The following is a 70,969-nucleotide window of genomic DNA, read 5'->3' as shown; positions in this document are numbered from 1 at the left end:
ATAAAACACTGATTAAATAAATTAAAGACGCTAAAAAATGGAAAGACATCCCATGCTCATGGATTGGAAGAATCAATCATGTCAAAATGACCATACTAAGGGCTGAGCCCGTGGCGCACTCGGTAGCGTGCTGCGCTAGCAGCGCGGCAACGCTCCCGCCGCGGGTTCGGATCCTATATAGGAATGACCGGTGCACTCCCTGGCTGAGCGCCGGTCACAGAAAAAAAAAAAAAAAAAAAATGACCATACTACCCAAAGTGATCTACAGATTCAATGCAATCCCCATCAAATTACCAATGACATACTTCACAGAAATAGGAAAATAATCAGAAATTTATATGGAACAACAAGAGACCCCAAATAGCCAAAGCAATCCTGAACAAAAAGAACAAAGTGGATGGCATCACACTCCCTGACTTCAAAATATAGTACAAAACTACAGTAATCAAAACAGCATGGCACTGGCACAGAAACAGACACATAGACCAATGGAACAGAATAGAGAATTCAGAAATAAATCCATGTACCTACAGCCAACTGATTTTTACACAGGAACCAAGAACATACATTGGGGAAAGGACAGTCTCTTCAGTAAATGGTGCTGTAAACATTGGAGATCCATATGCAGAAGAATAAAACTAGATCCCTATCTCTCACCATACACCAAAATCAACTCTAAATGGATTAAAGACTTAAATATAAGACCTGAAACTACAAAACTTCTAGAAGAAAACATAGGTGAAACACTTCAAGACATAGGTCTGGGTAAAGACTTTATGAGTAATACTTGAGAAGTACAAGGAACAATCTTTCAATTGTGTTCACAGCTGCCAACACACCACCATTGCTCTCTAACACCAGCACCGCTTCTTGCTCGCCGAGCTCCAGCCTGAGGAGAAGGGGCGTAAGTAAGGTGGTTTCTATACCATGGATCGTACAAAGCAGACTGCCCGCAAATCAACCGGTGGTAAAGCACCCAGGAAACAACTGGCTACAAAAGCCGCTTGCAAGAGTGCACCCTCTACTGGAGGGGTGAAGAAACCTCATCATTACAGGCCCGATAACTGTGGCACTCCGTGAAATTAGACGTTATCAGAAGTCCACTGAACTGATTCACAAACTCCCCTTCCAGCGTCTGGTACAAAAAACTTCAAAACAGGACTTGCTCAGGACTTCCAAACAGATCTGCGTTTCCAGAGTGCCACTATTGGTGCTTTGCAGGAGGCAAGTGAGGCCTATCTGGCTAGCCTTTTCCGAGATATCAACCTGTGTGCTATCCATGCCAAACGTGCCACAATTACACCAGAAGACATCCAGCTAGCACACCACATATGTGGAGAACATTCTTAAGAATCCACTATGATGGGAAACATTTCATTCTCAAAAAAAATGTCCTCTTCTTCCTGTTATTGGTAGCTCTGAATGTTAGATTTTTTTCACCATGGGGTCAAAAGGTACCTAAGTATATGGTTGCAAGTGAAATAATAGGGGACGGAAATCAGGTGTTGGCAGGTTTTCCATTTTCATTTGTGTATGAATTTTTAATATAAATGCTGGGACGTAAAGCGTTAATGCAAGTCAAAATGTTTCAGTGAACAAGTTTCAGCAGTTCAGCTTTTTAGCAATTATAAATAAACCTGTTAAACTTTTCTGGACAATGCCAGCATTTGGATTTTTTTAAAACAAATAAATTTCTTATTGACGGCAACTAAATGGTGTTTGTAGCATTTTTATCATACAGTAGATTCCATCCATTCACTATGCTTTTCTGAGTTGTCCTACATGCGAGTACATGTTTTTAATGTTGTCTGTCTTCTGTGCTGTTCCTGTAAGTTTGCTATGAAAATACATTAAACCAAAAGAAAAAAAAAAGTACGAGGAACCAAAGCAAAAATTAACAAATGGGATTATATCAAACTAAAAAGCTTCTGTATGGCAAAGAAAACAATCAACAGAGCAAAGAGACGACCTGCAGAATGGGAGAAAATATTTGCAAACTATGCATCCAACAAGGGATTAATATCCAGAATTTACAAAGAACTCAAACGACTCAGTAGTAAAAAAACAAATAATGCGATTAAAAATTGGGCAAAGGCCTGGCGTGGTGGTGCATGCCTGTAGTCCCAGCTACTCGGGAGGCTGAGGCTGGAGGATCACTTGAGCACAGAGCTCTGGGCTGTAGTGCGCTATGCCGATGGGGTGTCCACAGTAAGTTGGGTATCAATATGGTGACCTCCCAGGAATGGGGGTACCACCAGGTTGCCTAAGGAAGGGTGAACCGGCCCAGGTTGGAAACGGAGCAGGTCAAAAATTCGGCAAAGGAACTGAATAGACACTTCTGAAAGAAAGACACACAAATGGGCAACAGGTACATAAAAAAATGCTCAACATCACTAATCATCAGGGAAGTGCAAATCAAAACCACAGTGAGTTATCATCTCACCCCAGTTAGACTCGCTATTATCAAAAAGCCAGAGAATAACAAATGCTGGTGAGGATGCGGAGAAAAGGGAACTCTTATACATTGTTGGTGGGAATGTAAATTAATACAGCCATTATGGAAAACAGTATGGAGGTTTCTCAAAAAACTACAGATAGAACTACCGTATGATCCATCAATCCCACTTCTGGGGATATAGACAAAGGAATGGAAATCAACAAGTCAAAAGGACACCTGCACTCCCATGTTTATCGCAGCTGTATTCACAATAGCCAAGAGTTGGACCAGTCTAAATGTCCTTCTACACATGACTGGATAAAGAAAATGTGGTACATATACACAGCAGAATACTACTCAGCTGTAAAAAGAAGAATGAAATCCTGCCATTTGCAGCAACATGGATGAGCTTGGAGAAAATTATGTTATATGAAATAAGCCAGGAACAGAGAGAAAAATACCACATGTTGTCATTCATATGTGGAAGCAAAAAAGTTAATCTCATAGAAGTAGAGAGTAGAATAGTGGTGACTAGAGACTGGTAGAAAGGGAAGGGAAGAACGGGAAGAGGGTGGTCAGCGAATACAAAATAGTAGAGAGACAGGAAGAATGGGGTCTAGTGTTCTAGAACATATAGGGCGACTGCAGTTAACAACTAAGTACTGTGTATCTTTGAATAGCTAGTCAAGATGACGTTGAATGTTCCTAACACAAAGAAGTGACAAATGTTTGAGGTGATGGATATACTAAGCACCCTAATGTGATCATTGCACACAGTATGAATGTACCCAATTATATTGTGCTCTATAAATATACATAATTATCATCGGTCAATTTTAAAACATAAATTAAAAAGAGAGAAATAGAGAGTACAATGGTGATTACCAGAGGCAAGGAAAAGGAGGGGAGTGGGGGAGCCAGGGAAAGACTGGTGACTGGTACAAAGTTACAAAGTTACAATTAGATAGGAAAAAGAAGTTCTGGTGCCCTAGGGTGACAATAGCTAACAATATTGTACTGTATCTTTCAAGATAGCTGGAAAAGAACATCTTGAATGTTACAACCAGAAAGAAATGATAAATGTTCAGGTGATAGATGTGCTAACTATTCTGAGATCATTATACAATACATGAATGTTGAAACAATAAATTGTACCTCATAAACATGTACAATAAAAAAATAAAAATTTTAAATGGAAAAGGAAGACAGAAAAACAGGGACATGGTGCTATAAGAGGGATTCAGACTGATGTTGCTGGCTTTGAAGATGAGCCAAAGAATGTGGGTGGCCTGGAAATTATTCAAAAGGCAAGGAAATGATTCTCCCTTAGAATTTCCAGAAAGAATGAAGCTCTGATGACACCTTGCTTTTAGCCCAGTGAGACCCATTTTGGATTTCTGGTCTCCAGACTCTACGAGAATAAACTTGTGTTGCTTAAAAAAAAAAAGTTCATAACAACTCGTTATCTACTTTCAAGGTTAAAACAATTCATCCTTCACCTACAGATTTTTAACATTAACTTTACTATGTAACAAGTGTCCATACGTGCTAGAGTCAACTTCTGGACTCTTATTCTAAGTCCATTTTTCTGTCTGAATATGATCATACCAGCATCACACTTCTCACTTTAAAAGAATATTTACTGGAAAATATTCATAAGCATCAATGAAACAATTGCCATATTTTTTACACATAGAGGATGATATTTAAGTAACAAAACAATGAGGCCGCATCAAATGCGTCTGAACCAGAGCATCTGCTATCCCAGGAGACTAACAAGAACCTCCTGTACCTTTCCAGGCTAGTGTCAGCCACACACTGAGCCAGGCAAGGCCAGCGGCTCCTGAAAAGGCCACAAGAGGACAAGATTGTCTAAAGCACATAAGGTGGGGTATTGAGTACACAAGAAGAGCATGAAAATTAGAAACAAATCTTCTAGGGCCTTGAATTTCTATTTTTCTTAAAAGTTACAAGATTGGCATTAATAATTTTTAAAAGTTATAAGATTGATAATGGATGAGACAAATGGTCTAGAGACAAGAAACGTATCTGTCAAAAACAACTTTTTCAACAAAGTCCTCATTGTTGTCATCCTTGTCTTCATACTGCCCTTTCATTTCGTATCATCTTTGTCCTCCTCCTGTCCTTTTTCTTGCTTTTTTGGCCTTACTGCTTAAATGCTCTTTTCTCTTGGTCCCAGGGGTTTCAGGAGGCAGAATTACACGTAGCCTCTGCCAGGAGTCCCCCAGGGAGCAGGGCCACACGCAGCCCTGCCAAGAGAGTGCAGCGAGGTCAGTTGCTCAGGGCACACCTTGAGCTAGGGGCTGCCACCTGGGGAGGTGGGCGACCAGAGACCAGACAGAAAGTTCTGGGGCTTAGCGCATGCACTAAGCAACTTTATTGGGTAAAAACAGCTGTAAGCCCCTCCCATACCTCCCCATCTGCTAGATAACTCAATAGGAACTCTGTGGTTTGTGGTTAAGCCTTGTGAATTCTTGCTGACCCAGTCTTTTTGCATTTCTGCTGACACAGTCTAAGTCCTGGAGAGCAAGAGTGTCTCCATCTTTAACAGGTGCTCTCTTTCATTTTCCTCCACTTAAATTATTTTTACATCAGGTTTCTGTTAGGTGCTTACGTGACAATATTCATTCTAGATTTTTCTCCATCTGAACAATCTTATCATCTGCTCATTTTTCCCAGTTTCTTTGTAGCATTTCCCATGGAGAGGGCAGGACGCTCTCCTAGATTAGATGTGGTGCTCAGAACAAAGGAAGGAAATGGCCAAAGGACTCTTGAGAAGATTGGGATCAACAACTCCACACGATTTTAAGTACTGGCATTTCTGGGGGAAAAAAAGTCATCGGAATTGTGATAGGGATTGCCTTGAATCTTTGGGTCACTTTGTGTAGTTTTGCTGTCTTTTAACATAGTAAGTCTTCCAATCCAGATAGTACAGAAATAAACCCATATATCCAGGGCCAATTGATTTTCGACATGGGTTCCAAGACCATTCAATGGGGAAAGAATCGTCTCTTAAACAAACGATGTTGGGACAACTGGATATATGCATACAAAAGAATGAAGTTGGACCCCTAACTCACACTATATATATAAAAATTAACTCAAAATAGATCAGTGACCTAAAAGGGATGTCTTTGCATTTATTTAGGGTTTCTTTCTTTCAGCAATGTTTTGTAGTTTTCATGTACAAGCCTTACACCTCCCTAGTTAAATTTATTTCTATGTATTTCATTGCTTTAATACTGTTATAAGCAGACTATTTTCTTAATTTCATTTTAAGAGTGTTCATTGGTGGTATATAGAAAACAACTGATTTTTGCTAGTTGATCTTGTAACCAGCAAATTTGTAAAATTCGTTTATTAGTGCTAATAGTTTTTTGTGGACTCCTTAGCATTTTCCATACATAGGATCATGTCATCTGCAAATAGACACAGTTTTACTTTTTCCTTTACTATTTAAATGTCTTTTTTTTATTTAAATTGACACATTGTAATTGTACATGCTTATGGGGTACATACAGTCTGATGTTTTGATGCACATATAATGTTGTATAATGATTGGGTCAGGGTAGTTAATCCATACCTCATGCATTTATCATTTCTTTGTGGTGAAAACATTTAAAAGCCTCTCCTCTAGCTATCATGTCACACATAAAACTTAATTGTTATTAACCATAGTCACCCTACTAATAGAACACCAGAACTTATTCTTCAAAGAAAAATATCTAACCTGAAACACAAAGAATAGCTTTTTAAAAACTGAAGAGGGTGGGCCGGCCCGTGGCTCACTCGGGAGAGTGCGGTGCTGATAACACCAAGGCCCCGGGTTCGGATCCCATATACGGATGGCTGGTTCGCTCACTGGCTGAGCGTGGTGCTCACAACACCAAGTCAAGGGTTAAGATCCCCTTACCGGTCATCTTTAAAAAAAAAAAAAAAAAAAACTGAAGAGGGTAAAAGGCATATAGGGCACAGTTAAGAGGTCTACATACATGTAAATGGAGTCTCAGAAAGAAGAGAGATAATAAGGCAGAGTCAATATTACAATTTAAATTTTTCAAATTAATGAAAGTTATCAAGCCACAGATTCAAGAAGCTTAGTGAAGACCAAGGAAGATAAACACAAAGAAAACCATGCCTAGGCACACTGTAGTAAGACTGCTGAAATACAAAGACAAAGATAAAATCTTAGTAGCAGCCAGAGGAAAAAAGGGCAGAAAGGAACAACAGTAACACTAACACAGTACTGTACTTGACTAGCCTAAAAAGGTAAAAATTTTAAAAAGACCAACAGCTAAATTCCCCACAAAAACAGTGGAAGCCAGCAAACAAGAAAATGACATATTTAAAGTGCTAAAAAAAAGTAATTTCCAACCTAGAATTCTATATACCCAATAATAATATCCTTCAAAAATGAAGGTGATGTGTGTGGAATTCCTGTTATGATAGAGTTAAGAGGCTGACAAATCCTATCTGCAAATATACAAGTACAAGATTGACCAGTTAGCTCACTTGGAAGAGCATGGTACTAGTAGCACAAGGTCAAGGGTTCAGATCCCCTTAATGGCCAGATGCAAAAAAAAAGAAAAAGAAAAAGTACAAAACTAGACAAATTATCAAAAATACCCTCACAGGACTCTGGAATTTGACCAAAGGCTGACAACAAACTGAGAAGCATTTGTTCTTTAAAAACTGCTACAGCTTCCAGTAAGAACAGCAGAAGTCTGCAGCCTTCTTGCCCAGGGCCACTCTCAATCCCCCACCCCATCAGGTAGGCAAGAACAATCCTTTTACCAGTGTAGGGATGGCTGTGAAAACCCAAAGCTGAGCTGTCATAAGAGGTGGGGAATAAAAGCCAAGATTTCGTCAGCTTAAAGTGCAGAATTTGATAGGAAACAAACTGGGAAAACTCACAGCTTCAATAGCCTCCTGTTGTGATCATGGTTGGTGAGCAGCAAGCCATCCAGAAATTTATTGGAGAAACCCCGGAAATATGTGAGTCCAAAAAAGGCAAAGTAAGATCTCCAATCATCCCTGGCTGACTAGGAAATTATGTGCATGGGCAGAGGAGACCCAAAAGAGACCAGCAGAAAGTGAAAGCCAAAGGAGATCTGAGAGCTGTCTGAACTTGGAATGTATATCCCAGCCCCCACATAGATCAATCCACAGATGGTAGAAGCATTTCGGGCTCAAGAAGTTTGAGCATAATCTCTGCCCAAATCACTAGCTGACCATTAAGCTATGTGGACACTAGGAAGCCAGGGGTTTTTTTTGTTTTTTTTTTTAAGGTAAAAATTTCTATAATCTGCTGTACCAGTCAGCCACCAAGAAAACAAAAACAGAAACTTTTTTTAATCTGAAGAGAGAAGTCAGCAGTTACAACCCATGGGATGGACAAATTGCGCAGTTGAAGCCCAAGAAAAGTTACTAAAACAAAACAAAAACACTCAGAAAAAAAAAAAAAAAACTCATAATCCAGTGGCTACAATATATTATCTAAAATGTCCATTTTTCAGTTCAAAAAAAGTGAAACATGCAAAGTGTAGGGGAATGGCTCTGCCATGTGGCACCCTGATGACCATGCACATCCCCACTTACGTTACCTGGGTTTTGACACACACCCTGGGATTCTCGCAGAGCAAGGAGAGAGAAGCCTGGTGTGGAGCTGCTGCACGGCAATTTCTCATTCCCATCTTACAGGAGATTGGAGCAAAGCCATTTCTTATCTATTTCCCCAGTTTCAGCTGAACACAAAACTTTCCACCACACCTCCCCTTAGGGTACAACTTCAGGATTCTATATAAGTCTATAAACCTGTTTGGCTATAATTTAGAGGTGACTCCTCAATGGCAGCATGACCCACTGCCTGTGCCACCTGTCATCTCACACTTTGGTTGGTGTCATCCTGTAGAACTAAAGACATGACCTGACCTGATGCTGATGTTGATTCTACTGTGTAAGTAATAAACCGTCTGAATCCATTTGGGCTCATTGTCTCCCTACCAGCTGAATCTATGGAAGTGTGGCAAGCCAACCTAGCAGCCCCAGTGCTGCTGCTTAGGTACACAAAGAAAATGGAAAGTGTGATCCATACTCATTAATAAAAGCAGTCAATAGATCCCTTCTAAGCTTTTTCCATTTGTTTTTTTTTTTTTTTACTCATGTAGTTTTTATTTCTCCATTGAGATTCTAGCATCTATTATGAATATGTTCAAAGAATTATAGAAAACTATGTTCAAATAATTAAAGGAAAACATGACAACTCAACAAGTATAGAATCTCAATGGAGAAATAGAAAATACATGAGTATAAAATAACCAAGTGGAAAATCTAGAGTTTAAAAATACAATAACTGACATGAAAAATCCGCTAGATGGGCTCAACAGCAGATATAAGATAAAACAAGAAAGAATCAGTGAACTGAAAGATAAAGCAATAGAAATTAACCAATCCAATGAACAGAAAGAAAAACAAATTTAAGAAAAACTAACAGAGCCTCAGATACCTGTGGATGCCATCAAGTGTACCAACATATGTGTAATGAGACTCCCAGAATGAAAGGAGTTAAAACAGAAAAAATAATTGAAAAATAATTCCAAAACCTTCCCAAATTTGACAAAAAACATTAATCTACAAATCCAGGAAGTCTAACAAACCCTAAATAAGACAAACAGAAAGGGATCCATACCTAGACACACTTTAGTCAAACTGTTGAAAGCCAAAGACAAAATCCTGAAAGCAGCAAGGGAAAAACAATTTGTCACATGCAAGAGAACAATTCAATTAATGGCTGACACCACATCAGACTCAGTGAAAAGCCAAAAGGCAGTGACTGACATATTCGGCCACTGAAAGAAAAAAAAACAGTCAACCAAGAATTCTATATCCAGAAAAACTAGACTTCAAAAAGGAAGTTAAAGTACATTCTCAGATAAGGAATGAGAGACGTTAAAGAGATACTAACAGAAGACTTTCAAGACTTAGAGAAAATAACACACCAGACAATAACTCAAATCCACAAGAAGGAATCAAGACCAAAGACTTTATGTGTTTCTTTTTCTCCTTTCTTCCCTTATTTTTTATAGGTGATTAAAGCAATAATTATAACACTGGATTAATGGGGTTTTAATATATATAGATGCAATAGGCCAATAATAACACAAAGGAGGGGAGAGGAAACGAAGCTATGTTATAGAAAATTTGCCATATTTCACTGGAGTTAAGTCAATATTAACCTAGAATAGACTGTGAGAAGTCAAAGATGCATATTGCAACCCCAAGAGCAATCTCCCCAGATAAAGTCAACAAAACAAGACCCAACTATTTGGGGGATTCCCAGAGTTACTGGCACTGTCCTGGAAGTCCCAGCCAGCCTCTGGACCAAGAATCTTCTCCATAAATATTTATGCCAGAGCAACACCTGCCACTGCCAGTGGACTTGCCCCATTTATTTCATTAACCACAAATAACACAATTTTACACTTTACGTGATTGAATTTCTTAGAAGCTACCTATTACATTATGGCAGGGTTTGACAGTGCTCCAATTTATCCATTCTACTGTTGATGGGCATTAGGATAGTTTCCAGCCGTTCACTATTGGAAACGATACTGCTGTGAACATTCTTGTACACAAGTGTCCAAGTTTCTTGGAACTGCTGTATCATAGGCAATACATATCACCAGCTTTACTAGATAATGCCATATTTCCAAAATGGTTTGGGCCAATTTTCATTTCCACCAAAGTCTGCAAGAGTCCATATAGCTCTATATTTTCATCAATATTGGTCTTCTCAGAATTTTTAATTTCTTGCAAATTAAAACGAGAATGAGATATCACCTCACACCTGTTAGGATGGCTCTTATCAAAAGACAAGCGTTGGTAAGGATGTATAGAAAAGGGAACCCTTGTACGCTGTACGTGGGAACATAAATTAGTATGGTCATATGGAAAATGTTATGCAGGTTCCTCAAAAAGTTAAAAATATGATTGAACAATCCCACTACTGGGCATATATCCAAAGGAATTGGACTCAATATGTTTAAGAGGTATTGCACTCCCACATTCATTGCAGCATCATTCATAATAGCCAACATTATGGAATCAACCTATGCATCCATCAATATACAAATGGATGAAGAAACTGTGGTATATCTACACAATGGAATACTACTCTGCCATAAAAAAGAATGAAATACTGCCATTTGCAGCAACATGGATGAATTTACAGAAAATTATGTTAAGGGAAATAAGCCAGGCACAGAAAGAGAAATACTGCATGTCCCCACTCAGAAGTGGGAGCTAAAAAAGAAACAAATAAAATTTTTTAAAAAGAAAGATACAACAATCACAATAGTACATTAAACTTTCAAAAAGAAAGAACAGAACTGAGGTTACCAGAGGTGAGAAAGGGGGAAGAGGAGGAGGGTAAGGGAGGAATTGGTAAAGGACCACAAAAAATGATTACATTGTATGATGTTGAATATACTAATTATCCTGGTTTGAGCATCACATATTGCACACAGGTAGTGATAGTTAATGCTGTACCCCACAGATACATACAATCAACTATGTTACAACAAAAAATAATAAATAAATAAACCTTGTTTATTGTTTTTCATTGGTCTGGAATTTTCTCAGCCATCACTCTGTGTTTCTCAATCTTTCACTTCCCATATTTTTGTCTCTTCATGCCTCATTCTAGGTAATTTCTTCAGGCCTATCACTCAGTTACTACTTATTTCTCCAGCTGTGTCTATTCCACTGATAAACACAACCACTGAGCTTATCTCAACTTTCTATTATGATTTATCAGCTTCTGCTGCATCACAAACCACCCCCCTACGAAATTTAGTTGCTTAAAACAACAACCATTAATTTAGCATGATTCTGTGTATCATCAATTTGGGCTGGCTTCAGCTGGGTAGTTTTGGTCTAAGCTGGATTCACACATGCTTCTGCAGTCAACTCCTAATCAATTAAACACCTCTGCTTCTGGGGTTGGATGGCTGTTGGTCAGGGTAATGGGAACAACAGGTCCACACAGTCTCTGTCCTCTATCAGGCAAATGCAAGCTTCTTCACATAGTGGCTAGGCAGGGTTCCAAGAAAGAGCACATAGACGTGCAAGGCCTCTTGACACTTTGGCTCAGAACTGGAATATCACTTCTGCCACATTCTATTGGTCAAAGCAAGTCAAAGTCAGCTCAGATTCAAGAGGTGGGGAAATAGATACCACCTCTTACTGGCAAGACCTGCACATTCACATTGCACAAAGGCATGAATAACAGAGAAGAGAAGGGAATAATAGCAGCCACTTTTTAAGATAAATAATCCATTTGCTTTTTTTTTTTAAGTTATCACAATATAAGGGCTGGTCCGTGGCTCACTTGGGAGAGCGTGGTGCTGACAACACCAAGTCAAGGGTTAAGATGCCCTTACCGGTCATCTTTAAAAAAAAAAAAAAACTTATCACAATATAGAATAGAATAACACATACATTACCCATATCTCTTTTTGAATTTCAATTAAGAACAACAAATAGTATAGTTTAAGCTAAAATTAATTTAAAATTCTCAAACAAGTATGCAAGTAAAATGTTAGCAAACAGAAAACACCATAATGCATCAAATGAGTGTCTCCCTCTACATATACAGGGTTTACACAAGGCAGAGAAGTCAGATAAAATAAAATTTAAAAATCACTATAAAAGTCATCACAAGTTATAAAACAGGGTTTCTCAACCTTAGAACTACTGGCTTTTTTTTTTAACTGAGGCTAAATTCACATAACAAAAAATCAACCATTTTAAAGTATACAATTCAGTGACATTTAGTATATTCACAATGTTGTGCTAGAAATCTCTATCTAGTTCCAAAACATTTTCATCACCCTAAAAGGCCACCATTAGCACTCACTCTTCATTCCCTCCTTCCACCTCTGGCAGCCACTAATCTACTTTCTGTCTCTATGGATTTACCTATTCTGAATATTTCATATAAATGGAATCATACAATATGTAATATTTTACATCTGGATTCTTTCACTTAGCATAATTTTCCAAGGTTCATCCATGTTGTATTGTAACATGTATCACTACTTCATTCCTTTTTATGAATGAATAATATTCCATTGTAGAAATAGAGCACATTTTGTTTCCATCCATAAGTTGATAGACATTTGGATTGTTCCCACCCTTTGGTGATTGTGAATACTGCTGCTATGAACATTTCTGCACAAGCTTTTGTTTGAATACTGTATTAGTCCGTTTTTGTTGCTTATAACAAAGTACACTGAACTGGGTGATTTATAAAGAAAATGAAATTTATTGCCTACAGTTTCTGAGGCTGGGAAGTCCAAAGTCCAAGGAACACATCTGGTGGTGGTGACAGTGACCCAGGGGTGTCACATTGCAAGATGGTGGAAACAGAGAGAGCAGAAAGAGAGAGAGACAGACTTTCCTCTTCTCTTAAAGCCCTCAGAACCACACCCCTGACCACCATTTTTAATCCATTCACTACTGCACGGTCCTACAATCCAATCACCTCTTCAAGGCTCCACCTTTCAATTACCACAATAGGATTTACCACCCTCTTAACAGTCACAGTGGGGGCTAAGTCTTTAATACATAAAACTTGGGGGACACAATTCAAGCTTCAATGAGTTTGGGGGGACATAATTCAATCCACTACATTCCACCCCTAAACCTCCAAAACTCATGTCCATTTCACATACAAATACATTCATTTCATCCCCAAAGTCTTAATTTTTTTCAACTCAAAAGGCCAAAGTTCAAAGTCCCATCTGTGAAATTCAAAACAAACTATCTACTTTGAAGATACAATAGTGGGACAAACATAGGGTACATATTCCCATTACAAAAGGGAGAAATAGGCCAAAAGAAAGAGGTAACTTGTCCCAAACAAATCTGAAACCCAGCAGGGCAGGCATTAAATCTCAAGGTTGGTGAATCAGCTACCTTGACTCCATGTTTGACCTCCTCTGCATGCTGGTGTGGGGGTTGGGTCCCCACATCCTCTGGCAGCTCTGCTCCTATGGCTTTTGTGGTCTGAGGCCACACTTCAGCTCTCCCAGGCTGGGGTTCCACTCTGGTAGCTCCACAGGTCTGAGGTCTCTATGGTAGACTTGCTCTCACAGCTCCACTAGACATGGCACTGATGAGGTTTCTCTGCTGCAACTCTGACCCCACGTTTCCACTGGGCATTGCTCTACCAAAGGTTGTCTGCAGTGACTTCGCCCCTGCAACGGATCTCTTCCTGGGCACCCAGACTTTTCCATCCATCCTCTGAAATCGTGGTGGAGGCTCCCAAGCCTCCACAGCTCTGGCATTCAGTGAGCCTGCAGACCTAACACCACATGGATGCCTCCAAGGCTTCCAGCTTGTATTTTCCAAAGCTGCAGGTCCAGCCACACCTGGGGCCAATTTAGCCACAGCTGGAGCAGCCAAAGCAGCTAGGGTGCTGGTGCTGGAAAGCAGCTTCTCGAGGTGGCCCTGGGCAGTGAGCCCATGGAGGGTGCCAGGGGCCTGTTCCCCAGCATTCTGTATTAGTCCATTTTGTGTTGCTATAACAGAAATACCTGAGACTGGGCAGTTTATAAAGAACAGAGGTTTATTTGGCTTACGATTCTGGGACAGCTGCATCTGGCATGGCCTCAGGCTGCTTCTACTCATGGTGGAAAGCAGCAGGCAGCCAGTGGGTACAAGCAGATCACATGGCCAGAGGAAGCAAGGGGTGGGGGTGCCAGGGTCTTTTAAACAACCAGCTCTCACAGGAAGTAATTGAGTGAGAACTCACTCATTAATCCTCACCCCCCAGGGAGAACATTAATCCATTCATGAGGGATCTGCCCCCATGACTCAAACAGCTTCCAACTCTGTCACAACAGGGATCAGATTTCCACATGAGTTTTGGGGAGACAACACATCCAAAATCTATCAAACACCTATTTTCATTTCTTGTGGATATATATATACATAGGAGTAGAACTGCTTGATCATATGGCAATTTAATGTTTAACTTTTTGAGGAAGTGGCAAATTTTTTTCCAAAACAGCTGCACCATTTTACATTCTTACCAGCAATGTATGAAGGTTCCAATTTCTCCACATCCTCACAAACACTTATTATTTTCAGTTTGTTTGTTTTTTTATATAGTCACCCTAGCAGGTGTGAAGTGGTACCTCATTGTGGTTTTCATTTGATCTTCTTTGGAGAAATATCTATACAAGTTCTTGACCCATTTTTTAATTGAATATCTTTCATAGCTGAATTGTAAGATTATAAATATATATGTATCACTCTCTTGGTAGTGTCATTTGATGCACAAAAGTTTTTAACTTTGATGAATTCCAACTGATCTATTTTTTTCTTGTTGCCGCTCATGCTTTTGGTGTCATATCTAGAAATCATTGCCAAATCCAATGTCATGAAGATCTGTACCTATGTTTTCTTCTAACAGTTTTATAGTCTTAGCTCTTATATTTAGGTATTTGCTCCATTTGGAGTTAACTTTTGTATACAGTGTGATAAGAGAGTCCAACTTCACTATTTTGCATGAGTATGTCCAGTTGTCTCAGCACCATTTGTTGAATAGACTATTCTTTTTCCCATTGAATGGTCTTGGCATCCTTGTCAAAAATCAATCAATAGGTTCATAGATTCATAGGTTTATTTCTGGACTCTCAACTCTATTCCATATGCCTATCCTTATACCAGTACCACACTGCATTGATTACTGTAGCTTTGTAATTAGTTTTGAAATCAGAAAGTGTGAGTCCTTCAACTTTCTACATCTTTTTCAATATTGCTTTGGCTATCTGGAGTCCCTCGCAGTTTCATATGAATTTTAAGATCAGCTTTTCCATTTTTGCAAAAAACGGCCATAGGGATTTTGATAGGAATTACATTAAATTTGACAGCAGATCAGTTCAGGGAGTACTGTCACCTTAACAACATTAAGTATTCCAATCCATGAACATTGTTGTCTTTCCATTTAATTAGGTCTTCTTTCATTTCTTTCAGCAATGTTTTGTGGTTTTCAGTGCACAAGTCTTGCATCTCCTTGGCTAAATTTATTCCTAAGTATTTTATTCTTTTTGATGCTATTCTAAATAGAATTGTTTTCTTAATTTCATTTTGAATTGTTCATTGCTAGTGTATAGAAACACAACTGATTTTGGCCTGTTGACCTTGCATTCTGCAACCTTTCTGAATTTGTTTATCACCTCTAACAGGTGTGTGTGTGTGTGTGTGTGTGTGTGTGTGTGTGTGTGTGTGTGTGTGTGTGGATTCCTTAGGATTTTCTATATACAAGATTGTGTCATCTGCAAATAGAAATGGTTTTACTTCTTTCCAACATAGATGCCCCCCTTTTATTTTCTTAATTGTCCTGGCTAGAACTTCCAGTACAATGTTGAATACAAGTGGTAAAAGTGGGCATCCTTGTCTTGTTCCTGATCTTAAGAGGAAAGTCATTGAGTATGATGTCAACTGAGGGTTTTTCATAAATGCCCTTCATTATATTAAGGAAGTTCCCTTATATTCCCAGTCTGCTGGGTGTTCTATCATGTAAGAATGCTGGATTTTGTCAAATGCTTTTCCTGCTCTGATTGAGGTGATTATGTGGGGGTTTTCCTTCTTTCTATCCATGTAGTATGTTACACTGGTTTATTTTCATAGGTTAATGCACCCTTGCATTCCCAGAATAATTCCCACTTGGTCATGATGTATAATCCTTTTAATATGTTGTTGGATTCAGTTTACTTGTATTTTGTTGAGGATTTTTACATCTAAATTCATTATTATTTTTTGTTTGTTTGTTTGTTTGTTTGTTTTTGGTGGCTAGCCAGTACAGGGATCAAACTCCCGACCTTGGTGTTACTAGCACCATGCTTTAACCAACTGAGTTACCCAGCCAGCCCCTACATCTAAATTTATAAGGAATATTGGTCTATAGTTTTATTGTGGTGTCTTTGTCTACAGTGGTATCAAGGTAATGCCAGCCTCATAGAATGAGTTAGGAATTTGCCTTGGATTGAGTGCCCCCTAAAAAACTTGACTCCCACTGTGACAGTGTTAAGAGGGTGGGAAGTCCATAATAGGTAATTGAAAGGTGATGCCTTAAAGAAGTGATTAGATTGCAGGACCATGCCATAGTCAATTAATGGATTAAAAATGGTGTTCAGGGGTGTGGTTTTGAAGGCCTTAAAAAGGAGAGTATACGAAGGGTCTCTCCCTCTCTCTGCTCTGCCATTTTCTGCCATGTGAGACCCCTGGGTCACTGTCGCTACCACCAACACCTTCACCACATGTGTTCTCTGCACTGTGGACTTCCCAGCCTCCGAAACTGTAAGCAATAAATTTCACTTTCTTATAAATCACCTAGTTCCAGGTATTTTGTCATAAGCAACAGAAATGGACTAATACAGAAATATTTCCTCCTCTTCTATTATTTGGAGGAGTTTGAGAAGTACTGGTATTAGTTCTTTAAATGCTTGGTAGAATTCACCAGTGAAGCTGTCTGGTCCAGAACTTTTCCTTGCTGTGAAGTTTTTGGTCACTTATTCAATCTCTTTACTTGTTATATATCTTCTTTTTTTTTTTTTACCCAGCAGTAGTTCCAGAATATTGTTATATGTCTTGAGATCTTCTATTTCCTCCTTTTTTCAGCTTTATTGAGATATAATTGACAAATAAAAGTGCATACATTTGAAGTGTATGTGATGATATACATGTACACTGTGAAATTAATACCACAATCAAGTTAATTAACACATTCATCATTTCACATAGTTACCGTCTTTGTGTGTGTGAGAACATCTAAAATCTACTCTCTTAAATTTCAAGTATACAATACAGTATTACTAACTCTGGTCACCATACTGTACATTAAATCCTCAGAACTTATAACTGAAAGCTTATACCCTTTGACAAACATCTCCCCATTTCCCACCCCCAACCCCTGACAATCACCATTCTACTCTGTTTCTATGAATTCAACATTATTTTTAGATTTCACATATAAGTGATATTATACAATATTTATCTTTGTCTGGCTTATTTCACTTAGTATAATGCCCTCCAGGCTTACCCATGTTGATGAAAATGGCAGGATTTCCTTCTTTTTTATGGCTGAATAATATTTCATTGAATATATATATATATATATATATATATACTACATTTTCTTTATTCACTCATCCACTGATGAACACTTAGATTGTTTCCATATCTTGGCTCTTATAAATAATGCTGCAATGAATATGGACATGCAGATACCCCTTTGAGAAACTAATAAATGACGTTGGTAAAGGGGCAGAATACAAAATCAACATACAAAAATCAGTTGCATTTCTATATACTAACAACAAACTATTTGAAAGAGAAATTAAAGAAATTCCATCTATCATAGCATCAAAAACAATAAAATACAGAGAAATTAATTTAACCAAGGAGGTGAAAGACCTATACACTGAAAACTATAAGATGTTGATGAGAAATTGAAGAAGACACAAAATAATGCTGTCCCATGTTCTTGAATTGGAAGAATTAATACTGTTAAAAGGTCCATACTATCCAAAGCAATCTACAGATTCAATGCAATCCCTATCAAAGTTCAAATAGCATTTTGTGCAGAAATAGAAAAAAAGAATCCTAAAATTTATATGAAACCACAAAAGACCCCAAATATCCAAAGCAATCTTGAGAAAGAAAAACAAAGCTGGAGGCATCGCACTTCCTGATTTCAAACTGTATTATAAAGCTAGAGTGGTTAAAACAGTATGGCACTGGCAAAAACCAGACACACAGATCAATAAAACAGAATAGAGAGCCCAGAAATAAACCCACACTTCAAATCTTAGTGGATTCCAATCTTATCCCACTGCACATATTATAGCAAATTGAATCTGTTTGCTTTGATATACAAGGCTGCTAACAATTAGTAAGAAGACCTACAAAACAACCTATTTTCCTCTCCAATAAAGGAAGGAGAAAGGATGAAAGTAGAGAAAAAGAGAAGAAAGAAAAGCAGGTGGAATCCTGATGATTTCTATTTACTGATAAATACAATATTTACTACCTAAAGTACCTGTCATATATAAAACAGAGCTCTACAAATGCAAAGTAACTTTTTAAAAAAGTAATGCTCAGCTACTTACTGTATATTCAGACCTGTTACACCAAAGAATTATTAACTATTGCATGAAGACATATATCAGGTGATATACCATATGGTATAACTGTAAGAAACCTTGAAAGTAAGAGAAGGTGTGGAAAGAATATTGGGAAATGCTCAAACCAAGCTTCTTATCCTATGACTAACCTTTGTCAAGTTACAACCTCTCTAAGCCTCAGCTTCTTCACTCCTAAAGTGAAGAAATCAAAGACTCTCTGGTCTGTTAAGTTCTCTTGCAAATCCATAATTCTGTCTACTGGTTAAAGGGGAAAAGCAGGGATAAAGAAGAATGAGAAAAAGAAAGCTTTGACTGAATATACAGTCAAAGTCTTGCTATACCACTTGTTTTGAAAACACCAATTTGTTCCCATACAACGGATATACTAGCGAACAATTTGAGCATAATTCCATTTTTGCATTTGCTTGTGAGAAACACAAGCACACACAAATATCCACGGGCTCCCTCAGTTCACCACATGTATTATAAGCCACACCTGTCCACACCTGTTACTACTTTCTGTCCAATTTCAGAGAACCCTCCTGTCACTAATTCGCAAGCTACAACCCTTCCACCACCAGTTCCACAAGCAAACTTCAGGTCTGGTCTTTGTTAAGATGAAGCACAATATTTGTTGTAACACTTATATATTTTAGCCATTTAACATATTTAAAACTGCGTAACAATTTTCATTAGTTCCTATCTTCTTTTTTTACGTGTCACTGACAAAGGTTTTGAGCATTGTGTCCCTAACCCCATTTTTCCCATAAGCCTTGTGGCTTGTACTATACGATCATTTCTAGGAATGCATAGATCATGATATAGCAGAATTGACTACTGTTTGGGGAAAATTAATCAATAACCAAATTATTTTTTCAAAGAGAACAGACGGGCAAGCTTCCAGCAAGTCTGCTTAATCATTAACTCAAAGTCAGAGAACAGCTGCTTTTTTCTCCACTTTGAAATAGTGAACAAAAACATGGTTTTCTCAAGAAATTAAAAGGATGGAACTCATTATAAAAATTATCTTTTCCAGGGCAGGCCCATGGCTCACTTGGGAGAGTGTGGTGCTGAGAACACCAAGGCCATGGGTTCGGATCCTATATAGGGATGGCCGGTTAGCTCACTTGGGTGAGCGTGGGGCTGACAACACCAAGTCAAGGGTTAAGATCCCCTTACCGGTCATCTTTTAAAAAATAAAATTATCTTTTCCATCCTCAGAGCAACCATGGGGAATATTATCACCATCCTATTTGTAGTTGTGGAAACTGAAGCTCAGAGAAGCTAAGTGGCTTACCCAAAGTACCATAGCTGATGATGATTGCAATGAACTCAAGTTGTCTTTGTCTGAGATCAGAAATACTAGCACTATGTAGAATGGTGCTTTACCTTCCATGTATTATTTCTAATCGTGTGTTAAACACAAACATGCATAAATTAGATGAGTTGAGGGGGGGGGAAGAAAAAAGGTGGCGCTGTTAGGGTTATGCATCTCTCCATGTATCTCCTAAAATCAGACCTTGTTCGTGCCAGAAAACCTTGGCATAAATGCCTCCTATTCAATAATAGGATGTTCAACATCTCTTCAGTATAAACCATGAAAGAATTCACAGTAAAAAAAAAAAAATGTTATTTCTGTAATATAGCTATAACAGCGCAGGGGAAACCTTTGACAGTGTTTACAAACTCTTGCTCCTAATTCTTGATCAACTTGGAGGCAGAGGATAGTGGAATAAAGATCATACATATTTCCTAGTTTCCATGCATACTTCTTATTTCTGTAAGGTCGATAGTAATGTGCCTACTTTCATTTCTGATTTCAGTAATTTGAGTCCTCTCTCTTTTTTTTTTTTCCTTAGTCCAGCCAAATGAGCTATTCTTTGAGCACTTCCTCATTTTTCTGGGACAACAAGATGCTCCTGCTCATCTTGTACTTCCCCTGCCCTAGCCCTGGAATCAGTTGTTTCTCTAATGAGTCTTGTTCTCTTTAGTGAAGAATGTTATTTAGAAATCAAGATCCATGGGGCCGTGGGCCTCAACCCCACCCCCACCGCCACCCCACCCAACATCGTCTTAGAATGTACTTATTAGCCATGTTTGTTTCTTTGGGGTGTGTGATATATCTGCTCATGTCCTCCACCAAATTTCTGCTTAGATTTTTCTAATTCATTTTTTTTTTAAATACGACTGGTAAGGGGATCTCAACCCTTGACTTAGTGTTGTCAGCACCACGCTTTCCCAAGTGAACCATGGGCCGGCCTTTCTAATTCATTTTTAAGAGTTCTTTTTTGCATTAAAGATGTTAATCTTTGAGTGTTAAATTTGTTCCTTATCAATTAACTTTAAATTTAATCTGTGATGTTTTCCTTTGTTTCTATGTTGAGAAAATATTTTTTTATCTAAACATTAAATAAAAAATAAAAATTAAATTAAATTTAAAAAAAGAAATCAAGACCCAGGTGCCAGGCATGCTCACTGCTATTGAGATGTCACTGATCCCAGGCCTTTCCAGCAATGGAGCTGGGAAATATACGTACACATATGCATCACATATGTACACACACTCACGTTATATCTATATTTATTTCTATACCTATCTGTCTACTGAAAGGCATGAGTTCACACCAATAATTCCAATTCTGATCCAACATCACAATGCTCATCCTAGCCTTTCACCTTTCCATATCTGTAACTCCTTTATCCAACAGTGAAAACCCGGGTCCCATTATCATTAATATAGTTACTGCAAAAAACCAATCTTCTGAGCCCATCAGGCCATCACCCAACGTGGCACACCTTCCTCACTTGGGCCTCTGACCCCTCCTCAGGGCACTGTCACCCTCACTGAGTGTGTCTTCCTCAATAGGGATCATTGTTCACACTGGTCCCCAACTCCCCTCCAGAATGCCATTACCCTCACTCGACACACCTTCCTTGAGTGGGTCCCCAAACCCAAGGGCATTTGGAAGAAGAGAGATAGAAAGACAGGGGTGAGGGATAGAGGCAGGAAGGAAGAGTGGCAGGAAAGCTGGCAGGAAGGGCCATTATTCTTTTTGATGCTCCCATCTTATCCAGTGGCAACTTTGAACTAGTTGGCAGCTGTGTCCTCCTGACAGAACACCATGGTCTTTGATAGTTGTTTTGTTTGCTTTTACAATATGTCTCAGGTTTACCTTGGGCACTTCCTGCCTCATACCTGAAATAAGCCACTTCTCCGGGGAGCCCTGGTTCTCTTCAGCGAGAACCATATTAATACCACAGTCCAGGCATCAGCTCCTACTGGGTTATCACTGCTTTGAGGCCTTTTCGGGAGACAGAGAAAAGAAACATATACAATATATATATACATTTTTTTTTTTAAGATGACCAGTAAGGGGATCCCAACCCTTAACTTGGTGTTATCAGCACCACGCTCTCCCAAGTGAGCCACAGGCTAGTCAGAAACATATTTTTTAAGAAAGCTATTAGGTCGTATGAGAACCCTTTCGGCCGCACCCCATCAAACCCCCACCCCCAGGCACTACCAACCAACAGGCTGAGCTTATAGCAGCTACAAGATCCTGTATTTTAGCCCAGGGTAAATCCCTCACGCTTTACACGGACTCCAAATACGTTTTCCACACCCTGTTGTCCCATGCTGCTGTGTGGAGGGAATGGGGCCTACTCACCACAAAAGGAAACTCAATCACTAATTCATCCCTTATCACCAAACTTGTAGAGGCCTCTCGTCTGCCTGTCCGGCTAGGGGTAGTTCACTGCAAGTCTCATCAGAAAGACAACTCCCCTGTCACACAGGGCAATTCCAGGGCCGACGCGGCTGCACAAACAGCGGCCATGAGTCCCGAACATAAACCTGCTCGCCTTTTAGCCGCCCTCACTGACATGCCCCCGCGGACAATACAGCCCTGTTCCAGCTTTTGCATGCTCTCTTCCACACTAGCCCCCAAACTTTAACCATCTTTTTACAAACTCTCTTTACGCTCACCCCTTTAGATAAAGCCCTCCTACAGGAAATTTCCCTTGCTTGTAAAGTCTGCCAGCGCACTAACCCCAACACTCCTTTAAAACCTAAACCTTTCCCCTCCCACCAGGCCAGAGGCCACACACCTGCAGCTGATTGGCAGGTGGATGTCACTAACATGCTGCCTGCACGACGCACCAGGTATCTCCTAGTGTTCGTAGATACCTTCTCTGGATGGGCAGAGGCCTTCCCCACATCTAATAAAAGGGCTATTACAGTGGCGTCCATCCTTCTCTCTCAGATTATCCCTAGGTTTGGATCCCCACTTCATTACAGTCAGACAATGGTCCTGAGTTTATCTCTCAGGTTACCCAGAAAGTTTCCCAAGCTCTCTCTTTTCAGTGGCACTTCGACTGTCCCTATCGTCCCCAGGCTTCCGGAAAGGTAGAGAGATCCAACAGAACTCTTAAAAATATTTTAACAAAATTATCCTTCGAACTACACCTGGACTGGGTTCAGCTACTCCCGTTGGCCTTACTCAGGATAAGGGCTCTTCCAAAAAACCCTCTCTGTTGTCTCCTTTTGAAGTAATGTACGGGTGTCCCCTCTTACCTCCAGGGCTCACTCCCTCACAGGGCCCAATACCGCCAGACCTCAGTTTACCTCTCCTTTTCCATCTCCACTCTGAACTTTGGAAATTTCAAGATTGGCTTCTTCCTGACCCTGCTTCCTCTCAAAACTTCTTGCCTCTCCACCCTGGACAACTAGTGTATTACAACTCCTCGGAAGAAAAAGGACCACTCACGCCCAAGTGGGAGGCCCCCACCCAGTTATTCTTTGCATCCCTACAGCCGCCAAACTCTCTTTACCTGGTAACCATTTTACTCCCGGGATTCACATTTCTAGATTAAAACCAGACACCCGGAACCTCGTCCCCACCGGCGTCCAGGATATCTCAGAAGAGTCCCGAGGCTCCCCTCCATCTACTCCTTCTCCCTCTTATTCTTGTACTCCAGACCCATCTAATCCCCTGAAATTGCGATTTTCCCGCATTCCTGCCCTTCCTCTCCTCAACCACAAGGATGCTCCCTCTTAGTATTCTTAACACTTTTAATATCCTCCTCCTCTTTCTCTTTATACTTCCTCAAAGTTCCTCTTCTTCTCCGTCTTACGTATGGAGATTTAAGGTGAGAGAGTCACACACACACACACAGACAACAAACACCAAAGTCACCCATTTGGCCGCTACTGCGGACTGCTCCATCAAAGGTTGCTCCGAGGCTGTCACTATCACTCTTTCTAATTCCAAGTTAGTTAAACAAGCCAACCGCCCTTACCTTTGCTTCCTCCTTGATCAGACCCGCGATTACTGCCGCTGGTGGCCTGACACTGTAGAAAAAAATATAACTTTAACATGCTTAATCTGCTTCTGTATTTAATGCTTGCTAAAAACGAGAAAACATAACTAATGTCATTTTAAGTAAGGCAGGCCCAGACACATTAAATTCCAGGAAGGGAGTAAAACACCACCCAGTTCCAGGAACTGACTGACCAGTTCCTTATCTAAAAGCCACCTGGAAGATAAACGATTGGGAAGTACACTATTCCTTATCGGTGTGCCAGCCCGCTAAAGCCCACCAATAAATCCAAAGGTCACCTCTGATAACCTGTAAACAGTAAACAACTCATCCTTTTGTGAAAGTCTGTCTAAAAAACTGTATAAAAAGCTCTTGTGTTAAAGGCTCGGGGTGACTTCTGTCCAGGAGGCTAAGTGACCCCAGCATGCTGGAATAAAAAAACCTCTTGCTTGATTGCATCGGTCTCTGTCTCATGGTCTTTGTGAGGTGAGCCATCCCGACATGTGGGGTTTGCGCACAGTGCACAGATCTTACAACACCTATGGCGGCTGTCCGTATTGGTCATGTAAGATCCACTGGGGGTTTGGTTATATGGGACAGCCTACTGGTAGGAGACTTTCAGTGTGATGGCAAACAACAGTGTTCTTTAACCATCGAGGACCCATGGGAGAGCCAATGGGCTACCAGGGTCCTTGCTTCTGTTTACTGTAATGGCTATGCTTCACACCTCTGCGGAACTTTTGAAATATCCCGTGAGTATGTTCCTCTTCATGATCCTATATCTCTTGTCTCTACAGACATAAAACATCATGAACAGAACATCATATCCTCTTTAGAAAATGCCCCTTCCCTTCATGCCCCGAGCTCCGCTATATATACTTGGTTACAGACCATCTCCGATACCCTGTCCTTTTTAAACCAGACTGTTCCATCCATTTCCCCCAGAAATTGCTTTTTGTGCACCTCCTTGGCTCGCCCCCTGCTTGCCACTGTCCCAGTCAACAACACCGACTCACTCCTTCGTCAAAACCCTTCCCAGGCCCCACTGCCCTCTTCACCCCTTGTTCCTTTGTGGGAGCCTGAGGACGGCAACCACACCCTCCTCCCTAGAACATGCCTTTGTGGCCCACTATTTCCAAATCTTTCAATGACCCCTTTTGCCAATACAGTCTGAACCTCACAAATACCACTCATGCATCGCCTGGAACCTTTTTTTGGTGCAATGGAACCCTTATCACCACTTTCCTCCCCAACATAACTTCTCCTTGCCTTCTCGTAACTGTTGTTCCCCAGCTCACCCTACACACCAGCTCAGAAATGTTTCACCTTCTTAATCCCCCAGACCCACAGAAAAGAGCGGCTTTCCTCCCTATCTTGGTTGGTATGTCTTTAACCATTTCCGTCGCCAGTGCTGGCCTCTTGGGAGGAGCCTGGGCCACTCTCTGTGGGCTGTCAAAGATATTAAGTCCAGGTTAGAAAGGGCCTCACATCCACGGCAGAATCTCTAACCTCCCTACAAAAACAAATAACTTCTTTGGCCCAAGTGACCCTCCAGAACAGGAGAGCCCTTGATCTGCTCACAGCGGAAAAAGGTGGCACCTGCCTCTTCCTAAGAGAAGAATGTTGTTATTATATTAACGAATTGGATGTGGTAGAAAATAACATCATTAAACTCACTGAATTAGCTACCAGCCTGCGTGCCCCACCCGACTCCAGCCCATTCTCCTCTCTAATGTCCAACCCTCTCCTAACCTAGGTTTGGCCCATCCTCGGCCCCCTCTCTGTAATCCTTCTGGTATGCCTTTTTTTTACCTTGCATACTCAAGTTTTTACAAACCCAAGTGGGCAAAATTTCTAACCAGACTTTTAACCAGCTTTTACTTAGAAACTACCAGCTCCTAGCTACTGATGAACCCTCCGCCTCTTCTGGAAACTCCTCACCACATGCTGATGAAACATACAGGACGCGATGGATTGCCTTCCTAGATGCCCTTTCCTCTGACGCCTGGCTACTCAAAAATGGACTCAACAGATTATCGACTTATGGCTGCAGGGAACTTTCATCCATTTCACCCCCCAGGAGGTTCTTTTATATTCCACCATATTATGGGGTCTCCTAACCATATTCCTCCCTGACACTCCAACCCCTTCCCAAAAGATGCCCCCTACCAGCAGGAAGTAGCCAGAAAGAGAAACGTTGCCCTTTTCCTAACAAAACAAAAAGGGAGGAATATTAGGTCGTATGAGAACCCTTTCGGCCGTGCCCCATCATGGCGCTGGCTACCCTTCTCTTCCGCCTTCTTCTTCCCACCGGCGCCACAATACCTTCCCGCCAGCGTGAATCGCACGCCAATCAGCACAGGCTCCCTGCTCCTGGCCCCTTAGCAACGCAATCCATCCAATCCCCTAACGCCCCGTGTCCTCAGCAAACCTATCAGCTCTCTTCTAACCCTATAAAAGCAGATGTGCCCACTGAATAAAAAACCTTCTCCAGCGAGCTGCCTTGCGTTTGTGTCTCATCCTTTACCTGGTGCTGAATTTTATTCCTTTCAAAAGCTTTTTTTTTTCTCTGACAGCTGGCCGGTATAGGGATCTGAACCCTTGACCTTGGTGTTATCAGCACCATGCTCTCTCAAGTGAGCCAACCAGCCAGCCTGGAAATGTGTATTTTTTTAGAAAGAGAAAAATCAAGTTCATGTTGATATTTCCAATTCAGACTTAAAGTTACACAGTTTTTACTTCTTGGATATACTTCTCGTACATTAAATAACTTTTTTATAATTTCCTATTTCCTACATATATTTTCAAGCCTTTTTTTCCTAAACATTTTAAGTTGTTCTGTTATCTATGTTTAATGGCTCCAGCACCTGAAGTCTTTGTCTCATGATACCTTGTCTTGTTGTTTTTTCACTGTGTACTGAACAGTGTCCTTGAGCAATTTTTTGTGTGAATTCTTTATGGCCTAAAATCTAGGTGCTATTCTCAAAAAAATAAAAATAAAAAAGTTTGCTTTTGCCAGGTACCTAGTGGTATTGCTGTGGGTTGAATTGTGTCCCCCAAAAAGGTATGTTGAAGTCCTAACCCCTGGGCACCTGTGACTATGCCCTTATTTGGAAATAGGGTGTTTGCAGATGTAATCGAGTTAAGTTGAGGTCATACTAGATTAGGGTGAAAGATGTCCTGATAAGACAAAGAGGCAGACACACAAGGAAGACAGCCATGTGAAGACAGATGTTGTTTTGCCTCCCATGGATTTGTCACCCCTTTTCCCCTGGGTGACGGAGCCACCAAAGATTACTCAAAGCCCATCTCTTTTGAGCAGTGAGAAGCTTCAAAAAGGAGTTAATCTCCCGTAGCCCTCAAGCACGAGGTGTTTCTTCCACTTGGGAAATTAAGCACGAATTGGGGTTCTCTTCCTGCATTTATTCTACAGACCAGGAAGTTTCAGGAAGAGAACACAGGTGGGGTTTTGCTAAGTACAGTTTAACAAGTTTAACAATAGAAACTGGTAACATTCAGTAAGTCAAGCAAGGTGACCTTCTGTAATGCAATTTGCAACAAAGGCTTGATCTTAGCAAACATTCTCTTCTTACCGCAATTTCCCAGGATCTTTACATATCAATCAGACCTGTCTTTGAGCCAGAAGCCTTGCTGTGTTACAATTCTTATCTTGCAACAGAGACTATAGCCTGGGGAAAATTTCATGTCCTTTGCAAGGTCAATATTTGAAAGTGCAAGGCTTTGGAAAACCAGGCCCTGTGAAGTACATTTGCTTTATGAATCCTCTACAGACAGAGACTGCAGTGATGTAACCACAAACCAAGGAGCACCAAGGACTGCCGCAGTCCCCAGAATCCAGGAGAGAGGCCTGAAACAGGTTCTCCCACAGAGCCTCAGAAGGAGGCTGGTGGCAGCTGAATGTCAGTCTTCTGGCCTCCAGAACCATGAGAGAATCAGTTTCTGTTATTTTAAGCCATCCTTTTTTTTTTTTTTTAAAGATGACCGGTAAGGGGATCTTAACCCTTGACTTGGTGTTGTGAGCACCACGCTCAGCCAGTGAGCAAACCGGCCATCCGTATATGGGATCCGAACCCGGGGCCTTGGTGTTATCAGCACCGTACTCTCCCGAGTGAGCCACGGGCCGGCCCTTAAGCCATCCTGTTTGTGGTCATTTGTTAAGGCAGCCCAAGAAAACTAATATGGGTACTCTCAGTCCAGGACCACTTTAAACCAAATTTATGACTTGAGGGTCCCTGAACCACCCTGCAAGGCAAACCCAGACTGCAAGCCTGCACAGAGCGTGGCCCTTAGCCACGAGTTTGCAGATAGGTGCTTTTCTTTTTCTTTGACCTCCTGTTTCCCTGCAGCTCCCAGGGCTGAGGTGACATGGGTTTTCTTGATGTAGGGGGTAACCTAATTCAACTCCCCACACTTCAGTAACGCTTTGGGCCTTGCCTGCTGTCACCTCTGCCTGCGCAACCTCTGAAACCAAAACCCAACTTTGCCCAGGTTGGCCACCATCCTCAGAACAAAAGCAGCTTCTGTGATCTATTTCTGCTTGGACTCCTGCTTCCTCTTAGATTTTACTCTCTTGTTGGCTCTCAGTTGCTTTTAACTGTGAGGGTACTAACATTAATAAAGTGCATGTATTTCACAGGGCCTTAACCTTTAGCCTAGTAGGGCCACAGCCCTTAGATTAGAAGGACCACAGTCCTTAGATCAGGCTGTAGCTTAGTAGGATCTTTATCTTAGTAGGACCACAGTCCTTAGCTGTTAGAAGGGCCAAAGCACTTTAGTTTAGGCTGTAGCATAGTGGGGCCACAGCCCCGTAGTTTTAGCAAGGCCAAAGCCTTGTAGTTTGAGGAATAACCTAACCTTTTATTATTGCACATAGAAATGCTAAGCTTGGGAAAAAACAGAAAGCTTTCACAGGACTAAAAAGTCTCTGGTGGGGATATGAGAATTGTAACACAGCAAAAGTGCTTGCTCTAAGGGCAGATGCCCTTGGTGCAGCTAAACCCACTTATGGGAAAATATGTGTACTGAAAGCTTCAAGGCTACTCTGCCAATTAGCAGCTAGTTCCTCATTTCGCCTTCAACTGCTTTTCTAAGTTTCCCTAGGAAACTTAGAAAGTTGTACCTGCTTTAATGAAAATTGTTATGTAGCCAGTTTGTTTATGTTTTCACTATGACTGATTAACCACCTGTGTTCTTTTCTGTAACTTTCTTGGCTGGACAATAAAAACCAAGAGAAAATCTAGTTTGGGGTCATTTCCCAGGAATTCCTTCTGTCTTGAAGAAGTCTTCTCCTGTGATTTAACCCCTTTGGGACTCTCATTGCTCGGGAGAAATGGGCTTTGAGTAATCCTTTGCGTCTCACCATCTCTGTCACCCTGGGGGAGAGGTGACATTTAACAGAGTTTTAAAATATTTAATCTTGAGTCATACCTTCCACACACACAAAAAAATGTAGTCTATCACTTGTTCTTTTCAGCAGTTTCAGCAGCAATATTTGTCCTACCACTATTCCCACAGATGGCTTGTTCTGCAATGCTTTTTAGGGTAGACAGACAGAACTTCATCCTGGCCACGACCCCACTAGATGCAGGAGAAGCCTTATTTCCAGATATAGCAGACATTTGTCTACTGTGGCTCTCCCAGACTAAGAAATCAAATCCTACCCCAAGCCCCAGGACTGTAACACTTGACAAATGGGTCCCCGTTTCCTTCCTAACTGTCCGGCAGGTACCACACAGGCCTGCCGGGTCCATCAGTTGGCTATCTCCTCCCCACACACGCGCATTCCCTCTTTGGGGGCTCTGCCTCTGAATGACTGGAGAGAAAGCAGCCTCAGCCCAGCAGAGGAGCAGCTGCTGGTTTTCTGGTTGGTGCCAACCTGGGTCTCTGGGCAAAGGACTGAGTGGGATCACCGTGCTTCCTGAGACAGACAGCCACCCTTTCTCCCCTGCAATTCTACTGCCCGTAGAGTTCATGGAAATAGCACCAAGAGCCCATCAAATGGTCACGTGTTAAACAGCTTCAGGGAGGGCCAGCCCGTGGCTCACTTGGGAGAGTGCGGTGCTGAGAACACCAAGGCAACAGGTTCAGATCCCTGTATAGGGACGGCCGGGTGGCTCACTCGGGAGAGTGCGGTGCTGATAACACCAAGGCCACAGGTTCAGATCCCTGTATAGGGAGGGCCGGCCTGTGGCTCACTCGGGAGAGTGCGGTGCTGATAACATCAAGGCTGCGGGTTCGGATCCTATATAGGGATGGCCGGGTGGCTCACTGGCTGAGCGTGGTGCTGAGAACACCAAGTCAAGGGTTAAGATCCCCTTACTGGTCATCTTTAAAAAAAAAAAAAAAAAAAAATACCAGCTTCAGGAGAGGGTGGAAATGTTGTCTTCCTCTGTGTCTTCATTTGCATTCCCATGGGAGACTATGGAGGCTGTGGGGCTCTTGGACATTTCTTTAATAACAGCTTTATTGAAGTTTAATTAACATATAATACAATTCATCCATCTAAAGTGGTTTTCAATTCAATGGTTTTTAGTATATTCATAGATATGTCCAATACATCACCATGAGCAATTTCAGGACATTCTCACCTCCCCATTTCCCCTCAACTCTTCCACCACTAGGCAACCACCAATTGGCTTTCCTTGGGCAACATTTTGAACCCTAAATAGAGGAATTATAATCTAAAGGAAAATCCAGTTTGGGGCACAGTCTAAACTGGAATTGCGTTTACAGTTTTCTCTTCCATCTTGGCTCGGGCCCGCCTTCAGTGCATTACGTGCACCCTCTCAGCAGTAGCTCTGCAGCACACAGATGGCGTTCTGCCCACTTTACAGCCGAGGAAACTAAGGCTCAGATTAAGGAGCAGAGTGGGTCTTGTCCATGTGACCCGAGTCTCCTCAAGTTAGTCATCACATCCCTAAAATAGGCTTTCAGTGTTATCTCTATCACATGAATGCAGCAATTTCTACCAAGCACCATTTATGGTGACAGTGTGATGTCTGCAAAAATACTGACAGAGGAATCCTGATGGAGTTCCAGACAAGCTCGCAACACCAATAAATGTGCTGAGTGTTGTTCTAGGTGATTCTGCCCGAATGAGCTGGACGAGGCCCCTGCTCTCCCTCTAGTGGAGGGACAGAAAAGAAGAAAACGAGGTCATTTGAACTGCCAGGCAGGGAATTAAAACAGTGTAATGCGATTTAGGATAAAGACTTTACGTGAAGGAGATGATGCTTAAACTTAGACCTGAACGACAAAAAAAACCCAGCCATGCAAAGCTGAGGGGAAAGAGCATTCCCAGGTGGGCAGAGAGGACAATGGGGACAAAGGCCTTAAGTAAGACATGCAAGGAAGGGAAAACAGGCCAGTGTGGTGTGGCTGGGCACAGTGTACCAGCAGGAGAGACATGACATGGAGGGCAAGAGAAAGAGCAATCAGGCCAATTTGTGGGCTTCTGGCTTAAGCAACTGGGCACACTGGGCCATCTAGCTAGATGGGGACTAGGGAAAGGAAATGGTCAGAGTTGGGGAGGGGTTAAAAGCCCAGTTCTAGTTTGAACAGGCTGGTGTAAGATGCCAAGTTCATGTTCATGAAGGAAGAGATCAAGGCTAAAGATCAAAATGAGAGTCGTCAGCATCAAGGCCTTGACACTGGACAAGATCACCAAGGGAGAGTGTCTGGGCAAGGAGACAAGAACCCAGGACTAGGCTTGAAGACTGGAGAAGCCAGCAACGAGCCTGAGGAGTGGCCAGGGGGTGGGAGGCCAGCCAGGTGTCCAAAGAGGAGAGAGAGATGGCACTCTCGGCACGAACACTCCATTCAAACCCCTGCACTAAGAGCCTTGACCAAATTTTAATACAGCTTCTGGAAGCCTAAGGCTGCATCCTAGGATGCTTCCAACCCCGTTTTGAGTTCCTATCTGGGAACACTCAGGGCCGTGAAAAGAAGCGACTGTTTGTTCCAACACAGAGCGTTTACCAGAAAGGGCCTACAACTGTGACTCCTTCCTCTGTCCCTTTGAGATGTCTGTGCATTCCTCTGCAATGTCATCATCAGGGAGGACAGGGCCCCTGTCACCCTGTCTCTTTGGGAGGACAGAATCTTAACTTCGATAACTGGTAGCTCATAGACACGGCTGGCCTCACATGGACACTGACTACCCTTTGTCACTTTTCACTTGAGCCCCACTCGCCCCCTCCCAACTCCCACATTCTCCCTTTGAAACAGTCACCTCTGCACAGACCGGGATAGAGCTCAGCTCTTTCCCCCACTGTCAGCAATTACTGAAAAAACTTTGATTTCAGAGATTTAACAAATGTCTGCTTTGCTTACCTTTGACACTGGTGTCCTTATAAAACGAGAGGACACATGGAGACACACACAAAGGCCACATGGTGACAAAGGCAGCGATTGGAGAGGAATGCCAAGGACTGCAGCCACCAGCAGAAGCTGGAGAGGCCCAGATCTTCCCTCATGACCCTCACAGGGAACCCAACCCCACCCCGCTGACACCTCGATCTGAGACTTCTGGCCTCCAGAATTGGGACCCAGTACATTTCTGCTGTTTCAGCCCCGCAGTTTGTGTAACTTTTGTTACGGCGGCCATGGTAAATACCGGCCCCACAGGGGTGCTGAGTCAGCCACTTGCACCGTTTTTGACAAACAGCTGTATCAACAGTGAGCCCCTCCCAGCCAGTGGCACAGACAGAACCTCGGAGCTACATTAACACCAGGCTGACTTTGCAGGTACATATATTTTCTATGTATCAAAGGAATACATGCAAATCACAGGCATTTAGAAATATATAAATATACATGTAAAACATAATTACTGCTAAGCCCACTGCCAACGTCAGCAAGGTGTGTGCTTGCAGCTTTTAGTTTTTTGGTTTTTGGCAGCTGGACAGTACAGGTATGGAACCCTGGACCCTGATGTCATCAGCACCACACTCCAACCAACTGAGCCAACCGGCCAGCTCGCTTTTATTTTATTGGGATCACACGTTATACATAAGCCAGTCTCTTGGCCTTTTCACACCAACATACTACAGACCGTGTTCCATGTGATGAGATGTTCAACATGCTGGCTGTGCGGCCCGTGTCAGATGTGTAGCCTCTTGTCTTACCACAGCCTCTGGTGGAGCATTGAGTGGCTCGCCAACGCCGAAGCCACTGTGAGCACCCGACTGTCTCTTAGGGTTAAGAGGGCTGAGGACACTTCCTAAGGGCTTGTTCCATCCCATGAAATGGCTCAATCAGAAGGGGCGACATCACAGGGCAGCACACAGAGGGCTTCATTTGCTGCTATTATGACATCACTTTCTGCTTACTGTTTGAGTTTGTGTTGTTGTAGTCACTAGTGAGGGTGAAATGCTTTCTTACTGTGCTTATTGGGCATCTGGATTTCTCTGTGCATTGACCAGCGGGAAGGAGAGCATGCATGAGCACTGGGGATCAACAGGTTCCAGGCAGGACGTGCTTCCAGCTGTCTAGACCGAAGGGCCACAGCTAATAAGGGCAAGCAGGCTGGCTCCCCCCACCCCCCCCCCCACAGCAATCCAACCAGTTGTTCTAGAAGTTCAACCTAAGTAAACCCAGGAAGGATGAAAGCAATCAACCCATTTCTGGGCAAATGGTAAGTTTCAAAATCCTTGGTACCTAATGTACGGCCAGCCCTACGCGGTGCTACAGAGGAAGGAGACAGGGAGCAAGGGCACCCAGCCTCTGGGAAAGGCGGTGGGTCTCAACCAATGCCTGTTCCCAGCCCCAGATTCTGATTCAACTGGTCCAGAGCCCCAAGCAGGAGCATTTTTCAAACTTCCAGACAATGTTGCTGTGCAGCCCATGTGGAAAAGCTCCTCGAGAAAACAAATGCCTCTCTCGCTGTTCCTGGGTCCCGTCTGCTTTCAAGTCCCTTTCAGAAGAGAGTGCTAGTCAGAAAAGGGCTCATATGAGCCTCTGTTCGCCCTCCTGAGAAGCACAAAGCCCATCCCCACACAGCTGGTGGCCACTACCCAGGACACAGGTGGCCCAACAGCTCCATCATACTGCAGCCTACTCAGCTCTCCCACTATGTCCACTGGCCCCAGCAGTGATGTCCACCTGGAGACGAGATGTCCCTATGCCCAGAAGGGCAAAGACCTGCCCTGCACCAAACTCTTCAGCCTGGCGGCCACTGTTACCCTAAAAACCAAGTCCCTCTAGCAGAGCTGCAGGTCCTGGAGTCACCTGCCTTCAGACTGCATTTGCCCTAATCTGTGGCTTTGGAAGATGTCCCCATAGTGGGCTGGTGAACCCGAAAAGATATGTGCATGTCCTAAACCCCAGAACATGTATGTGAACATGACCTCATCTGGGAAAAGGGTCTCTGCAAATGTAATGAAGGTGAGAATGAGGAGATCATCCTGGATTAAATGACTGGTGTCTTTATAAGAGACAGAAGACAAGACACAAAGAGGAGGAGGCCACATGACCACAGAAACAGAGATTGGAGTCTACAAGCAAAGGAACGCCAGGGATTACTGGCCACCACCAGAAGCTGGGAGAGAGACCTGCAGCTGATTCTCAGAGAAACCAACCCCGCTGACAACTTCATTTCAGACTTCTGCCTTCCAAAACCGTGAAAGAATGAGTTTCTGTTGTTTTAAGTCACCATATTTGTGGTAATTTGTTACAGCAGCCACAGAAAACTCATACCACCTCCCCACAAAAAAAAAAAAAAACCTAGAAGTGTCCTTTTAGAAAAATTATAAGATTAGGATTTAAATGCAATACCACGAGCAGAGAACCTGTCTGTACCTTTAACATTTTCTCAAAGTGTAATGTGATAGATGCCTGGGCTTTAGGAAATGGAAAAGTCACTCTCTACCCCCTGCAGATTTGAGCAAGCCCCCAGCCCAGGCTTATTTTCAGAAGGCCTATATCATAATACTATCATCCCTCTCACTGTCAAATAGCAGGAAGCCCTGTGAGAAAGCCCAGAAACGGATTCACGACATCACACTCCCTAGCAGGGGGGTGTGGAAGAGGGCAGGAAGGCAGGCCCAGCACTGAGGAGTCCGTGGTGCAGACACGCTGCATTCCTTCCCGACTTCCTTTCCCTTACAGGGTTAATGCCCACAGCTTTGACATCCTAAGAAATGTCCAGAACCTTGCAAAACAAGAGAAGAGTCCTCTGTTATTCATATTCCGCCAGTCACCATCAAGTGGCTTCAATTTGCTAGGCAACAGTATTTGGGGTTAGTGTAGGAAACGGCATCACAAACTCCTAGAATGTGATCAAACACTGTCACCACTGCTCTCACTGGGCGATAATGCTCTTGACAAAGACAAGCATGCTTCGGGTGTCAGAAAAAGGAAAGTGTACATGTGTGAAGCATCCTTCTGTCAGACTGGGAGGTGACCACAACTCCAAACCCAAAGCAGTGAAAGAAAAAAAATGGATAAATGTGACTACATGAAGATAAAAAAGTTCAAGACCAAAAAACACTAATAGCAAAGTCAAAGCAGGAAAAGGTATGAGGGTGTTTCAAGAAGTTCATGGAAAAATAGAATGAAAAGAGTATGAATCATTCCGTCCTTGAGCTCCCTGGTGGGGAGGGGAAGAGGCCCTGCAGCTAGCTCCTGGGGCTTGAAGCAGCAGCCCACTCTCTGTCATCTAGTCCTTAATCTCAGACTAAGCAGGCAGGAGAGGAAGGCACTGACTGCATGGTCCTGGGCATGTCATCTGCAGGTGGCCTTGCACTCGTTGGCCCTACTCGATGCACTCCATGACATGTATCTGCAGGGTGTCCATATCAGGAGCTTGATACTGGCACTTGGGACAGCAGAAGTCGGGCGGTTCCTCAGGGGGGCTTCTCCTCTGGCCGGGTAGGGCCAGGTGAAAGGAGTGGTGAGGAGCTGGGGAAAGAGAACAGGCGCTGCTGTACAGTACAAATCAGGCAAGAGGAGGGTAGAGAGGTGCTGGGACTTGGTGGGACTGTCACATGGGACCAGAAGGTTCACCACCCATGTGTGATCAGGGTGGGCATGGGCTACTGATGGGGGCAGCCAGTACTAGTGAGAACAACAGGGAGGCCAAGGCATGACCCTCCCCACCCACCTCCACCTGCAGGCCCAATGCTCGCCCACTCACCTGGCGCGGGGGGCAGGGGTGGCTGGGAGACCTCTACATGCCTCTTCCTCATATCCTCAATCCTTTGAAAAAAGAAACCATCCCATCAGTATATGCATTTTTATAAAGCTCCTAGCTGGTGGAAGCACGGGGGTGGAAGGACAGGACAAGGGGGTGCAGCAAACCCTAACCTGGAAGGTCAGGAGCCATTAGTCTTCTGCAGTTACTACCAGTGACCCCCAATGTCGTGTACAGGCACATTCCTGGAGGCTCACCTGGCCGACTCCTGGCAGCTGGCCTTCAGCTTGTTGTACTCCCTCTGCAGCTGCTCCAGCTGCTCCTGCAGAAGCTCCTTCTTCTCAGCAAGCTTCTCCCGGGCCTGCCTCTCAGCCTGGAAGTCCGCCTTGTAGATATCCGCCTGGGAAATCCGAGAGAGGGACAAGGCCACTGTCCGCCGGCCACTTATCGGGCACTCTGTGCTGAGCACCAGGGGAATGAAGGAGAGCCCACTCCCGCCCTCGCAGACCCCACAGCAGCACGCAGGAAGCGGATACATTAGTGAGAGACCTCAGGTGCACAGAAAGGTCAAAGAACAGCACAAGGGGCTCGGAGACCTTAAAAGAGGCTACCACAAAATAATGCCAAAGAGATACGTCAGTTCCCAGTGCCAGAGGCGCTGCAGAGAAGAGCCCCCACCTGAGCCTTCAGGACCGGAACAGTCTCCATCACAATCTTGTGCTGCTCAGCCTCTTCCTTCAGCTTGTCAATAACTTCCTGCTTGGCCACCAGGGCCTCCTCGGCCTGCTGCAGCTGCTGCTTGAGATCTTCCAGCTGCATTCCCTAGAGATGGGCAAAGGCAAGTTGACGGAGCCTTGCCAGCCCAGGGTGGGGCCAAGCCGCCTCCCACTGCTCCAGGTGAGAAGAACCGGGAGGGAGGAAAGAGTAGCCTCGGCTGGCACGAGGTGGGTGAGGCCCACCCCTTGGCTTTGAGGGCCAACATCCAGATCTCAAGGTGTGCACAGAGAAGGCTGCAATCTGTCACAGCCCAAGAGAGCAGAAGAAATGCTGAGGCTTTTCTCATGACATATAAGATCTCAGGACCGAGACTTCTGAGGTCATCTGGCACAACCTCCCACCCAAGCAGACATTCCCTTCACAGAATCCCTAGCTGGGCAGCCCTTCTCCATCGCTTCAAGGGACAAGGACCACTCCCTCCTGAGGCTGCCCACTCCACAGCAAGCCGATCCCACACACTAACACTCCACCGACTGCTTGCCTGCCGCATGCACAGCTAAACCACGACCGATCAGTCCTTCCACTCTGCCACCTTGTCCCACACACACACACACACACACACACACCCCACCGAGACTTCCCTCTGGAGACTGAGTGGTCAGTTTTGCAACTAACTCTTCCTCAGGTGATCTAATTTCAGGCTTCATCCTTATAAATCTTCTCTGGGTACATTCAGGGTTGACAATGTCCTTCTTAAAATGTGATCACTAGAAAACATACCCAGTTTAGCTCTGATGAGGACAAACCAGAAAAGCACTCCCAGCCACCTTTTGACTCTGGGATGGAAACACTACCAGGGCTTACGCTGGCTCAGTCACTGAGCCAGGAGCCAAGCAGGTGACAGCTGGCAGGAAGGGATGGCTATGGAAACAAGCATGTCCCCAGCCCCACAGAGAAAGCATCCTGAAGGCCTGGCCCAGCACACTGTGGGTGTGGCCTGCTGATGCACCTGAGAGCATCCTGTAGGCAGCAAGGCCCAAGTGTCCCCGTCTCCCGTGGCCATCCCTGAACTGTCACAGCTACAGTCCTGATGAAAGTCTAGCACAAGTGGAGTGTCCCTCCCAAAAGCCAGTTCTGTTAAGTCTCCAGGTTCGTGCTCTTCCCCATCCCCAGGCCAGCCATACTCACTCGCTTCCGCTCACTGCCCCCCATGCTGCTCTTGATGTGGTTGTCATATTCTTGGAAGAGCTGGTGATAGGCCACCTGCAACTGGGCCAGCTTCCGCCTGAGGAAAAGGAGCTTTCGCTGGAGAAACCACTGTGTCCTAGTCCAGCCACAACTTTGCCTGCTTCCAACACTACCCTCTCCCTCCCTGTCACGTTACAGACCTCGGCTTCCAAGGCCACATTTGGACTCCTAAGGCCGTCAACTCTGAGGCAAGTATTACTGCAACTGGATTGGTTGCTAAATAGTTAATATCCTTTTCCTTAAAGCTAACATTTTAAAATGTTTATAACAAAATGGAACCATCATGCACTCTTCAAAAATTTCAACTTCATGAAAAACACAGAAAGGCAGGGAAACTGTTCTGGATTAAAGGAGATTCAAAAGGCATGCCAAGGAAGGGAACTTGGGACCCTGGGTCAACTGGTGGTAGAAGAGCTTTTAAGAACATGTGCGAGGGGGAAGGGGTTTAAAAAAAAAAAGTGCGAGATAAAATACAAATGTGGACTTGACAATAGATAATATCATCATATCAAAGATAAATTGTTTGGGTGTGATAATGGTTGACGCTACCATTAGTGAGGCCCTCACCCAGAGCCAGGCCCTATAAGGGCTCCCCGGAAGGCAGAAACAACCATGGGCCCTCTGCTGTCCCCCACATACCACTTCTCCCGCCAACTCACTTCTCCTCCGAGGCGGCCTGGCGCTCCATGCGCAGGGCGGCCTCCATGCTCTGGCTCTGTATGCGCAGCTGGTCTACCTGCACACTGTGCTGCTGCTGCAGCGCCTCCCGCTCACTCTCCAGCTGCCTGGCCTGCTCGCTGGCTGCCCGTACCCTGGCATGGGGAAAGGAGATCAGACTGAAGGCAGGAGGGAGGGGAGGGACACCACAAGCAGGGTAGCAGGGAGAAGGGGCCAGGTTTATCCTGGACTGCAAGCTGACTCTATGTGTCAGGGTGGAGGCACTGTCACCAGAGACAGGGACAACTGTAGGGGACCAGGTGTGGAGTGGCAGATAAGGAGCTCCACTTGAGATGTGTCTGCTTCAATGCACGAATCCAGCTGCAACCAAGGGTAGATTGCAAGAAGACCTGGGAACCAGTAGGAGGCCAAGAAGATGGGGGCACCTGTGTCCCATGCTGCTGGGGCCACATGAGAGGAACCCCTGAGAACTGCTCACGGGGTTCCGACAGGTAGGTGCTAGGGGCCCCAGCAAGAGCAGTCTCAGTGGAGGGGGATCAGGAGAGACTATTGTTCCACAAGCAGCAAGGAGACTGCCCACCAAGGCTTGACCCTGGCCCTGCTGCTGCCCACAGCTTAATTCCCACACCTGGGTCAGGACATGACATCAGTGGTCTTGGCAGGGAGTTCCTCTCTCCCTCCACACTCGCTGTAACAGCTCAGGCTGTCTCACCTCCTGATCCAGGCCCACAGCACCCCACCACCTCCCTTAGTCTAGTTTCCGGGCTCCAGCCTCATCCTCCCACTGCCAGAGAGATAGTGGGTGTTTCCGTGTGGGCCGGGGCCCCTCTTCAGTCACCCCACCTGTGCGAGGGCGGGCCTGGCCGTCTGGCATTGTCCTCTTTGCTCACACTGCGCTGCACCCTGCCCAGGCTCTGTCTGCCCATCAGAGCCCGAGTCACCCCACCCTTCTGCAGGAAGGTGTCCCCGACGACTGCCCCAAGCGCACCCCCACCTACTGTGCTGGGAGGGCTGGAGCCACCCTGTCATCTGGACCCATCTGTCTGGAGGGCAGCAGCTGGATGGTGTGAGAATCACAGAAACACCCTGCCCTCTGACCCAGTGATCCCACTTATAGGAACCAAAATTCCTTTGCAAAAGAGTGTGACTGGCAGGCCTGAGGCCACTAGCTTGTAAGGTTGGCCCTTGGCTGGTGCAAGTCCCTTCAATGCTATGGCACTTTCCCAATGGAATGGGTTGGTCCCTGCACCTACAGTGTTTATACAAACAATGCAGTTTACGCCAAACACCCGCATTCCTGCTGGGAGTCGGAAATTCTGGTATGTGCCTGGCAGAAGGTGCAAACGTGACCAGCCCCTGATACAAACCTGGGCTGCCAAGTCTCTAGTGGGCGTCATTGAGCAGGAAGATGGCTCACGTGGGCTGCATCTTCACTGTGCCCTCACAGAGGAAGGGGAGGAAGGAGCCTGAAGTGAGGCTTCTCCAGACCACCTGGGGTGCCAACCCTGGCGGAGCCCACCCTGTGCCCCTTCCCTGTAATGAACCTCAGCCATGAGGGCGGCTGTGGGTGGGTCCTGTGGGTCCTTCGCAAGTATCACGCATCGTGGGTGTGGTCTTAGAGCCCCTGAAATGCTTCCTAAGGAAATAATCCAAACTCCAGCAAAGGGTCAGAGAGCCCACAAACACCTGCCCCAACAGCCCCAGGAGTTCATGCAGTGTCCTAGTCCACCCTCTCATAGAGGAAACTCTCTGAGGCCCCTCGACCCACCTCATTCTTCTCAAAACCCTGGAAGTGGCCTCTGGGGTGGGCATTCCCTCCCTACTCACCTGCCCTCCAAAGCCTGCCGTTCCTTAGTGGCGGCCTCCAAGCGACTCTGGCTCTCCTGGAGCTCCCCCAGCAAGGATGTCACCTGGGCTTTCACTGAGGCCTTGTCCTCAGCCATCTGCTGCAGGAGAAAAAGCCACCTCCTGTCAGCGCTGCTCTCTCCCCAGCTCCCCATTCGTGGCATCCCCGAGCCCCAGGGCCAGCCCGCAAGCAGCTGAGGTATGTGCACCCTGAGGACTTCTCTCCTGCCCTCAGCAGCCCCAAACCCAGGCCCCTGGGGCCCCATGAGCCCAATAGCCACCTGATCCTCCTGAGTCCCCCATCTTGACCTTCCCCACCCTCCCACCCACTCTTCCCTCACTCATCTCATTCCTCGCCTCCAGAAGCTGCCAACCCCAGCAAGGCAACTGAGGCAGTGGAAAAGGAAGGAGTCCCAAGCGCCCACACCTCCACACCCCTGCAGGTGGAGTGACACAGGATCCCAAAGGGACACAGAAGCACAAAGGTGCCCTGAGTCTCCTGAGGCTGCTGACAGCTCAGCCACTGCCCTGGGGACCAGGCCATGAGGGCTAACCCTGGAGAGCTTGCAGAGGTGGCCCAGCAGGGAATCTCACCCTCTCTGAGATTCGGTGCAAAAGAAGGCAAGACACAAAGACAGCAAAGAAAATACATGCTCTATTCCACAGGGCCAGGGCCACCAGAAGGTGAGAGTTTTTGCAAGCAAGAGTGGATACTGAATCTTGTTAAATACTGAGAACTGCAAAAACTCATTATAGCTTCCATAGAAAACGCATACACTTCTCCAAATGGGAAACAAACGCCTTAAAGCCAGGAGCTCCAAGCAGTGAGTCACGCTGGCTCCACAGTCCCCCAGTCTACGCCTTTCTTCAAGGGAGGGGAGCCTGGCTGCAGTAAGCCCCATCTGCGAGCAAGTTTCCTCTCCACCACTTCCCCCTCTGCCCCTCCTAGGCAGCACGCCCCTTTCTCAACTACTGTTACCAGGATCCTGAGACCAGCCGAGCTCAGACAGAAAGGCCCTGAAACACCCTTTAGAAAACACTAAGCATCCATTCCTTTTGGGGTTTCTGTGTAACACAGGGCCAATTCGGAGGCCTGGGGGCCACACCATTCTTCTTCCAAAGGCAGGTCTGGCCCCTACCTGGCTCCTGGGGGCAACCTCTGAGCCCCTGGAAAATCCTGCCTAAAGAGAGCATCTTGTGCACCTGGGACCTCGGGCCCTGCCAGGTAGTCTGCACCAACGACATAACTCAGGGTGGGGGCCTTGGGCCACGTGGTACCACCTGGACGCATGGGTGGCTGGAGCCTGAGTGACCAAGGTCATCCACACAGGCGCTCCACGCCTACACGACTGGCCCCAGTAAAAACCCTGGACACCCCTGCCTGAGTGAGGGTCCCTGGCTGGCAGTGCTCCACACATGATGTCATACACTGCTGCTCACACTCCATTGCTGGGAGAGGTAAGCACTGTCCAGGCGACCCCCAGAGAGGACACCTGGAAGCTCGCACCAATCTCTCTTGGAGCCCACCCTGTGCCTTTGCTGATTTCCACCCATGCCCTTTCACTGTAATGAGTCACAACGAGTGTGACAGCCATCCTCAGTTCTGAGAGTCCTCCGAGAGAATCAACGAGCCTAAGGGTGCTCTTGGGGACCCCTGGCCACAGGTTGCCTCTGGGAACACCCTGTGGGTTTTCAGAAAGCAGGCAGCTGGTGGCACAGGTGGGGCTTCAGCTGCCAGCTCACCAGGGGAAAAGGCCTACCCCCCACAGCTACCTGCTGGCACCTCTTCAGGTGCTCCACCTCCTGCAGGGCCTGCTCCCTCTGCCTCTTCATTTCAAGCTTCTCCAGGCCCAGTCTTTCCACCAGCTTCCTGGCCTCCTGGAATTTGCGCATGAGGAACTCCTTCTCCTCCCTCTGGCAGACCTGGAAGTGCAGCAGCTCCTCACAGCGCTCCCGCAGCATCTGGTTGCTCTGCCGAATGGCATCTGATGGCAGAGGGGACAATAAAGAGGAGCCCTTTATTTGGGCCCACACAGGCCTGAGGCTAATGAGTTCAGAGGCCAGAACCAGGGCCATCCATAATGGTGCCCTCCCCATAATACCATGCGGCCTGTCACAGAGATGGACAGCTTCTAAATCTCCCTTTTATTTCTTTAAATACTTCCAAATTGAATTACACTAACAATACACTCCTAAGTTTCTCCAACAACATACTAAACACATCAGCTGCACTTAAAAGTATGTGTCAAATGCCACTTTGTTTTTTTTTTTAATAAGATGACCGGTAAGGGGATCTTAACCCTTGACTTGGTGTTGTCAGCACCACGCTCTCCCAAGTGAGCAAACCGGCCATCCCTATATTGGGATCCAAACCTGTGGCCTTGGCGTTATCAGCACCGCACTCTCACAAGTGAGCCACGGGCTGGCCCCTGCCACTTCCTTTGTAAGTAACTCTGGAACTCATTTGTATTCTGGTCAGTCCAAGGTGTGCCTGTCCTGGGGCGCTCAGTGCAGGTACTCCCAGGCCTTTATCTCGACTGTCTTCAGGACCAGGGGGTCCTGACATACCTGCAGATGAGGAGGGTAGTGGGTATGGCCACCTGGGCAAACTTCACTGTGGCAATGCTGGCTGCAGCTGAGAGGCCCAGAAGGCTTGGAGGGGGCAAGTTAGTGGCCTCTTTTGAGCCTCAATGTCCTCATATGCATATTCAACACCACCACCCATCTTATAAGATGAGGAGGGTTAAACAAGAAAGTACACAGAGTGCACAGTGCATAAAACTCAAAAAACAGCCAGTTCTCCTCTTGCCCAAGTATATACCAATGCCAAGAAGTCAGCAGAGGCCATCGGAAAGGAGAACTACACACCCAGGGGACACCTCAGGTAGCAGATGAGCCATCCACGATGACAAAATCTATTGGTGACATGCAAAAGTTCCATCAACTACAGAGCTGAATAAAACAGGGGCAGGCATTCACTTCATGTCACCCTGTGGTGAAAACCCTTCCCTGGCTAACTATTGCCTGCTGACTGAACTGGGCACCTTCACCCTGGAAGGAAAGGTGATCAGGAGACACATACTGCAGGCATAAGTTTGGTCTCTGCCCACAGGCCATCAGCCAACCACTCTCTGAGGACTACAGAGCATGTGACTCATCAGCACAAGTCCCCACATAACATCCGAGACCACTATCCAGCAAAGCAGGTGGGGGAGTGGGCCTGTGACTGTGGCCTCCACTGGTCATGGCACGAGCCACCAGCCACCTAGGACATGGATGGCCAATTCAAGACACAACTGAGGCACCAGCTCAGGGATGACTCTGTCAAGGAAGGGTCGCTGTCCTCCACCATATGGTGCCTGCTGAGGTCCAAGTCCCCAACAGGAACCAAGGGGCCATGTGCTCCACCACACTCAAGTGACCCACCTGGGGAGTCTGTGCTTCCCTCCCTGCAACTCTGGGCCAGGCACTTGAGAAGGTCCTTGCAGCAGAAACCAAGAGACACACTGAATTAGAGGCTACAGGTGCCACCTGGGCACTTTGGGCTACCTCATGCCAAAGGACAAGCATGCCAGAGGAGGAGCCCCCTGGGGACATGATCAGGAGGAGGGGGAGGAAGGGGAGCAGTAGGGAGAAGAGAAGCAGCAGAAAGTGCACCACTCCTATTCAATATAGTGTTGGAAGTACTAGCCAGAGCAATCAGAGAAGAGAAGGAAATAAAGGGCATCCACATTGGAAAAGATGAAGTCAAACTGTCCCTGTTTGCAGATGAGATGATCCTATATGTTGAACAGCCTAAAGCCTCTACAAAAAACTCTTGGAGTTGATAAATGATTTCAGCACAGTAGCAGGATACAAAATCAACACACAAAAATCAGTAGCATCGCTATTCTCCAATAGTGAACATGCAGAAAGGGAAATCAAGAAAGCCTGCCCATTTACAACAGCCACCAAAAAAATAAAATACTTAGGAATTGAGTTAACCAAGGATGTGAAAAATCTCTGTAATGAGAACTACAAACCACTGCTGAGAGAAATTAGAGAGGATACAAGAAGATGGAAAGATATCCCATGCTCTTGGATTGGAAGAATTAACATAGTGAAAATGTCCATACTACCCAAAGTGATATACAAATTCAATGCAATCCCCATCAAAATTCCAATGACATTTTTCTCAGAAATGGAAAGAACTATCCAGACATTTATATGGAATAACAAAAGACCACGCATAGCCAAAGCAATGCTGAGCAAAAAAAATAAAGCTGGAGGCATAACACTACCTGACTTTAAACTATACTACAAAGTTATAATAACCAAAACAGTATGGTACTGGCATAAAAACAGACACACTGATCAATGGAATAGAATACAGAACCCAGAAATCAACTCACACACCTACAGCCATCTGATCTTTGACAAAGGCACCAAGCCTATACACTGGGGAAGAGACTGCCTCTTTAGCAAATGGTGCTGGGAGAACTAGATATCAATATGCAGGAGAATGAAACTAGACCCATACCTTTCACCATACACTAAAGTCAACTCAAAATGGATTAAAGAATTAAATATACACCCTGAAACAATAAAACTTCTTAAAGAAAACATAGGAGAAACACTTCAGGAAGTAGGACTGGACACAGACTTCATGAATATGACCCCAAAAGCATGGGCAACCAAAGAAAAAATAAACGAATGGGATTATATCAAACTAAAGAGCTTCTGCACAGCAAAAGAAACAATTAACAGAGTTAAAAGACAACCAACAGAGTGGGAGAAAACATTTGCAAAATATACATCTGACAAAGGATTAATATCCAGAATATACAAGGAACTCAAACAACTTTACAAGAAAAAAGCAAGCAACCCAATTAAAAAATGAGCAAAAGAGCTAAATAGGCATTTCTCTAAGGAAGATATACAAATGGCCAACAGACACATGAAAAAATGCTCAACATCACTCAGCACTCAGGAAATGCAAATCAAAACCACACTGAGATACCATCTCACCCCAATGAGGATGGCTAAAATCCAAAAGACTCTGAACAATAAATGCTGGCAAGGTTGCAGAGAAAAAGGAACTCTCATACATTGTTGGTGGGACTGCAAAATGGTGCAGCCTCTATGGAAAATGGTATGGAGGTTCCTCAAAAAATTGCAGATAGATCTGCCATATGACCCAGCTATCTCACTGCTGGGAATATACCCAGAGGAATGGAAATCATCAAGTCGAAGGGATACCTGTTCCCCAATGTTCATCGCAGCACTTTACAATAGCCAAGAGTTTGAACCAGCCCAAATGTCCATCATCGGATGAGTGGATAAGGAAAATGTGGTACATCTACACAATGGAATCCTACTCTGCTATAAAACAGAATGAAATACTGCCATTTGCAACGGCATGGATGGACCTACAGAGAATTATATTAAGTGAAATAAGTCAGGCACAGAAAGAGAAATACCACATGTTCTCACTTATTGGTGTGAAATAAATAAATTCACACACACACAAAAAAAAAAAAAAAAAATGGGGGGTGGGAAGATGACACAACAATTACAATTCCTTGACATGACAAGCATACAGAAAGAACACTGTTGGGTGGGAGGGGGGTTTCGGTAATGGGCCACAATAATCAACCACATTGTATATCGACAAAATAAAATAAAAAAAAAATAATAATAATAATAAATAATAATTTTAAAAATACAATAAGAATATTTTCCATGACAATGTTCCCTGAAAAGTTACGTTTGGGCTGCTCCAAACCCCAAACCGTTTGAGCAAGACAAATTAAAATTTTTGGAAATTACAGAAACTTAAAAATCAGAATCTTTGAAATATCATGTGGTACTTGGGACTCTTTTCGCAACACTTGAACCTGTGTTGAAGCTCTTTGGAAACTCTGAAATGATACTACTGATAAAAGCCAACCAACAGATTTAAAAGGGAGGAAGAATGTAGTCCTTGAAGTTACCAAAGAGGCAAGCCGTTTAAAAACATTTTTGTGCTTTCAACATACTAACAATTTAGAATTTTTAAAATAATAGTCTATACCCTAATGCTTTATTAGGACATAGCATAAAACTCTGTATTATCTATTTATACAAACAAATAAAAAGCATTTATAAAACAAAAAAAACACCAGCAACAAAGAAAACAAACATTATGACAAATTGAAAGATTGAATTGGCTTTTATGTGGAAATCATGAATTCGGGGAGATTTCACTCTGTAAAATAGAATAAGACCTCCTGCTTGCATGACAGAAGAGTTGGCTTTTGTAAGGAAGAAAGAAGGAAACTGAACAATTAAAAAAAATTTTTTTTAAAGCAAAAAAAAAAAAAAGAAGAAGAGAAGCAGCAGAAGGTGCAGGAGGGGGAGGGGGAGCAGGAGGAGGAGGGGGAGGAGGAGGGGGAGGAGGAGGGGAAGGAGGAGGGGAAGGAGGAGGAGGAGTGGGAGGAGGAGGGGAGAGCAAGAGGAGGAGAAGGAGGAGGAGGAGCAGAAGGGGGAGGGGGAGGGCAAGGGGAGGGCGAGGAGGAGGGGGAAGGGGAGGGCGAGGGGGAGGGCGAGGAGGAGGGGGAGGGGGAGGGGGGAGGAGGACGAGTGGTGCTGCCATGCTCACGGGCCGGGCCTGGCCGGCGAGGCGAGGCTGGCAAGAATGTCAGCTGCCCCGGGAACACCGGTGAGGAGTGGAGCTGAGCAGCACCAGGATGAGGGGGCTTGTCATGGAGACCCGGAGGGCTGCCCAGAAAAGCGGTCGGTCCCCAGCCATGGGTTGGGGGCAGGCTGCGGGAGGACGACCTTCCACTGAGGTGCCTGGGGGCACTGCCTCAGCTGCCACGCAGCCACCCACCCCAGCAGATCACGCCTCTCCCTGGATGGACAGCACTTCGTGACCGATCAGAGCTGGGCTACAGAGCCCTGGCTGTGCTGGCCCAACTTGGAAGGGTCATTCCAGGTCCAGAATGCCCTGTAGGGTTGGCCAAGCCTGTCCCAGAGCCTGCCCCGCAGCCCACTTCTCCCTCTGCCCACCCCTGCTTCTGCCCTTCCCTTCCCTTCCCTTCCTTCCCCAGTACCAGTCCTGAGAGCGCTCTAAATAAACTTGCTGCCCGCTAATCTGCTCCTCGGAGTCTACTTCCAGGTAACCCCACCTGAAACCAAGAGGGAGGGTAGTAGCTAAGCTTGAAATGCTAGCTGGCTCTCAGGCACATCCCGACCCCAGACCCAGCAAACGCAGAGGTGCAGGTGAGGAGAGGGAGCCTTCCCCTTGGCAGGGCTGGATCCCCCGACTTTGTACTGTATCCACCAGCTATCTTCCTCACCTCGGAGCTCTTGATTCTCTTCCAGGCAGCGCTGAAGTGTCTCAGGAGTGCTCTGGTCTGACTGCAGATGCAGCATGGCCGGCTTCCCCAGAGAAGATTCTTCACCCAGCACGTCCTGGTCCCCTACCAGGCCGCCACTGGGCTGCACCATCTCACACAGCTGATTCTTCCAGAGGTGTCTGCTCATCCAACACGTCAGGGTCTGGAGGAGAAAGGCAGCAGAGGTGTAATGCGAGACTCACGCTGAATTCTCTTACCCAGCAGGACAAGGAGTTTACTCTGTGCAAGAGTTCTGGAGCCACATCTTAAGCAGAATGTCAATCACTTCATCTAGTGTGACAGGATGCTAAAATGAGTTTTTGGTCTAAGAGGTAGCAAATACTCCCATTCCAAAGGGAGGTGCCGGACCACCTGTGTGGGACTTGAAAAGGCTATGGTTCAGCACTGGTTTTAAACTGTCTGCCTAGCATCTATCTCCAGGTTGTAAAGTCAAGTTAAGAATTCCTCCAGAGGTGGAAAATTAGGAAGATGATATTTGTGGAGGGGGAATGCTGAGAATCCTACCTCCTACACACAGCACCAAGCAGAAGTGGAGGGTGCTGGCCCGGCACCTAGTGACTGAATAGTAGCCTCTAAAAAGATAAGTCCACGTCCTAACCCCTAGAACCTATAAATGTGACTTTATTTAGAAAAAAGGTCTTTGCAGATGTAGTTAAATTAAGGATCTCAAGATGAGATCATCCTAGGTTACTCAGGTGGGTCCTAAATCCAATAACAAGTGCCCTTGTAAGAGACAGAAAAGAGAAGGGAACACTTCTCTGACTGTCAGATAGTGTTTCCTGGGTCAATCCTCACATATGTCTCCCAATAAACTTTACAAAGCCTTAAAAAAAAAAAAGACAAGAGAGGAGAAGACAGAGGGAAACACACAAGGGAAGTGGCCATGTGAAGACAGAGGCAGAGACCAGAGTGATGCAGCCAAGGAACAAACAGCTGGAGCCACCAGAAGATGGGAGAGGCAAGAGAGGATCCTCTCCTAGAGCCTTCAGAGGGAGTGTGGGCTTGCCAACCCTTTGATTTTGGACTTCTGAAGTCCACAACTGTAAGAGGTTAAATTTCTGTTGTTTTAAACCACCAAGCTTGTGGTCGTTTCTTACAGTAGACACAGGAAACTCATACACCTAATAAGAGGGGCTTCAAGGAGACCGCTCAGAGCCTCATGAGTGTTCCCTGGAGCTAGGAGCAGGGGCAGAGGGGACATCTAGTGTCTGACGTGTGCTAAGGAATCTGAAAGTGGGAGCTGGGCTGTCAGCCTGAGACACTGGCCAGAGAGACAGGCTGAGCTGCTTGTGTTCTCTTGTAAACTAGAGGTAGACCATGCGGGACAGTGTCAGCCTGGAGGCCTTTTAACTCTTGCCCAAGAAGACTGACTACCAGGATGAGGAGGCCAATCCCAATGCAAGTTTCTGGAAGCAGGCCTGAGGTGAGGGAGGGTGACTTTAATACCTAATAAACTTGGCTGTTTTGACTACTAATGCTGATACTATCCCAATGAATATCCCACTGACCTGTCAGCAGCAGCAGCCGACCCAGGTGATCCCTCCCTCCTCCTTGAGATGCTTTCCTCCCTTGGCTTCCAGAACAGCTCACTCTCCTGGTTTCCTTCCTACCTCACTGGCTGCTCCTGCTCAGGCTTTCACTGGATTCCCGCCCCTAGATGTTGGGATGCCTCAGGGCTCTGTCCTGGGACCTCTTCTCTTCTCTAACTACATTCACTCCTGTAGTAATTCTATCCAGTCTTAACGGCTTTAACCCCAGTCTTAATGCCAATAATGCCCAAAATTAGATCTCTTCCCTGAACTTGACTCACATATCAAACTCAACATCTCTGCTTGAATATCTAACAGTCCTCTCAAAACTAAGCTCTGTAAAACTCCTGACAGTCCCCAAAAGTTCCACCCAAAACCTTCCTTACTATTATCAATCGATAGCAAATCCATCCTCCAGCTACCGGGAAAAAAAATTTACACTTCTTGACCACACACACACACACACACACACACAACACACACACACACACACACATCTCAAACCTAATCCATCAGGAAATCCAGTTAAAATGTAAAAAAATTTACACTTCTTGACTACACACACACACACACACACACACACACACACACACACACACACACACCTCAAACCTAATCCATCAGGAAATCCAGTTAAAATGTAAAAAAATTTACACTTCTTGACTACACACACACACACACACACACACACACACACACACACACCTCAAACCTAATCCATCAGGAAATCCAGTTAAAATGTAAAAAAATTTACACTTCTTGACTACACACACACACACACACACACACACACACACACACACACACACCTCAAACCTAATCCATCAGGAAATCCAGTTAAAATGTAAAAAAATTTACACTTCTTGACTACACACACACACACACACACACACACACACACACCTCAAACCTAATCCATCAGGAAATCCAGTTAAAATGTAAAAAAATTTACACTTCTTGACTACACACACACACACACACACACACACACACACACACACACACACACACACCTCAAACCTAATCCATCAGGAAATCCAGTTAAAATGTATCCCAGAATCCATTTGATGACACTAAGCAGTTTAACATTTTAGTGTGAAAATGATACTGTGGTTACGTTTTTTTTTTGAAGTCCTTTCTTAGAGAGATGTATATGTATACTGAAATATTTACAGATAATGTCTGCAACTCATTTCAGAATAATGGGGGAACTCCTAGATATATATATAAAAGAGAAATGAAAACACATCTCCACACTTGAATGCTTGTCACAGCATTTACTCATAACAGCCAAAGAGTGGAAACAACCAAAATGTCCATCAACTGATGAATAAACAAAATCTAGCACATCCACATGCTACAACATGCTAAAAGAAACAAGTCATAAAACACTACATGTTACATGATTCCATTTCTATGAAATGTCCAGAATAGGCAAATCCATAGAAACAGAAAGTAGATTAGTGGCTGCTTAGGGGTTGGGGGGAAATGGGGTGAGTGTGGGTGATAGCTAAAGGATACAGGGTTTCTTTTTGGAATGATGAAAATGTTCTGGAATTAGTGGTGACGGCTGCACAATTTTGTAAATATACTGAAAACCACTGAATTGTACACTTTAAATGGGTGAACTGCATGACATGAGAATTATATCTTAATGAAGCTGTTATTGAAAATAATGGGAGATGATTGTAAGAGGTATAAATTAAAGAAAAATAGCCATAAGTTGATAACTGTGGAAGCTGGAAGATGGGCACATGGGATTTGTGATACTAACCTTTCTACTTTTGTACATTTTTGGAGTTTTCAATAATAAAGTGCTTAAAGCACCACCGTCTCGTACCTGGATCACTGCAATTACCTCTTAACAGGTCATCCTGCTTGTACCCTTGTTCTCTACAGTCTGTGCTCCCTACCATGGCCACAACGACCAGTCTAAAAGGTAATTCCGATCACGTCCCTCCTCTGCTGAAAACCCTACCATGGCTCCCCATCGGCTTCAGAGTAAAGGCCAAAGTCCCTACAACAGCCTACAAGGCCCTGTACTTTCTGGTCCCCCATTTCTACCTGTCCAACTATTCTCCCCTCGCTCACTCTGCTCCAGTTATAGTGGCCTCCTTCCTCTTTCTGGAATATGCCAGATGTCCCATTCATTCTCAGGTCACAGTAATGGTATGAGGGCGAGTAGATATTAATCCTTTTGCAAAGTAAGCAAACCGAGGCGCATGAGATAAGACATTTAGCTACCAAACCATATTTGAGACCTTTTCAAAGAATATAACGGCTTGAATGCATTCAAGTTTGATAGAAAACGTCTCCGAACTAAAAGAATCCTCGCACTAGGAGTATGGTCAGACCCCGCGGCGGCGGCGGGAGGGGCGGAAACAGTCCCGTTCGCCGCTCAAGTAACTTGGGTCTTGAGTATTCCCGTCTTGGCCGGCGCTCTAGAAGCGCGCGGCAGGAATGGGCCGGGGGCCCAACAGGAGGGGGTGCCCGGACGTTCGGGGGAGTTTCGGGGGCGGCGGAACGCCCGCCGATGAATCCCTGTCTTCGGGGAAGAGGATCACACCTGTCAGCAGACTCGGTCAGACGTGAGAAGGGCGGGGGCGGAGGGCGGAAAGCGGAAAGCGCTCCAAGGGCCTCGGCGCTCCGAAAAAGTCCCGGGTCCGCGGTTGCTCTTCCCTTCTCCGTTGTCCAAACACTCGCTTCCGACTTCCTGTGTCGTAGCCGTGGGATCCGGAAGTAAAACACGGAAGCCCCGCCCACAGGAGCCCAGGAGGCTGGCGGGAAGGCGCATGGCCGCGTCCTGCTCCAGAGGGAAGCCGGAGCCCGCCAGCCGCAGCCGACCGGCAGGACGCTCCCGAGTGAGAAGCACCACTCTCTACTTTTCACGGCATCAAGGTCGACACTCCCCCTCGTCTCTCAGGCGGCGGCATGCAGCCTCGGGGCGCTCGGCCGCACCGCCCCTGCTGGGGAGGAGCCAGGACTAGGCTGCCCAATAGGGCCGGTTTGACCCGCGAACCGGCAACGGCTCTCCCGAGGGAGCTGGGCTGCAGAACGCCCCGCCCGGAAACCAAAGTGGAGGCTAGAGGGGGTGGGTGGCGTGGCCGTGCTGCCGGCGGAAGTAGAGTCCTCCGTGAGGGCGAACGGCCTCCCGGGAAAACCGGGCCGTAGGAGCGGGGCCGGGCTGGCGATGGGGACGCGGGAGAACTGCACGGAGCTGCACGTGTGCCCGCGGGGCATTGGGGACGCGGAAGAGCGGCAGAAGGGACAGCAGGCAACCACCGGCCCGGGTGACCGGGGGCGGGGCGGCTCCCGCGTGGGCTTGCCCGGGGTGTGCGCGCGCACCTACTCTCTCCCCGCCCACTCGGTAGGGGAGGCCGAGGCCACGCCCCGCGCGTCTAGCCTTAGGCGGATCTGCTCAGCCCGGGCCCCTGCCTCCGCTGGTTAAAGGGGTCGGTGAGGCGCAGCCCCCGGAAACAGCCGCGCACTCCGGGCCTGAGAGCGTGCCGGGCGGCGGCGACGAGGCACAGGTAACCGGGCGGGCGGGCGGCTCACCGGCGGAGGGCCGTGCTGTCCGCCGCTGCACCGCGCTGCCCGTGCTTGGGAATGGAGCCGATTCGAGAGAGCCTTAACCGATCCCTTTGAGCCCCGGCACCGCCTCCATTGAGACCCTGAGAGGGGAGGGGAGTTGCCGAGGTCACACAGCTGGGCAGGGGGAGGGCTGGAACTGAACTCCATCATCTACACAATCTAACATGCTCCAGCTCATTGTGGAGTTTGCGCCAGAGTCCGGAGTGAGATGGTCCTGAGCATGTCCCTGCCTCTGGAACTGACTGTGTGACATTTGTGAATGGGTCCCTGCAGGGTTTTACTCTGTTGCCCAGAATTGATGCTCCTTTGGCTAAGTTTGTAATGTACGCCTTGAAAGAAGACTACCTGGGAGAGTATGGCTGGAGTCCAGAAGCTGCCTCCCCCCACCGCGCGTTCGCAGCGAGTAGTTTCGGTAAATCAGGCACTAGTCTGATGAGAGCCCAGAGGACGTCTCTAGGAAAGGGCCAACTTCTCAATGTTCTTCTGTTCTCATGCCTTATCAATGAACCTTTTTTCCACCAGACAGCATCATGGCAGAGCAGGTGGCCCTGAGCCGGACGCAGGTGTGCGGGATCCTGCGGGAAGAGCTGTACCAAGGCGATGACTTCCACCAGTCAGATACACACATATTCATCATCATGGGCGCATCGGTGAGTCTACCCCAGGCTCCGAATCTTAAAAGCCAGACTTTGAGTGTGACATTTTGCAAGGCACTTCCTGTTCAGTGCCTCAGCTTTCCCAACTGATTCTTGTGAGGCCACACAGGCTCCACTAGGTTGAGCTCTTATTGTTGCTCCTGCCCTTGTACCTTTATCGTTCCAGCACTACCCGATACACACGCACTTGCAAGGCATTTCTGAGATCTGTGCTTAGGCATTCAATGTAGACCTGAGTCCTGGAGCTGCGAGGTCCTTAGGGACTCTCTATTTGGACTTTTTCCTCCTCTGTGGGGAAAACTGAGATGCAAACAGGGAATGTTATTCATTCTGTGAGTATTTTTTTCAAACCTGCTTGTGACTTGACAAATGTCACACAGTCAGTTAGTTCCATAACCTCTTCTCTCTCTACCATGTCAAGTTCCCTGGGGACAAACACTCCGCCTTTCTTGGGACACTATCTCTTTGCCTCAACCACAAAAGCCTGCCAAGGAGCTCTGCCCCACCCCACCTTGCCCCAATTGTCCAGCTGGTGGAACTGCTATTTTGCTCTGATAGGAAAGGCCAGAGAGTAGAAGAAAAGTTAGAGGTACAGCACGTTGATTACGTATGGGGTCAGGGGGCAAGAGACGGAGGTGGTCCTAGTATAGCCAAGGCCCCCAGACTAGAGCACCCACCCGTGTGTGCTGTGTGGCAATGAGATGTGTGTAGGGGTTGGTGGGATTAGATTTTTTTTTCCTGAACTATACGTAATCTCAGTTTTTCACTTTTAGCCCTGGACGTGCCCAAGAATCAGCTCACCATCATATAAGCGTCTTTGCTATTAACTTGTGTAATCTTGACCAAGAAAGAGTTCTATCAAAACAAGTTAGTCCTTGACAGGATGAGCATTGGCCCCACACCGTCCATGTTGTGGGCCACTCAGTGCTGGAGGAACTCGGTGCTGCTTTGTTAATGTGGAACAAAGTGCCACCATCCTTTGCCAAACCTGCTCCCTGCCACCTTTGTATATATATATATTTTTTTTTTAAAGATGACCGGTAAGGGGATCTTAACCCTTGAGTTGGTGTGGTCAGCACCACGCTCTCCCAAGTGAGCTAACCGGCCATCCCTATATAGGGATCTGAACCCACAGCCTTGGTGTTGTCAGCACGACACTCTCCCAAGTGAGCCACGGGCCAGTTCCACCTTTGTATTTCTAATCAGACCTTGGAGAAGGAGAGCCAAAAGGAGTGAGAAGGCGAGCAATGGCCACCCCACACACTGTCTTCTACTGCCTGTAACCCTAAGACTCAGGGGAGGTACCCAGTTGGAGCATACAGTGGGGCAGGCTAGGCCTCAGTCCTGGCCCCAGCCTGGTCCCCTTAGAGGAGCCATGCCTGTGTTGGCCACAAACCTTGACACCTGGGACTCTGACCATTAGGCCCATAGTCCAAGAAGCAGATCGGAGGGGAAAGTAACTGAGGATGGTATCTCCTCCTTTTCCCATCCCTACCTCATACCACCACAAGGATGTTCCGACAGAACTGACCCAGGTCACTCAACTCCAGGCTCTCAACCCTTAGACCCCTCATTGATAGCCTCTAAGATTGGTGCGTAACCGGCAGCGACTGTCTTCCTTCCTCTCAACCTCAGTGTTTCCACATAGCAAACAAGGGCTTTTGAAACAAGTGCTAGGGGTCCTCAGGCTTTCCCAAGCTGATTGTGTGACTTCCCCGCCCTTGCCTGTGGCTGGTTCTGGGTTGGGCAACTTTGTTTCATTGTAATCAGTAGAGTTCCCCTTTGCTCTCCTCTGCTCTCAGAGTGACAACCAAAGGCTTCCAGAGCAGAAATGGGAAGTGCCAGCTCCAGCAGGAGGGTATGAGGGAGGACAAGGGGTCCTTTGAAGAGCCTTGTTTGTTTCTCCCTCTTCCTGCTGGAGGAGACTGGAGCAGGGTGGCTAGGCCCTGTACCCAGGCAGCACCTAAAACAGCTCCCACTCTCAGGCCTCCTTCCATGCCCGATGCCTCACTCCATGCAGAAGGCAGGCAGGGTGGTGCTGGGGTCACATTCTTCAAGAACCCACTGCATAGGAATTCTGCAAGTTCTACATTCATTCATTCAACACAGCACATCCCATTGTGATCAAGTGCCTCTTCCGGACCACAGCAACCACAATCCCTGGCCTCTTTGTGGGACCTGTGTGCTGTGGGGGCCCAGGGACCCAAGATGAGTAAACAGACTAACAAGAGAGGCATATGTGACAGAACACACAAATGGGCCCTTGTGTCCCTAGTCCCCCACAGCACATAGGTCCCACGAGGAGGGCCTAGAGAGCAAGGCCTGCAGGTGAGGGCCAGGGAGCATCCCATGAAAAAGAAAGAGCAAATGGCCAAAGCCCCAAGTTGGGCATGAGCTCAACGTGACCTAGAACCTGAAAGGGAGCCAGTGGTTGGCAGGCCCAGAGCCAGGCGAGCAGGACACCCTGGGGCACACTGGGCCTATGTGGCCATCCTCTGCCCTTCCTCCTGGCTGGCTTACCCAAACCTCACCCACACGCCCAGTTCCCTTCCTGGGGTGTCCTGATGCTGGATCACGGACTTACCCAATGGGCTTTAACCCACTTACTGTTCCCCTGTTGTGTGGCCACTTCCCCTTCTCAGCACTCCCACCCCCACCAGAAAGGGAGTGGAGGTACTTACTGTCCTGTTCCAGAAAGCTCTGGCCTTATAGACGAGCATGGGGGAAGGAACCTTGTGCCTGGAAGAGCATCCTCCCCACTGGAAAGAACCATTGATGGGCCTGTGCGAGGGATGAGGGACCCAGCAGCTCCAGACCCTCCCTCTCCTCTGGACATTTCTGGGCCAACTTCCCCCCTGGACCGATAAGATTCTTGCTGTGTCATGATGATGTTGGCACTCCCCAAGGGCCTGGTGACTCACGGCCCCAGGGTGTAGGAGAGAGGCCCTTTTGTTGGCTTTTCAGCAGAGCTTACCTCAGCAGCCCCCAGGTTCTCCCGCCCCAGTGAACAGGAGCCAGCTGAGTCCCAGTCAAGGCTGAGGGCTCCACCCAGGACGCCTGGGATCCTTGACCCCCATGACCCTTGGGGGACGGATGGCCCACCCCTGCCAGGCTCCAGTGGGCAGTGCCCTCCACCCTAAAACCCTCACACTGAGACAAAGGGCGCAGCGATTTGGGTTTATAAAACAGGAGGCTGTGGCCAAACCTCAGGCAGCCACAGGCAGGAGATGGCCAAGTCCCTTGCCCTGGCCCGGCCAGGTATTGGTGGCTGGAGATCTTAATCAAGTCCTATTTCTCCTAAGTCACTAGGTGTCCTTGGATAGATGTCCCCCCCCAACCCCCTGCTGTGGTCCTCTGGCAAAATGCGGAGGTTGGGAAAGATGAGAGGCTTCCAACCACTTTTCATCAGAAAGCCTGTAATTGACTGCCACCCCCATACACAGCGTGTTTAGATTTTCTCAAGCAGGTAGTCAGGTTTCCTAATGTCTTCCCATGTTCGTTCCTCCATAGGAGGCCAGTGGGGAGGGCAGGGCAACCCTGAGCCCTGAGGAGAACCGATAGGAGGGAGTGGCCTGCCCGGCTCCCCACCCCCACTGTCCTCAGTCCTGCCTTGCCTCTTGCTTGGATGACTTGGGGCTAAGCGGAAACAAGGCAAGCAGGTTCTATCCCTAGTTAATCCCAAAGGGAACAGCGAGATCAAACAGCCTGGGGTGTGGGGCAGCTGCAACTCAGCAGGCCAGTCCTCTGCCGCCAATACATTGCCTGTCTGAAGTCTGTCCCGATTCCTCCCAGTCTGTTGAGATTTGATCAAAAGCAAACATTACTTGCTGCGAGTATCTGCAGGCATGATTTCTCTCAGGGTGTGTGGCCAGCGCTGACCCAAGGTGTTGTGAGCAGAGCCCCTGCCAGCCCCACTGATGGGAGGAGCCAAAGGCAGGTCTTGCTGATGCTGTGAGGGGCTGAGGCCATGCTGGGGGAGCGCCTGGCCCAAGCAGGCGGTCATCTGCGGGAGGGTAGGAGTTTCTCCCAGGAGTGAGAGGTCTGAGTGGCTTCAGGGAACAGCAAGTAGGCCGCTGGGGTGGCTGTGCTGGGCACCATGGTGGGGAAGGTCCCATGGGCAGTCTAAGCTCAGCTGGCAGCAGATCTGGGATATTTTCCTGAAGACAGTCACCCTAGCATGTGAGGTATGGGGAGGCCATTTAGGAAGCTGTCACGGTGGTTCGCATGGAAGGCGGCAGTTACAATAGGGGCTCACTCCAGAGTGCTTGGGAGATGAATTGTGAACAGTCAGCAGCATGGGTGGGGGTGCAGGGAATTGGTCCCCCAGGCACCAGCATAGGGAACCCTGTTTTGGGAGCAGCCCACTTTGGGAGTTTTGGGGTCCCAGTGGAGCCTAAGGATGACTGGCAGACACTTGCCTGTCTGAGCTTGGCACTCAGCAAAGCCTAGTTGTGGCTAAGATCACCAAGGAGCATTGGAAGCAGAGCAAAGCCCCTGAAGAACGGGAGCTTTCAAGCCCTGCGGTCCCTGAGCACCCATGGAGCCTACAGCGTTAGAAGTGGTCCGCACCCTTCCCACCCAAGACCCCCGCCCCCCGTGGCTTCCTAACTGCCTCTCTGTGGGTGAGGGGATTAGTTCTGGTTTCACAGCTTCCATTTTCTCATTGTTTAGAAATGGACTCATGAAGGGGCCGGCCTGTGGCCCACTTGGGAGAGTGTGGTGCTGATAACACCAAGGCCGCGGGTTCAGATCCCTATATAAGGATGGCCCGTTAGCTCACTTGGGGAGAGCGTGGTGTTGACAACACCAAGCCAAGAGTTAAGATCCCCTTACCGGTCATCTTTAAAAAAAAAAAATAAAGAAATAGACTCATCAAATGGTTATGTTGCCCAAACTTTTTTTAAAGACTAGTCAGGTGCAGTAGTCAGAAGGACAGAGCAGAAGAAGTTCTATGTGTAACTGACTGTGGACGATCAAGTAAGATAACTCCCTACTTCCGCACCAGCCTGCCCAGTCACTTTTGAACTTCATGTCTAAGGCAGTGTTATCTCTATATTTTTAAAGGACTAGTCAGCATGTGCTGGGCTGTTGTATATTAGTCCATTGTGATGGGTGTTGTGCTGAAGGTGATCGTGGGTCACTTCATCTTCAGGGAGGCCTCCAGGTAATATCAGGCCAGGGCCGGGAATGTCATTGTGCCTGCCTTTTTTTTTTTTTTTCCTCCTCTCTTTTCAGTAGTTTTATTGCGTGAAGGAGTTACACTAGTCCAAGTTAAGAGCAGACCCCAAATGGTTACATTATACAGGCTGTGAGGTTTTTAAACTTATGACAAGGGACAGGAGGGAGTTTCTATTCGTTGCAGGGAAATCCTCACTTAAGCTTCAGTGAGCCACAAGTACTTAAAACCCGTAAACCTTCAGCTGATTGTCCTTAGCCAGTTCAGTCTCTAAGAGGAACTGGCATGTGTTCTTGTGCTATTCACCACGTAGCTGAATTCCTTCTCCACGTTCTGGCTGTTCAGTTACGGTACCATTGCAGGCAAATTTCTTAAATGCCTTCACTAGTTTCTTTTTATTGTAAGCATCAGTGATCCCTTGAACAGTAGTAAGGGTCCTTTCCACCGTTTCTCTGTGGAATTCTTACATGGAGATGATCCTCAGTGCCGGCAGGAAGCAGGTCATCACCCTTACGTACATCAGCAGAGGGGTCTGGGAAGAAAGGTTAATAAGCTCATTCCGAGCTGTCATGGCTCAGATGCCATTGACACCTTTCCACTGGACCTTCTCCGCATGAGAAACTAATACTGAAATTTGTCAAGGCTCGGGTCAGGGTGGATGTGTCATTCGTTGGCTGTCCCCAAACAGGTGGGTCTGTTGGCTGTCCCCAAACAGGTGGGTCTGGAACAGCCGGCTTCTGCAGGCCTGGAAAGAGTTGGGCCTCCCGCCCTCCCTCGGAAGCCCCTGCCGCCTTCTCAAGAGCTTGTTTGAGTTCCACAAAGGCCAGGCTGCCAAGACCATCTACATCTGGGAAAAATTGATTTGAAATAAAACTTGTGAGATGTGGTATTTTCAGTTTTTTAAAAATCAGATATGTCTTCAGTGAAGGCTTCTAAAAGTTAATTTTGCATTTAATATTCGGGTCCTTAATCCCTTGAGTTGGGACAGTCAGCCCCAGCACCCTGTGCTGCCCGCTCAGGCCATTCTGTCCCCACTGATCTGCAGCTCTGTGCAGCTGGTCCCACGCTCTTGCTTACGGGGTCTGTGAGTGGAAGAGAGCACCCTGGCCATTCTTGCCCTTCTCTCCCACCTAAAGTTTGTCACATTACAAAATTAAAGTGTTGGGCTGTTGATGGTGACTAAACTGGAGAGAAGGGACTTTGTGATTCTTCCTAGTGAGTCTCTGCCCAAGAATGCAGGGTCTTAATGTCTATAGTTGAGTTTCATCATTTTCTCCTGGTGGATTCACACACGTGTTTCATTGGATTTATTTCTAGATTGTTTATAATTTTTGCTTTTGTCAGTGGTATTGTTTTAAATTGGTTTTTTTCCAACTGCTTGTTACTAGTAAGTATGAAGGCAGCTGACTCGTGTCTATTAATTTTAATAATGTTTTATTGGAATATACGTTGTAAAGAACACAAATCATAAACTTCAGGACTTTTTATAAACTCAGCGCACCCATGTAAGCACACCAGATTCAGGCAAAACATTATCTGTGCCCAAGAAGCACCCGTTCCCCCAGTCCCCTTACAGTCACTGTCCCCCCAAGGATAATTTCCTTTTTTTTTTTTTTTTCTTTTCGGCCGCTTGCCAATAAGGGGATCAAACGTGGACCTTGGTGTTATCAGCACCACGCTGTAACCAACTGAGCTAACCAGCCAGCCCTCCAAGGGTAATTTCTAACCCACTTTCCACCCTCTGGTCAATTGTGTTTTTTTCACTGTCTTTTTTTGTAGACATTACAGCACACAAATCTTAACTGTACAATTGATTACACACCATCACAATATAGGACATTTCCATCTTCCCAGAAAGTCCACTCCCTGCTCCAGGCAGCCACTGATCTAATTTCCATCACAGTAGATTAGTTTTGCCTGTTCTACAGCTTCATTTAAGTTAACTCATAGAGGATTTCGTATCTTGGGTCCAGTTTCTTCGGCTCAGCATAATGTTGCTGAGTAGTATTCCATTGTACGACGCTTCGCCCCACCAAACCTGTGGCTGGAGTCACCCCAAAAGCAGCAACAAGAGAGTTCCCACAAGGGAGTGCCCCAAACCATCCTGAGATGAGGCTAGTTGGTATTCTAAAGAAAGAAGCACTAAACACCAGGGTGATTAGCCCAAAGCATTTACTAGGGGAACTTACGGACAGAGTGCTGTAGCGAATTCTCACGACAGACAGTGAGAGGAAAGGGCTGTTCTACCTAGGGGAGTCTAGCGCGGGGCTCAGGGTATGGAGTTCATCTGAGAGTTAAACAGAATTGGCTGAGGGCTGGGCCCAGTTTCTTTCCGTGTTATGGGCAGCAACCCAGATACCTTTATCAGTGCCTGGAATGTTCAAGGTCTCATTTTGTTTCAAGCCTGCTGGGAGGAACCTGCAGCTGGCTGGGTGTGATTCTTGGTGAGGACACAGAAAGAAAGGAGGGGAACTGGGGGACCATACAGATGAATACACAGTGCGTCCATTCACATGTTCATTAAATTGGCCACTGGGTTGTTTCCAGTTTGGGCTATTTTGCTGCCATGAACATTCATGCACAGGTCTTTGTGGGGACGTGTGCTTTCATTTGTCACGGGTGGTACCTCAGGGGAATGGCTGGGTCAGACGGGAGATGTGTGCTTCACTTGATAAGAGGCTGCCAAATTGCCCTAGAGAGAGCCTGTCCCATCTCCACTGGCAACTCCTGTGAGTTCCTCGCCGATGTTTGCTGTTGGCAGGCGATTGAGTTATAACCACTCTAGGGGATGTGAAGTGGTATCTCATTGTAGTTTAGTTTGCTTTTTTTTTTTTTTTTTTTTTTTAAGATGACCGGTAAGGGGATCTCAGCCCTTGGCTTGGTGTTGTCAGCACCACACTCAGCCAGTGAGCTAACCGGCCATCCCTGTCTAGGATCCGAACCCGTGGCCTTGGTGTGATCAATACCGCACTCTCCCGAGTGAGCCACAGGCCAGCCTTTTTTACCCATTTTTAATTGAGTTTTCTTATTATTGCGTTGTAGGAGCTGCTTATACATTCTGGAGACAAATAAATTTGACAAATATGTTCTCCCAATCTGTGGCTTGTCTATTTATTTCCTTAATAGTGTCTTTTGATTGACAGAAATTTTTTATTTTGGGTTTTGTTTTTTTGGCAGTTGGCTAGTATGGGGATCCAAACCCATGACCTTGGGGTTACCAGCACCATGTTCTCCCAAGTGAGCTAACTTGCCAGCCGAGAAGTTTTTCATTTTGATGAAATCTTAATTTATCAGTTTTTGCGGTTATTGCTTTCTGTGTCCTCTCTAAGACAGCATTTCTATTCCTGTTCCTCTCTGTGGATTTTTTTAATCTAGCAACCTTGCTAAACTCTCATTTATTCTAATTTATCTGTAGACTGATTTGAGGTATTTTGGTTTGGGGTGGGGGTGTTTTGTTTTTAGCAGCTAGCCAGCATAGGGAACCAAATCCTTCACCTTGGTGTTACAAGGCCGTGCTCCAACCAACTGTGCAGCCGGTCAGCCCTTGTTGTGTTTTTGGCAGCTGGCCAGTGCTGGGATCAAACCCGTGACCTTGGGGTTTATAAGGCTGCACTCTAACCAACTGAGCTAATTGGCCAGTCCCCTTGTTTTGGTTTTTTCACAGACAACTGTCATCTACATATAACAACAGTTTCATTTCTTATTTCCGTACCTTACATCATTTCCTTTTCCTGCCTCACTGCACTAGCCAGGGCCCCCCTTCAGCACTAAGACTCCCTAGCAGGCATCTTGTTCTTGTTTCCGGTTGTTTAAAGGGAATTATTTCAACATTTCCCATTATGTATGGTGTTTGTAGGGTGTTTTATAGATGCCCTTTATCGAGTTAAGGACGTTCTCTTTTATTCCTAGTTTGATAAGAGTTTTATCATGACTAGATAATTTTCTGAAACACTTTATCTACATCTGTTGAGTTTAGCAAGGTCGCTAGATTTAAACAATCCATACTTAGGAGCAGGCAGAGATTTCTTAGACTTTTTTTCCTTTAATGTGTTAATGTGGTGAATTTCAATGATTGAATTTTGTTTCTTATTAATCAGATTAACCCTTTATTTCCAGAATAAACCCAACTTGGTTGTCACGTGTTCCCTTTTTTCACTCTGCGGGATTGTTTGCCGGTGTTTTCTGTAGGATTTTTGCATCTGCATGTGCCCACGTGAATGAGGTGGGGTGTTCCCATGTGCCTTTCTCATCTGGTTTCAGTACCAGGATTTTGCTGACCCCATAAGGTGGCTTGGGGGGTGTTCCCCTTTCCTCTATCTGCAGAAGAGTTTGCTTCAGACTGGATTTCTCTCTTCCTTGCATTTGGTAGAACCAACTGGCCACACTCTGTGCCAAGAGTTGGCTTGGAGGGAAGGTTTGTAGCCTTTGCTGCACTCAGGTCCTTCTCTTCATTTTGGTAGGATGGATTTTTCTAGAAAATTGTCCATCTCATCTGAGTTGTCAGTTGTAGAATAAAGTTGTTCGTAAACCCTCTGGTGTGTTAACCTGTCTGTAGTTCTGTCCCATTGTACCCCCAGTTACTTGTGCTTTTTAAAAAAGTAACCATGCCAGAGGGTTGTCTGTTTTTATTATTATTGTTTTTCAAACACCAGCCTCTGGGTTTGTTCATCTTTTCTTTTGGTTAGTTTTCTATTTTATTAATTTTCATTTTTCATTATTTCCTTCCTTGTAATTTGTTTGGCTTTAAAATTCTACTGTCCTCTACTGTCCTTTTTCTAACCAGTACAGGGATCCAAACCCTTCACCTTGGTATTACAAGGCTGTACTCTAACAAACTGAGCTAACCGGCCAGCCCTGACTTCTTAAATTGAATGCTTACCTCATTTCCCACCCACTCTTTTTTGCTGACATGACCATTTAAGGCCACATCTCAAGTTTTAATAAATGGTACTTCCATCGTCATTCGGTTCTAATGAGTTGGATTTTCAGATTTTCTTCCTGAACACGGGAGACACATTTATGCCTTCTAGCTCAGGGTACAGGGCTGGCCCAGGCTGGCATCTCAGGGCTCCTCTGGCTAGATGGGGCAAGACAAATACACTTCTGGCTGAGTGGTGACCCTGAGTGAGTGCCCAGATCACCAAGTGTGGGGGATGATGTAGGTCATGTCCTCAGCTTCTCGTAACCACACCTGTTCCCTCTGCCACAGGGCGACCTGGCCAAGAAGAAGATCTACCCCACCATCTGGTAAGCATGTCCCCCCAGTGCCCCACAGCTCCCGTGGCGTCCCCACCAGGGACAGGCCTGGCCCTGCCCTTCCTGCCCTGACCACGGTTGTGCTCTGCCCGCAGGTGGCTGTTCCGGGATGGCCTTCTCCCTGAGGACACCTTCATCGTGGGCTATGCCCGCTCCCGCCTCACGGTAGCCGACATCCGCAAGCAGAGTGAGCCTTTCTTCAGAGTGAGTGGCTTCATGGTCTCTCCTGGCCTTGTCCCTCCCTCTCTGCCAGCCCCCACACAGTGGCAGAGGGGCAGGAAGGACAATCACCTGGGACCCTCACACCCTAGCGCCTCGCATCCTTGCCCTCTGTAAGCTGCCTACCAAACCAGGTGGAAAACTTTAGCCACCTGCTCTCGCCTCTTCCTCTGATGGCAGGAGGAGCACAGGGCGGGGAAGGGGTCCCTCCAGCCTGAGACCTCTGTTTCCCAGCCCCGCTGACCAGAACTTACTGGTTCCACCCTGCTGTGCTCTAGGATCAGCTTAGGATGTGCCAGGAGCTAGAGAAAGGACTCCTTGCAGGTGCCTCTTCATCAAGGGAAATCGTACAGAACTGCTTTACTCAACAAATCAGTTTGGTGTGATGATTTTAGAGAGAGATCTTTTTCTAGCGTATTTCTCTGAAGTCAAATTTTCTTGAAATCTTAAAAAAAAATTCCTGAAATCTGACTTCTGTCTTAGGGCATAAGGTCCCCAAGGATGTGCAGGGGTGACCATACCAATCATTGCCCTGGCCTGAGCTGCTGGGCCTCCCTTCTCCCCAGTGTCGCTGTCCCTGCACGTGCAAAGCTGCCCAGATGGGGGTGAACCATAGCTGCCCTAGCTGTGGGATGAGAGAGCACAAACAAGCCCTCCCACTCTCCTGGGACAGAGCAGACATGGACTGTGGGGAGGAGGGGTGGCATCTGTCTGTCCGTCTCTCCCAGGCCACCCCAGAGGAGAAGTCCAAGCTGGAGGAGTTCTTTGCCCGCAACTCGTACGTGGCTGGCCAGTACGATGATGCAGCCTCCTATCAGCACCTTAACAGCCACATGAACACCCTTCACCAGGGGTCGCAGGCCAACCGCCTCTTCTACCTGGCCTTGCCTCCCACCGTCTATGAGGCTGTCACCAAGAACATCCACGAGAACTGCATGAGCCAGATGTAAGGCTTGTCCTTCCCCTCCCTTCCTGCCTCCTCGGCTGGCCCTGGTGTGGCCTGGCGTGGGGAGGGGAGTTTGTTGCTCTTAAGAGCTCCTGGTCAAACCGGTCTAGGCAGCCTGAATAGATGGATATCCCCCGTTTCTCCTCCATGTGAATTAGCTCCCCAAAGAAGGGAATAGGCTGTAAGTACGTAGTTTTCTAACAGCCTTTACCAAAAATGCTACTGTGCATTTCCAGTTCAAATGCTCTTGTGCAACCTCAACGTGGGTGAAACTGGAAATCAAATGGTGCCTGGTGGCAGTCCCCGCCGGGGCCACAAGGTGGCAGTGTTGCTCCATGCAACGCTTGCCGCTTGCTCCTCGGGCCTTTCACGCTGTCCGAGGCGCCGCACAGCCACCAGGTGGCGGTGTTGCTCCGCGGCCAGTTTCCCAAACCCGCGGCCATTTCGCTCTCTGGGTTTGTGAATGCAGAATGCCACTGGAGCACTATTAGGCATAGCAGAGAAAAGGACCTTTTCTCACCTTTTTGTTTGTTTGTTTGTTCTGTTTGTTTTGGCAGCTGGCGGGTATGGGGATCTGAGCCTTTGACCTTGGTGTTACGAGGCCGTGCTCTAACCAACTGAACTAACTCAGTCCCCCTTTTCTCACTTTAAAACTAATCGTGGAGCTGTGTCCTGGACGCCCCTCCTCCTGCTCCCCCACCGGCCACCCGGCCACTCCCAACCCACTGAGGACCCAGCATGGGGCAGGAGAGAAACAGGGCCACACAGGAATGTGCCAGCAGTGCCACTGTAGCCCCTGGGACAGGCAGGCCTGGGGGCTGCTCCAGTCGCCAACAGGCTGGCGGGAAGGGTTCTGAGAAGGTGTTGAGCCTGGCATTGGGAGCCAAGGGGACAGAAGGTGTCCTCGGATGTGGAGGACTCTGTGCAGAGAAAGGGAGAGAGGCCCTGCTCCCTGGGGTGGAGGGTCAGGGTTGAGGCAGTTCTGACCGTCACTCCCTGAGGAGGGGCTCGAGGGGAATGACGGTTCTGGGCTCCCAGCAGAGGTTGGAACCGCATCATCGTGGAGAAGCCCTTCGGGAGGGACCTGCAGAGCTCTGACCAGCTGTCCAACCACATCTCCTCCCTGTTTCGTGAGGACCAGATCTACCGCATCGACCACTACCTGGGCAAAGAGATGGTCCAGAACCTTATGGTGCTGAGGTGTGGGGGCTGAGCCCTGGTCCGGGGCCTGGGATCAGGGGACATGGTGGAAGGGGGCCGGGTCAGGGGTGGGTGCTGGACTTCAGGCCTGTGGTGGCACTCAGCTGACCCCTCAGATGGCTACCCGCCACCCTCGGCCCACCACAGGGCCCTTCCGCCTTTCCCACGCCAGCCTCTGCCCTGCCCTTCTCCGCAGATTTGCCAATAGGATCTTTGGCCCTATCTGGAACCGGGACAACATTGCCTGTGTGATCCTCACCTTCAAGGAGCCCTTCGGCACTGAGGGCCGCGGTGGCTACTTCGATGGGTTTGGTATCATCCGGTGAGAGCCTGTCCCCTCCCTGGGAAGCTAGCACAGGGCGTGGGGTGAGGTCCAGCCACCGCGTGGGCTGGCCCTGGCCCTGCACCTTCTGGGGGCTCCTCCTCGTGTCCCGAGGTTTAGAATCTGAATGTCTGAGCTGTCAGAGGTGATTGTGAAGGGACGGACCCCTATGTAACCAAACCCCTCAGGGGTTCCTGGCTCAGGGACAGGGTCACCATCTGCTCCCTTGCTTTAAGGGGACCTGGAAGGCACATTGGATCAGGAAGCAAGTCTTGCAGCTTGTCACAAGAAAGCCTGGCCTGAGGACCCCAGGCCCCCTGGAACCTGGCCCACAGGAAGGAGGGCTCAGGCGAGCACGCTCTGCATTCCCTCCTTCCAACCTGGAAGCGGGGCCTGACCAGAGCTTCTGCCTCTTCTGCCACCAGGGACGTGATGCAGAACCACCTCCTGCAGATGCTCTGTCTGGTGGCCATGGAGAAGCCCGCCTCCACCAACTCGGACGACGTCCGTGATGAGAAGGTGAGTGGAGGGGCCAGTCCATGACAAGACGACAGGTGAGGATGTGCAAACGGGGCAAGCATCCTCATTCTCTACAGAAGTGACCACAACAGTAGGTCCCACTGGGGGTACTCTGGGCTGGGAGTCACAAAGCCCAAGTTGTCATGTTCCAGGTCTGACAGTGACCACCATGCGACCAAGGCCAGGCCATTGCCTCTCTGGACCTCAGCTTCCCTGTCTAAAAAAACAAGCATAGGCCAAGGCTGCCCTGGAGGGCCCCCAGAGAGGGGACCAGTGGCTGTGCCTCAGCAGGGTGAGCAAACCGAGCAGACACCGCCTCCTGTCTGTGGGCACCTCCCCTGCTGGGAAGCCCACCCTGCTGGGTCAGCCGGGCTTCCTCACCCCTGCCGCCCTGCGCCCCATCTTCTTACCCACAGGGCCCTTTCTCCCCGGCCTTCTCCCAGGTCAAGGTGTTGAAGTGTATCTCAGAGGTGCAGGCTAACAACGTGGTCCTGGGCCAGTACGTGGGGAACCCCAGCGGGAAGGGCGAGGCCACCAAAGGGTACTTGGATGACCCCACAGTGCCCCGCGGGTCCACCACTGCCACCTTTGCGGCTGTCGTCCTCTATGTGGAAAACGAGAGGTGGGACGGTAGGTGATACCTGCAGGGCTAGGCGTGCCCTTGCGGGGACCTTTCTCTGAGGGGCCGAACGCACTGGCTGCTCGGCAGTGCAGGGTGTTGGAGGGGGAGGCTTGGCAGATGTGGGATGTACACACGTCCGTGCGGCACCCCCGCCTCATGCACCCACACACCCTGGCCCAGCCGCCAGCTGAGCCAGTCCTGAAGCCACCCTTTCTCCCAGGGGTGCCCTTCATCCTGCGCTGTGGCAAAGCCCTGAATGAGCGCAAGGCTGAGGTGCGGCTGCAGTTCCACGACGTGGCCGGCGACATCTTCCAGCAGCAGTGCAAGCGCAACGAGCTGGTGATCCGTGTGCAGCCTAACGAGGCAGTGTACACCAAGATGATGACCAAGAAGCCTGGCATGTTCTTCAACCCCGAGGAGTCAGAGCTGGACCTGACCTACGGCAACAGATACAAGGTGCCTCACCGGGGAGGACCAGGCCGGGAGAGGCCCCGGGGGGGTCACCCGTGGGGACCCTGGGCCTGGGGGGCTGTGCAGGTGGTGTCAGCGAGGCCGCCTCCCCTCACAGAACGTGAAGCTCCCTGATGCGTACGAGCGCCTCATCCTGGACGTCTTCTGCGGGAGCCAGATGCACTTCGTGCGCAGGTGGGGCCCGGGCGCCCTGCGGGGAGAGGGGGGCGGCCGCAGGGTGGCCCTTTCCCTCCCTCCCTGTGCCCCGCCGCCCAAAGCCACACGTGTCCCCCCAGCGATGAGCTCCGGGAGGCCTGGCGGATCTTCACGCCGCTGCTGCACAGGATCGAGCACGAGAAGCCCCGGCCCATCCCCTACGTGTATGGCAGGTGAGGCGGGGCCGGGCCGGAGCCAGCGCCCGGTGGTGGGGCGAGGCCGGCTCCTCACGTCTCTCCCTCTGCCTGTCACCCTCCCAGCCGAGGCCCCACGGAGGCAGACGAGCTGATGAAGAGAGTGGGTTTCCAGTACGAGGGCACCTACAAGTGGGTGAACCCGCACAAGCTCTGAGCCCTGGGCCCGGCCGTCCGCGCCCAGCCACCCTGTCCGCTCTCCTTCCCCTCCCCACTGCCCGACCCCACGTCGGGAGGACTGCGGGACCACGGGCCTCAGCCGCACATTCCTGGCCCCAGGCTCAGGCCACCCCCACCTGCCCCTCGCTGCTGCTGCTGCTGCCACCACTGCCGCCTGAGCCCAGCTACATTCCTTAGCCACCAAGCATTCAAGACTGGCACTGTGACCATTCCGGGCCCCCAAAGACCCTGCCTGAGCCACCCTCCTCTGCTCACTCCAGCCACACAGAAGGAAGGAGAAGATGGCCTCGGGCCACAGCGAGGGGCGATGAGGAGGGCCTGGGCCTCCGCGGGGCAGTGGCCGAACCACACTCCCTGTTGGTTGTGGGCAAGCTCCTCGAAACTCCGGGAAGGGGGCAAGCACGGCCACGCCAGCCTCAGTGCTACTTGACATTCCTGGTCACCAGCTGGAAGGGACCTCGTGCTGCCCAGCATCTCGAGCCCCCTGGATAGCCCCTGTCCCACCAACTCTGCACTGGATGGCCACCCCCCCTGCAACACCCACAGACAGCCTCCTCGCTCCAGAAAAAGCCGAAGCAGCAGCCGGACTCCCCCACCTTAACCCCCTGCCATTAAATCTACAAACAGCCCTGTCTGTCCCCTTGTCATTGATCGTGGGGGTGAGGGCGTCCCTGCTCCTTGTTCTTCCACCAGCGCCTGCTCCAGGCCCCCCTCGGGCTCCTGATCTCTGGGCCTGACCCCATGTCCAGTTGTGGCCATGCTCTGTGTCACTGTGAGGTCAGCTCGAGGTATGAGGACAGGTCACATGTCTTCACCTTCCACATGGATGCTTCCAGCACTTTCATTGTCCATGAGGACCAGCACGCTGGCCAGGCTCCACTCTGACCGTGTCCCTGCCCCATGCAGGGTCACTTCAGGCAATAGTGCCAGTGAAGGAAGTATTTAGGAGGAGAGCTGACAGGTTTTATGACTGACATTGGAGGCCGAGTGGGAGAGGCTAGTCTGAGGTGACCTCCTGGCCTGGGTAGAAGGGCCAGAGTGGTCAGGTTGCCCAGCCTGCATCCATCGGCGCGAGTGCAGGTTAAAGGCGGAAATGTGCCCTCCCCGGTACTGGAGGCAGAAGGCAGAGACCGAGGTGTGACAGTGCCACGCCCCCCTGGAGGCTCCAGGGGGGGACCCTTCCTGCTTCTTCCTGCTTCTTCCAGCTTCTGGTGGCTCCAGGCGTCCCTGGGCTTGTGGACGTATCACTCCAGTCTCTGCCTCTGTGTGGCTTCTTATCTGTCTGCGTCCCCCATCTGTCTCTTACGGGGTGCTTGTCATATTGGATTAGGGCCCACCCTGTGCCAGCATGACCTCATCCTAACTCAGCTAATTACATCTGCAAACACCCCACCACCAAGTAAGGTCACATCCTGAGGACCCGGGTGGGCATGAATTTGAAGGGGCAACCGTCCACCCCACTACACTGTCCCCAACAAGGTCAGTAGCCCCTGAGCATCTCAGTGTAGCATTTGTCCTGCTTGCTGTCTCCTACTGGGCTGAGCACCGGGGACGTGGCAGGGACTGACACCATGGTCCCTGCACGCTTGGCCTGGGTTCTAGTAGATGCGGCCAACAGGGAACGAAGCACTTTATGGAGGGGCAAACCAGCAGCCCAGAAAACGGCCAGGGGAGGAATGCTTTACTCCCGACACCCACTCGGAGCCCTAGGGCCCCTCAGGTGGCAGGGGGAGGCACTCAGCAAGGCCTGTGCCAACATGAACAAGCCACCAGTCTGTCAGCAAAAGTTTGGCAGGAGCGACACCCACCAGCTGGCGACTACAGCTGCCCTCGGCCTGGCCTCGGCTCCTCCACCCCACCCCCACGTGGGAAAGCAGTGCATCGCTAGGGCTTCTTGCATGAACC

General features: G+C 47.3%; 2 protein-coding genes across 6 annotated transcripts; one reads left to right on the top strand and one right to left on the bottom strand.

Annotated features, from left to right (window-relative positions):
• Positions 1-33,536: 33,536 nt before the first annotated feature.
• IKBKG (inhibitor of nuclear factor kappa B kinase regulatory subunit gamma) lies at positions 33,537-56,592 on the bottom strand. 2 transcript variants are annotated; one of them, XM_063083122.1, is made up of 10 exons: positions 56,446-56,592; positions 47,929-48,130; positions 42,383-42,594; positions 40,592-40,710; positions 38,746-38,898; positions 38,027-38,123; positions 36,800-36,943; positions 36,379-36,521; positions 36,125-36,186; positions 33,537-35,889 (listed from the first exon to the last, which is right to left on the bottom strand). In XM_063083122.1, exons 1-10 carry the CDS (start codon positions 56,482-56,484, stop codon positions 35,744-35,746), a joined length of 1,317 nt encoding a protein of 438 aa, XP_062939192.1. In that variant the 5' UTR covers positions 56,485-56,592; the 3' UTR covers positions 33,537-35,743. The 2 variants fall into 2 exon arrangements, with proteins under 2 accessions (XP_062939192.1, XP_062939194.1); XM_063083124.1 differs by lacking the exon at positions 56,446-56,592 and adding an exon at positions 52,084-52,248.
• Positions 52,276-69,669, top strand: G6PD (glucose-6-phosphate dehydrogenase). 4 transcript variants are annotated; one of them, XM_063083120.1, is made up of 14 exons: positions 52,366-52,415; positions 53,382-53,520; positions 53,631-53,758; positions 64,150-64,187; positions 64,292-64,400; positions 65,144-65,361; positions 66,403-66,561; positions 66,758-66,883; positions 67,309-67,402; positions 67,846-68,032; positions 68,245-68,480; positions 68,593-68,669; positions 68,771-68,863; positions 68,951-69,669. In XM_063083120.1, the coding sequence occupies exons 2-14, from the start codon at positions 53,430-53,432 to the stop codon at positions 69,039-69,041; spliced, it is 1,647 nt and encodes a 548-aa protein (XP_062939190.1). In that variant the 5' UTR covers positions 52,366-52,415; positions 53,382-53,429; the 3' UTR covers positions 69,042-69,669. The 4 variants fall into 4 exon arrangements, with proteins under 4 accessions (XP_062939187.1, XP_062939191.1, XP_062939189.1 ...); XM_063083117.1 differs by lacking the exon at positions 53,382-53,520 and having other exon boundaries at positions 52,276-52,415; XM_063083121.1 differs by lacking the exon at positions 53,382-53,520 and having other exon boundaries at positions 52,327-53,047.
• The last annotated feature ends 1,300 nt before the right edge of the window (positions 69,670-70,969 follow it).

Source organism: Cynocephalus volans, chromosome X, assembly GCF_027409185.1.
Source record: "Cynocephalus volans isolate mCynVol1 chromosome X, mCynVol1.pri, whole genome shotgun sequence".
NCBI classification, from domain to species: domain Eukaryota; kingdom Metazoa; phylum Chordata; class Mammalia; order Dermoptera; family Cynocephalidae; genus Cynocephalus; species Cynocephalus volans.
The sequence above is the reverse complement of the archived record's forward strand: the minus strand, read 5'-3'. Positions and strand labels throughout refer to the sequence as shown.

What these genes read in the sequence shown, in the direction of transcription:
- IKBKG (XM_063083122.1), bottom strand. Translation starts at nt 56,484, where the DNA reads ATGCTCGTCTATAAGGCCAGAGCTTTCTGGAACAGGACA. An exon ending in ACCTGAAGAGGTGCCAGCAG is followed by an intron (nt 40,711 to 42,382) that starts GTAGCTGTGGGG and finishes TTTCTCCTGCAG; the next exon opens with CAGATGGCTGAGGACAAGGC. An exon ending in TTCCGGTCCTGAAGGCTCAG is followed by an intron (nt 36,522 to 36,799) that starts GTGGGGGCTCTT and finishes CGGATTTCCCAG; the next exon opens with GCGGATATCTACAAGGCGGA.
- G6PD (XM_063083117.1), top strand. Translation starts at nt 52,310, where the DNA reads ATGGCCGCGTCCTGCTCCAGAGGGAAGCCGGAGCCCGCCAGCCGCAGC. An exon ending in AAGATCTACCCCACCATCTG is followed by an intron (nt 64,188 to 64,291) that starts GTAAGCATGTCC and finishes CTCTGCCCGCAG; the next exon opens with GTGGCTGTTCCGGGATGGCC. An exon ending in CCTACGGCAACAGATACAAG is followed by an intron (nt 68,481 to 68,592) that starts GTGCCTCACCGG and finishes CTCCCCTCACAG; the next exon opens with AACGTGAAGCTCCCTGATGC.